At 47.2% G+C, this 71,373-nt stretch overlaps 2 protein-coding genes across 9 annotated transcripts; one reads left to right on the forward strand and one right to left on the reverse strand.

The window, feature by feature from the left end:
* The first annotated feature begins 10,307 nt into the window (after positions 1 to 10,307).
* LOC141083331 (sushi domain-containing protein 3-like) lies at positions 10,308 to 15,669 on the forward strand. The gene is made up of 4 exons (XM_073567527.1): positions 10,308 to 10,683; positions 11,464 to 11,658; positions 12,060 to 12,210; positions 15,072 to 15,669. Exons 1-4 carry the CDS (start codon positions 10,563 to 10,565, stop codon positions 15,220 to 15,222), a joined length of 618 nt encoding a protein of 205 aa, XP_073423628.1. The 5' UTR covers positions 10,308 to 10,562; the 3' UTR covers positions 15,223 to 15,669.
* Positions 15,670 to 16,783: 1,114 nt separating this feature from the next.
* CNOT4 (CCR4-NOT transcription complex subunit 4) lies at positions 16,784 to 58,704 on the reverse strand. Of its 8 annotated transcripts, none has more exons than XM_073567519.1 (15): positions 58,344 to 58,704; positions 47,797 to 47,974; positions 47,409 to 47,606; positions 46,728 to 46,814; positions 46,299 to 46,400; positions 45,770 to 45,895; positions 44,643 to 44,779; positions 42,624 to 42,779; positions 42,389 to 42,439; positions 41,200 to 41,265; positions 38,615 to 38,672; positions 35,119 to 35,368; positions 27,494 to 27,985; positions 21,177 to 21,389; positions 16,784 to 18,713 (listed from the first exon to the last, which is right to left on the reverse strand). In XM_073567519.1, the coding sequence occupies exons 2-15, from the start codon at positions 47,968 to 47,970 to the stop codon at positions 18,409 to 18,411; spliced, it is 2,415 nt and encodes an 804-aa protein (XP_073423620.1). In that variant the 5' UTR covers positions 47,971 to 47,974; positions 58,344 to 58,704; the 3' UTR covers positions 16,784 to 18,408. The 8 variants fall into 8 exon arrangements, with proteins under 8 accessions (XP_073423620.1, XP_073423619.1, XP_073423621.1 ...); XM_073567518.1 differs by having other exon boundaries at positions 47,797 to 48,082; positions 58,344 to 58,703; XM_073567520.1 differs by lacking the exon at positions 42,389 to 42,439 and having other exon boundaries at positions 47,797 to 48,082; positions 58,344 to 58,702.
* Between the last annotated feature and the right edge of the window lie 12,669 nt (positions 58,705 to 71,373).

The raw sequence follows: 71,373 nt of genomic DNA on the forward strand, positions 1-71,373 counted from the left end.
GCGCAGCAACCTCACTAAAAAGCTTTGGCAAGTGTCCAGGGTTACGGAGTGGCGTTGGAAGTAAGCACACTCTCAAGAAGACTTCACCACTTTCGAAGCAGCAACTTTCACATGCAAATCGTCCCTCACCCATGCTAAACAAGACGACTTCACAACCCTCGTATCTTCTTTATCCCACAGTTATTCAACACTTGTAACTCCCTCCTCCGCCCTCCACTGCTCCCTCCGACCACCTTTATCTCGGGAGAAGACTTCGCCGCACATTTAAAAAATAAGGTTGACCAAACAAGGCAAGTCTTAACTGCCCATCCACCACACCGGAAGCCTTATTTCCAAAAGACCACTGCACCTCCCCCATAACCTTCCTCCCCACCATCACGGAAGGAGACCTCATTCATCTCTTTTCCAAATCACACCTCACTACTTGTTCACTTTACTCCATCCCATCCCACCTCCTCGCCAACCTCACCACCAGGCTCATCCCAGCTCTAACCCATCTCTTCACCCTATCATTTTCCTCTGGTATCTTCCCCTCTGCTTTCAAACTTGCCATTATCACACCTATCATTAAGAAGCCATCACTCGATCCAAACTCTATGTCCGGCTATTGACCCATATCTCTGCTCCCATTCACCTCCAAACTCCTCGAACACCATGTCCATGCTGAACTTTCCACCCATCTCTTATTTAACCCACTCTTTGACAACCTACACTCCACCTTACACCCCCAAGATCCCACCGAAAATGCCCTGACCAAAATTACTAACAACTTACTGCCAAAGCTAAAAGACTATTCTCTATGCTCCTCCTTCTAGACCTGTCCTCTGCCTTCGACACAGTTGACCACTGCCTCCTACTACAAATCCTCTCTTGGCCTCAAAGACCTCACCCTCTCCTGGATCTCCTCATACCTCTCCAAACGTACATTTAGTGCTTCCCACTCACTCCCATGCTATTTCCTCACCTGGCCCTGTGTCAGAGTCCCTCAAGACTCTGTTCTGGGACCCCTACTCTAGTTCTTCTCCATCTATACTTTTGGCCTGGGGCATCTCATAAAGTACCATTGCTTCCAGTACCATCTACCTTGATGATACTCAGATCTACCTCTCTGGCCCAGACGTCACCTCTCTGCTGTCCAGAATCCCAGAGTGTCTATCAGCCATGTCCTCCTTCTTCTCATCACGCTTCCTAAAACTCAATGTGGACAAAACAGAACTCCATCTCACCTAACTCCCCTACCTGACCTATAGTATTATATCATGCTTTCCCCTGTACCGAGAGTCTGCTGCCCCCATTGGGGCTCACAATCTAGACAGATCTCCTGTCAGTAGCCAGGCTTTGTGAGCTAATTACCAAGAGGTGTTTTAATTAAGATGATGAGGAACATTGGTTGGTATTAACCAGACCTCGAGGGAAACATCGTTCAGAATATCTCAGAAGTGAGACAGAGACACCAGAAGTTGGAAAAGTCTGGGACATCAATGACTAATGACTCTTACATCACATATGTCCTCTTCTTCAGGACCTCAGCCTGGAGCTCAGACTGTTGTAAAACCGATTCCGGATGAATTCTGGGAGACGCGCCCGTCTGTAGTCACGCGGCTCCTCCGCTAACTACGAGGTCGCATGTTAATTAAATTTTCTTCATTTCAGACCGGATGGAAATGTAAAGAGAAATGTCATTGATCCACCCCCAAGAATTGGCAGAACATCTGGTCATTAACGTGCACAGAGGGGAGAACAGTGAATAAAGAACACAAATGTGAGTGGCATCATCTGGTGTCGGCGTTCCCATATAAGTGCAGGAAGTACGGTTCTTCTTATGAACAAATATGTGTTTAATCCGGTGACTGAATGAAGCACAGCGATGGAAGAAAAGTAATATCTACTCCTCACAACCTGGGTATCTCCGGTATATAATCCGACATGTACAGCTGGTATAACCTGGGCATCTCCTGTATATAATTATACATGTACAGCTGGTATAACCTGGGCATCTCCGGTATATACCGTAATCCAACATGTACAGCTGGTATAACCTGGGCATCTCCTGTATTAATTATATATGTACAGCTGGTATAACCTGGGCATCTCCTGTATATAATTATATATGTACAGCTGGTATAACCTGGGCATCTCCTGTATATAATCATATATGTACTGCTGGTATAACCTGGGTATCTCCTGTATATAATTATATATGTACAGCTGGTATAACCTGGGTATCTCCTGTATATAATTATATATGTACAGCTGGTATAACCTGGGCATCTCCGGTATATACCGTAATCCTACATGTACAGCTGGTATAACCTGGGCATCTCCGGTATATAATCCAACATGTACAGCTGGTATAACCTGGGCATCTCCTGTATATAATTATATAGGTACAGCTGGTATAACCTGGGTATCTCCTGTATATAATTATATATGTACAGCTGGTATAACCTGGGCATCTCCTGTATATAATTATATATGTACAGATGGTATAACCTGGGTATCTCCTGTATATAATGATACATGTACAGCCGGTATAACCTGGGTATCTCCTGTATATAATTATATACGTACAGCCGGTATATCCTGGGCATCTCCTGTATATAATTATATATGTACAGCTGGTATAACCTGGGCATCTCCTGTATATAATTATATATGTACAGCTGGTATAACCTGGGCATCTCCTGTATATAATGATATAAGTACAGCTGGTATAACCTGGGTATCTCCTGTATATAATTATATATGCACAGATGGTATAACCTGGGTATCTCCTGTATATAATTATATATGCACAGCTGGTATAACCTAGGCATCTCCGGTATATAATTATATATGTACAGCTGGTATAACCTGGGTATCTCCTGTATATAATGATATATGTACAGCTGGTATAACCTGGACATCTCCTGTATATAATTAATTATATATGTACAGCTGGTATAACCTGGGCATCTTCTTGATATAATTATATATGTACAGCCGGTATAACCTGGACATCTCCTGTATATAATTATATACGTACTGCCGGTGTAACCTGGGCATCTCCTGTATATAATTATATATGTACAGCTGGTATAACCTGGGCATCTCCTGTATATAATTCTATAGGTACAGCTGGTATAACCTGGGCATCTCCTGAATATAATCCTACATGTACAGCTGGTATAACCTGGGCATCTCCTGTATATAATTATATATGTACAGCTGGTATAACCTGGGAATCTCCTGTATATAATTATATATGTACAGCTGGTATAACCTGGGCATCTCCTGTATATAATTATATATGTACAGCCGGTATAACCTGGGCATCTCCTGTATATAATTATATATGTACTGCTGGTATAACCTAGGCATCTCCTGTATATAATTATATATGTACAGCCGGTATAACCTGGGTATTTCCTGTGTATAATTATATATGTACAGCTGGTATAACCTGGGCATCTCCTGTATATAATTATCTATGTTCAGCTGGTATAACCTGGGTATCTCCTGTATATAATTATATATGTACAGCTGGTATAACCTGAGCATCTCCTGTATTTAATTATATATGTACAGCCGGTATAACCTGGGCATCTCCTGTATATAATTATATACGTACTGCCGGTATAACCTGGGCATCTCCTGTATATAATTATATACGTACAGCTGGTATCACCTGGGCATCTCCTGTATATAATTATATATGTACAGCCGGAATAACCTGGGCATCTCCTGCATATAATTATATATGTACAGCTGGTATATCCTGGGCATCTCCTGCCTATAATTATATATGTACAGCTGGTATAACCTGGGTATCTCCTGTATATAATTATATATGTACAGCTGGAATAACCTGGGCATCTCCTGTATATAATTATATATGTACAGCCGGTATAACCTGGGCATCTCCTGTATATAATTATATATGTACAGCTGGTATAACCTGGGAATCTCCTGTATATAATTATATATGTACAGCTGGTATAACCTGGGCATCTCCTGTATATAATTATATATGTACAGCTGGTATAACCTGGGCATCTCCTGTATATAAATATATATGTACAGCCGGTATAACCTGGGCATCTCCTGTATATAATTATATATGTACAGCTGGTATAACCTGGGAATCTCCTGTATATAATTATATATGTACAGCTGGTATAACCTGGGCATCTCCTGAATATAATCCTACATGTACAGCTGGTATAACCTGGGCATCTCCTGTATATAATTATATATGTACGGCTGGTATAACCTGGGCAATTCCTGTATATAATTATATATGTACAGCTGGTATAACCTGGGCAATTCCTGTATATAATTATATATGTACAGCTGGTATAACCTGGGCATCTCCTGTATATAATTATATATGTACAGCTGGTATAACTTGGGCATCAATTGTATATAATTATATATGTACAGCCGGTATAACCTGGGCATCTCCTGTATATAATTATATATGTACTGCTGGTATAACCTAGGCATCTCCTGTATATAATTATATATGTACAGCCGGTATAACCTGGGCATCTCCTGTATATAATTATATACGTACAGCCGGTATAACCTGGGCATCTCCTGTATATAATTATATACGTACTGCCGGTATAACCTGGGCATCTCCTGTATATAATTATATATGTACAGCTGGTATCACCTGGGCATCTCCTGTATATAATTATATATGTACAGCCGGTATAACCTGGGCATCTCCTGTATATAATTATATATGTACAGCCGATATAACCTGGGCATCTCCTGTATATAATTATATATGTACAGCTGGTATAACCTGGGCATCTCCTGTATATAATTATATATGTACAGCTGGTATAACCTGGGCATCTCCTGTATATAATTATATATGTACAGCTGATATAACCTGGGCATCTCCTGTATATAATTATATATGTACAGCTGGTATAACCTGGGCATCTCCTGTATATAATTATATATGTGCAGCTGGTATAACCTGGGAATCTCCTGTATATAATTATATATGGACAGCTGGTATAACCTGGGCATCTCCTGTATATAAATATATATGTACAGCCGATATAACCTGGGCATCTCCTGTATATAATTATATATGTGCAGCTGGTATAACCTGGGAATCTCCTGTATATAATTATATATGTACAGCTGGTATAACCTGGGCATCTCCTGAATATAATCCTACATGTACAGCTGGTATAACCTGGGCATCTCCTGTATATAATTATATATGTACAGCTGGTATAACCTGGGCATCTCCTGTATATAATTAAATATGTACAGCCGGTGTAACCTGGGCATCTCCTGAATATAATCCTACATGTACAGCTGGTATAACCTGGGCATCTCCTGTATATAATTATATATGTATGGCTGGTATAACCTGGGCATCTCCTGTATATAATTATATATGTACAGCTGGTATAACCTGGGCAACTCCTGTATATAATTATATATGTACAGCTGGTATAACCTGGGCATCTCCTGTATATAATTATATATGTACAGCTGGTATAACTTGGGCATCAATTGTATATAATTATATATGTACAGCCGGTATAACCTGGGCATCTCCTGTATATAATTATATATGTACTGCTGGTATAACCTAGGCATCTCCTGTATATAATTATATATGTACAGCCGGTATAACCTGGGCATCTCCTGTATATAATTATATACGTACAGCCGGTATAACCTGGGCATCTCCTGTATATAATTATATACGTACTGCCGGTATAACCTGGGCATCTCCTGTATATAATTATATATGTACAGCTGGTATCACCTGGGCATCTCCTGTATATAATTATATATGTACAGCCGGTATAACCTGGGCATCTCCTGCATATAATTATATATGTACAGCTGATATAACCTGGGCATCTCCTGTATATAATTATATATGTACAGCTGGTATAACCTGGGCATCTCCTGTATATAATTATATATGTGCAGCCGGTATAACCTGGGCATCTCCTGTATATAATTATATATGTACAGCTGATATAACCTGGGCATCTCCTGTATATAATTATATATGTACAGCTGGTATAACCTGGGCATCTCCTGTATATAATTATATATGTACAGCTGGTATAACCTGGGCATCTCCTGCATATAATTATATATGTACAGCTGGTATAACCTGGACATCTCCTGTATATAATTATATATGTGCAGCCAGTATAACCTGGGCATCTCCTGTATATAATTATATATGTACAGCCGGTATAACCTGGGCATCTCCTGTATATAATTATATATGTACAGCCGGTATAACCTGGGCATCTCCTGTATATAATTATATATGTACAGCCGGTATAACCTGGGCATCTCCTGTATATAATTATATATGTACAGCCGGTATAACCTGGGCATCTCCTGTATATAATTATATATGTACAGCTGGTATAACCTGGGCTTCTGCATATAATTATATATGTACAGCTGGTATAGCCTGGACATCTCCTGTATATAATTATATATGTGCAGCCAGTATAACCTGGGTATCTCTTGTATTAATTATATATGTACAGCTGGTATAACCTGGGTATCTCCTGTATATAATTATATATGTACAGCCGGTATCATCTGGGTATCTCCTGTATATAATTATATATGTACTGCCGATATAACCTGGGCATCTCCTGTATATAATTATATATGTACACCTGGGTATTTTGGCAGGTTTTAATGTTATGGCTGATTTTGGTAAACTTACAGTAAAGAACCAGCGCCTGAGGTCGTCTGTTCATATCGTCACTGCTCTTACAGTAAAGAACCAGCGCCTGAGGTCATCTGTTCATATCGTCACTGCTCTTACAGTAAAGAACCAGCGCCTGAGGTCGTCTGATCATATTGTCACTGCTCTTACAGTAAAGAACCAGCGCCTGAGGTCGTCTGTTCATATAATCGCTGCTCTTACAGTAAAGAACCAGCGCCTGAGGTCATCTGTTCATATCGTCACTGCTCTTACAGTAAAGAACCAGCGCCTGAGGTCGTCTGTTCATATCGTCACTGCTCTTACAGTAAAGAACCAGCGCCTGAGGTCGTCTGTTCATATCGTCACTGCTCTTACAGTAAAGAACCAGCGCCTGAGGTTGTCTATTCATATCGTCACTGCTCTTACAGTAAAGAACCAGCGCCTGAGGTTGTCTGTTCTACAGATTCATACTTTTTATTGTAAAGAAGCCTGGTCTCTTATGGAGATTGAAACTTTTAAATTCTTTTCGGCTTTCCTCCGCGCCCCTTATCAGCTTTGTGGTTCTTCTTTGTACCTTTCCTAGCTCCCCGGTCTCCTTTCTTCTACGACCTGGTGCCCAGAGCAGAACCCCATATTCCAGATGAGGTCACACTAACGCTTTTACACTGGTAGTGTTACAACTCTTTTCTACATGACAGTACCCTGCATAGAAGACGCTGATTGACATTTCATGCTGTGATTTAGTCTGTGACCTACAAAGCTCAGCCAGATCCTTCTCTACAAGTGTCTCTTCTAGTTTTTTCACCCCCTAGATCGGATATCCCGCACATTTTTCTGCAGCTACAAAATCTCCATCGAATGGTGCAGAAATTCCTTGGGCTCTGCAAATCCGCTGTGAAAATTGGCAGCTGAAATTGACATTCTCTGACTTTTCTTTTTGGATTTTCTTTTTATAAAATCTATGTAATGTCTTTTCTTTTTCCGCGGATTTTCATTGTAGATTTAACCGTTTGCTATACGATGGGATATTTCACTGTAGATCAGCCACAAAATCTTTAATGGATTTTCACCACCTTCTGTAGTTATCATCCATCTCTAACGCTTCAATGGCTCTCATCACTCATTTTGCCATTCTGGACTTTGGAAAAAATGGGTCGCCCCCTCTACATTCCCCCCTCCTTTGTCCATTAAGCAACTTACCAAAGTTCCTCTATATTTTTCCTGTCTCGTAGATCAGAGCCCTCTCTATGCACCACGGCATTGGTGTAGCTGGGCAGTGCAGTGGTTAAGCGGAGCGTAATCACATTGAGGGTGGCGGTTGGCAATCTGAGCATGTGATACAAACTCTTGTGAGTGTAGTAAGGCAGCACATGCTTCTTATTGACTGGCAGACTCGTGCCTCGTAGTATCGACTTTCACTTGTGTGGCTGACGCTTCGTACAAAGCTCCTGCATGGAGGACAATTTACTTTCTTGCGGTTGGGTCTATAGTAAAAGCCAAGACGAGCGATTACCATCCATGTATGGAATGAACGGGTCTTCCCTTTAAGAATAAAGTTTGGTTGGATTCATGTCTCCTTTAACTGCGTACACTCGAGTTCTAATGGAAGGGCTCTTCTCCGATCCTGGATTACGCCCCATTAATAGGATTACTTTTGATACAAAAACACACAATGAAATCTCTTTAAATCTGGCTGAGAAAAACAAGCGGAGAGTTCTAATTCTCACTCCGTCCCTCCCCGGCCTGTGATCTGGTGCGAGGCGGAACGAGGATCTTTATAACACCCGAGATTAAGATTAATCCCACTGCTCGTTTTCACTGAGAGAAGTCTAAAAATCTGCCATCACCGACTGCGTTCATGGAGAGTCTCTTACACCATCCCTCCAACAATTGTCAAAAAAAAACAGTCTCTCTGGACTGGCACGGTGTAATACTTCTTTTTTCCTGTTGGAGTGCTGTGGGGAAACTGAACACTTACTGCTGGTCCTTCCTCCAGATGATCGATCAGTCTGAGATCTGTAAAATTTAGAGACAAACATCACCTTGATCTCTTTGTCATGTTCCATAAGCCCCCCTAGACCCATTGATACATGTCTGTCCGTGTATGGGGACTCGGGACAATCCGGAGTTGAGGATCAGGAAAGTCCCATTTCGGACTGCTGATTTCTTTATGATAGACAGTCATCAGAGACATCCAGCAGCGTCTTTCTCATAGAGAAAATAGGAGTGCTGTGCCCAAGCGAGCGCTCCTGTGTATGGGAGATACAACCGAGATCGCATAGCTTGAGCGACAGCCATCTAATATGTATGGGGGGGCCCAAAACAATTGTCAGGGGAGTTAAGGAACCAACATGTTCCAGAGATTCCGGGGAATAGACCACCGTCAAAGACGACTGGCAGCTGCTCTCTCATAGAGAACACATGAGGGCTTGGGCCAAGCGAGCGCCCCTGTGTATGGGAGAGACGGCTGTGATCACAAAGCTCCGGAAACAGCCATAGATTGTGTGGGTGGCCCTGGACAATTGTCAGTGGAGTTAAGGAACCAACATGTCCCAACGATTCCCGGAGTCAAAGACGTCTGGCAGTGGCTCCCTCATAGAGAGCACAGGAGTGCTTGGGCAAAGCGAGCGCCCCTGTGTATGGGAGAGATGGCCGAGATAGGAAAGCTAGGGAAACCACTATGTATTGTGTATGGGGGGCAATGGGCAAATGTTGGGAAGTTAAGGAACCAGAGTGCCCCATGTTGGACTGACCATTCCAGAGATAGACCACCGTCAAAGAAGGGCAGCAGCGGCCTCATGAAGAACACAGGGGCTTGGGCCAAGCGAGTGCTCCTGTGTATGGGCGAGACAGCTTTGATCATAAAGCTCCGACAACAACCATATATTGTGTGGAGGTCCTGGACAATTGTTGGGTGATTTAAGGAACCAGTGTCCCATCTTGGACTGGCGATTCCTGGAGGTAGACCACTATCAAAGACGTCCGGCAGCGGCTCCCTCATAGAGAACACAGGAACGCTTGGGCCAAGCGAGCGCTCCAGTGTTTGGGAGATGTCCGAGATCGCATAGCTTGAGCAACAACCATCTAATAGGTATGGTGGGGTCCTGGACAATTGTCGGGGGAGTTAAGGAACCAACGTGTCCTAGCGATTCCCGGGTTAGACCACCATCAAAGATGTCCGGCAACGGCTCTTTCATAGAGAACACAGGAGCTTGGGCCAAGCGAGCGCTCCTGTGTATGGGAGAGATGTCCGAGATCACAAAGCTCCGGTGACAACCATATATTGTGTGGGGGTCCTGGAAAATTGTCCGGGAGAGTTAAGGAACTGACGTGTCCCCTTTCAGACTCTTGGAGATAGATCGCCGTCATAGGCTGTCTTATAGAGGACGCAGGCGCGCTCACTCGAATAATCGCTCCTGTGTATGGGAGAGCCGGCTGCCGACCAGACGATGGAGGTCCATCAGACCCTGTGACCTTCTTCCATCGCTCCATGATCGAGTTCTGGGGAAGCCGCAGCAGATGTTTATGTCTCACTGATGCTAACGTGTGCATACCCCTTTAAGAGGCTCCATCCATATGTGAGAATTATAAAGGCAGCTGCACTTTATAAGCCTTCGGCTTTAGGTCTAATGGCCCTTTATCATTGCGAATTAAAAGGGATGTCTGGTGGGCAGTGGCCTTTATTAAGGAGCTGGAATTAGAAGGTGGCGGATTACAGCAGAGGGAGAATTTGGGCGGATAACGTCACGGCAGGCACAGACAGACATCACTGTGATATCAGGGCTGTCCGCACGGACATAGGACACGATCGTCGGCTCAAGGTCCGGGCGAAAATGGGAAAAGCTGAAGAAGGGGAAATAATATGATACCGATAAAGTTCTACACCTTCTGCATCATCATACCCGGGATCAACCTGTCCGGAGACGCGGAGGGTGGAAACAAGACACTGGACGCAGAAATCCCGCCCGCTCCCAACTCCTCCGGTAAGGGGCGCTCCACTTAGGTAGTAGCATTTCTAACAATCTTGATAATTTTCCTAAAATTTGTCCTTACTCCAAATTTTGAAAAAAAAAAAGCAAAAAAAAAAAACCCCCCAAAACAATAAAAAGTAGAATTAATCAAAATCTAAAAAGTTAATGAAAAAACTATTATTTTAATTATAACTGCAATATTTTCTAATTCCATTCGTGTTCTGGTGCTTTTAGTAGCAGCAGGAAAAGTAGTGTAAATCCTGATCCAATCCAAAATCAGTTATGTGAGTTTTTATGTAATCATAAAAAGTAAAAAAATAAAAAAAATAAAAAATCGTAAAAAAAAATTTTTTTTACACAGAACATAAAATTGAAAAATTTGATAATTTTTTTTTGTAACCTAAATTAGAAAGCTCAAAAAATAACAAAAAAACCCCCCTAAAAACGGTTCATTTAAATCTAAACTTGAATTGAAAAAAAATAAAAAAAATCCCCCAGTTTTACAATATTTTATTATTCTAAACCCAAATCAGCAATAGTTTAATTTTTTTTAATTAAAAAATAAAATTCAGATTTTGTTTTTCTTTTTACTTATTATTTTGGGGGGTTGAGGGGGAATATTGCAGATTATTATTTTGTATAAATATATATATATATATATATATATATATATAAATGAAAAGTAAAAATTTGCAAAGAATTAACATTCTAGACTTTTAGGCTTCTCCTGTAGACGACACAAGGTGTCTGAGACTGTGCACATAAATACCCAAAACTTCCGTTGTGTTCTAGCCGCGGCGCGGTGTCCAGTTCTCGTAGCGCCACCCGGTGGATCGTTCCACATGTCTGATGCTGAAGAACGTTTCTTGGGCTCGGTAGCCATATTTAGCTGCCAAGACGGCTTCCAATTACTGGGATTTTATAAGCTTAGATGTCAGAAGAAAGGAGACGACCTCCAGTGGAATCATCAGGAACCCCAATGTCAGGGTAAGGAGGCGAATACTAGGGCAACTCTCTAACTTATGTCATTTACTGAGCACCACCTGGTGTTCAGAGTGTGTAATAACGCTCACGTCCACTAAGCTGATGGTCGCACATGCTCAGTCACGCTCTCGGCAGTGTCAGCTGCCAGATGAGGAAGGAGATTGATTCCGTCTAGTACCCACTCCTGCAATAAGGGAGACACTTCACATGGAAGGCTGACAAACAAATAGGATTCCTAATCCTAGAGGAGAAATTTACACGGGTAAATGACAGCACAACCCCATTCACTTCAATCTGAGTTGCAATACCACACACAACCTATGGAGAAAAGTGGCGCTATTTTTTAAAGCATTTTGACCTTTCCAATCACACCCCCCTTTGCATTTCTCATTTTCTGCTCACAGCCGTATCACCGACTCCAAATAAAGGTTTTAGCCTTGCGCTGATCATCTCGCTGGTCAGCTGTTTCGTCATCATCACAACGTTTGTCGCATTCACCGTCTGTTGTGTGAGGGAGCGACAGCTGAGGCTGCAGCGAGAGGCGGCCTGGGGGAGGTGAGTGACTCCAATTATCTTTACGCTTGGACCAGGAATATAGGTCATGGGTAGTTTAGCTGGAGTTGCCCTTTAAGGTCCGATCTGTGAGACTAGCTGTAAAATTAAAGGTCCAGGCTTTAAAAGGGAGTGTGTCAGAACATGAGACTATTTCCTGTTCAGCACATTCGCCGATATGGGAAAAGGGGGTGGAGGTACTGGAGGAGAAAGGGTGGGTGTGGAGACAGGAGAAAGGTGGGTGGGTGTGGAGACGGGCGAAAGGGGGGGTGGGTGTACTGGAGGAGGAAGGGTGGGTGTGGAGACGGGCGAAAGGGGGGGTGGGTGTACTGGAGGAGGAAGGGTGGGTGTGGAGACGGGCGAAAGGGGGGGTGGGTGTGGAGACGGGCAAAAGGGGGGTGTGGGTACTGGAGGAGGAGGGGTGGGTGTGGGTACTGGAGGAGGAGGAGGGGTGGGTGTGGAGACGGGCAAAAGGGGGGTGTGGGTACTGGAGGAGGAGGAGGGGTGGGTGTGGAGACGGGCAAAAGGGGGGTGTGGGTACTGGAGGAGGAGGAGGGGTGGGTGTGGAGACGGGCAAAAGGGGGGTGTGGGTACTGGAGGAGGAGGAGGGGTGGGTGTGGAGACGGGCAAAAGGGGGGTGTGGGTACTGGAGGAGGAGGAGGGGTGGGTGTGGAGACGGGCAAAAGGGGGGTGTGGGTACTGGAGGAGGAGGAGGAGGGGTGGGTGTGGAGACGGGCAAAAGGGGGGTGTGGGTACTGGAGGAGGAGGAGGAGGGGTGGGTGTGGAGACGGGCAAAAGGGGGGTGTGGGTACTGGAGGAGGAGGAGGAGGGGTGGGTGTGGAGACGGGCAAAAGGGGGGTGTGGGTACTGGAGGAGGAGGAGGGGTGGGTGTGGAGACGGGCAAAAAGGGGGTGTGGGTACTGGAGGAGGAGGAGGGGTGGGTGTGGAGACGGGCAAAAGGGGGGTGTGGGTACTGGAGGAGGAGGAGGGGTGGGTGTGGAGATGGGCAAAAGGGGGGTGTGGGTACTGGAGGAGGAGGAGGGGTGGGTGTGGAGATGGGCAAAAGGGGGGTGTGGGTACTGGAGGAGGAGGAGGGGTGGGTGTGGAGACGGGCAAAAGGGGGGTGTGGGTACTGGAGGAGGAGGAGGGGTGGGTGTGGAGACGGGCAAAAGGGGGTGTGGGTACTGGAGGAGGAGGGGTGGGTGTGGAGACGGGCAAAAGGGGGGTGGGGGTACTGGAGGAGGGGGGGTGGGGGTACTGGAGGAGGAGGGGTGGGTGTGGAGACGGGCAAAAGGGGGGTGGGGGTACTGGAGGAGGAGGGGTGGGTGTGGAGACGGGCAAAAGGGGGGTGGGGGTACTGGAGGAGGAGGGGTGTGTGGAGACGGGCAAAAGGGGGTGGGGGTACTGGAGGAGGAGGGGTGGGTGTGGAGACGGGCAAAAGGGGGGTGGGGGTACTGGAGGAGGAGGGGTGGGTGTGGAGACGGGCAAAAGGGGGGTGGGGGTACTGGAGGAGGAGGGGTGGGTGTGGAGACGGGCAAAAGGGGGGGTGGGGGTACTGGAGAAGGAGGGGTGGGTGTGGAGACGGGCAAAAGGGGGGTGGGGGTACTGGAGGAGGGATGGGTGTGGAGACAGGAGAAAGGGGGGTGGGGGTACTGGAAGAGAAGGGGTGTGTGGAGACAGGAGCAAGGGGGGTGGGCGTACTGGAAGAGGATGGGTGGGTGTGGAGACAGGAGCAAGTGGGGGGTTCTGGAGAAAGGGGGGTGGGTGTGGAGACAGGAGAAAGGGGAGTGGGGGTACTGGAGGAGGAGGGATGGAGATGGGAAAAGGGGGGGTGGAGACAGCTGACGGGAACTTGCACCGCACTGCTCGACTGCAAAACTCAATTTTTCAGGACTAAAGAGCATGAAGTTGTTACAATTTTTTTTCCATGGCCTTCAAATGCAAAGTAAAACAAAAAAAAAAAAAAAAAAATCTGCCATGCGTTGAGGATTTTGTTGCAGATCTGAAGGAAAATTCACAAATGATAAAAAAATTGTATAACTCTTATTGATCTTCTGCCGAATGGTCACATATTGACCGGTCAGCAGCAGAGGGGAGGCAGAAAATTGATTGGATGAAAAATTGATTTGGGACTGATTCGGGTGTGGATTGTTTCCAGAGCAAATCAGATCTGTGTGAACTTAGACTATAAGGTTTTAGGGGAGAAAAAAAAAAAAAAAGATTCTCTCCCCATGGGCAGAGGTAAAGGGAATCTGTCAGCAGGTTTTGGCTATGTTATTAAGAGCTGCATGATGTAGAGGCCGAGACCTTGATTGCAGTGATGTATCACTTACTGGGCTGCTTGGTCTCATTTTTTTTATAGCATCTGTTTTCTGTGCTTGGAATGTGGAGTTATGTACAACCCCGCCCACAACACTGATTGGTAGCTTCCTGTGTACACTGCCAATCAGTGATGTGGTAAGAGTATCACAGATTAGCAGGACTGCCTGGCACTTGACACCTAGTCTTGTAGTGATAATTTCCTGCTGACAAAACACTGATTGTACTGAAACTACAACACACCCACTAGTGATACATCACTGGAATCAGGGTCTCCTGCTCTACATCATGCTGCCCTCAGATTAAATAACTAAAATCTGCTGTCAGATTCCCTAAGAGAAGTAGGATCCCGAACCTGCATTATGATTAGTCAATACAACCTGACCTGGGGACAGGGAGGAATCAATGCAGGCGGGTTACGTACAGGACACAAGGTGGTATGGAATGACAGTCATGGGCAGGTCCTGCAAAGCTCTATGCCGCCACTACAAGCATGGTGGACCAAGAAAAGGCGCAAAGATGTAAATGATTTTTTTTTTCTGCAGGAGTGCACCTAATCCAGGGTTCTTCATGGAGACCCCAGTGCGGTTCAGCGGTAACAGTTTCCAATCTGATCGCCCACAAGAGATCGGCCCCTACCGCTCCGTCTACTTCAAGGGCCCGAATGGATTTGAAAATTGCGGTTTTCAAACATAAAAATCAGCTATTTAAATTTTACTGCTATACCACAAGGATTTAAATCGCAAAATGTTAGTGTTTGTAAAAAAAAATAATGTAAAAAAAAAAAAAAATAAATACGTGTCTGGCAGCGATAACGACATCCTCGCAAACACTGCGCATCTCTCTTCGGGGAAGGTGGTTCAACCAAGAAACAAAAAAAACCTGTTTACAGCACAACAATAAACTTACAAGTTTTGGAAAACGTCAGTCGCCAGACCATAAAGAGGTGACGAGAGCACTGTAACAAAAAATAAATAAAAATATAGTTTCTTTTCTGAATTTTTATTGTAATAATTCATCCTTAGGGTAGGCCATCAATATGTAAGATTGGTGGGGGTAGTTGTTGCTATGATGTCTCCCAAACACAAAGACATGAGAGATTCCTGCTCTCCTATGTAGCACATGTTCAAAAGCAGCAGCGTGGAGGACACTACATATGTACTGAGCAGTATAGCTGTGAATCCAGTACTACACAGTATGGCTGTGAATCCAGCTCTTGAATGACATAAAACACAATAGCAGCACGATTCGTGCTCTAAGCAGATACCTCGGGGACCTTGTAGCCTGTTCCTCTGATGAGATATAGGACAGTTTCCTATTCGCATGTTCTGCTGCTTTACCCTAAACTTGCTGAAACGAGTGACCATTTAAGGCATTTTTTTTTCTAATGGCCACTATACTTTCATAGTCTGGTCTTAACTGGAATTGACAATCTGCAAATCACTAAGAATTAGAAAACGCTGATACAGAATACAGGAAGTGGGGTGGGTCCTGGCCCCACTACAGGATTTGGGAGGGGAGTGGGCCCTGGCCCCGCTACAGGATTTGGGAGGGGAGCAGGCCCCGCTACAGGATTTGGGAGGGGAGCAGGCCCCGCTACAGGATTTGGGAGGGCCCCGGCCCCTCTACAGGATTTGGGAGGGCCCCGGCCCCTCTACAGGATTTGGGAGGGCCCCGGCCCCTCTACAGGATTTGGGAGGGCCCCGGCCCCTCTACAGGATTTGGGAGGGCCCCGGCCCCTCTACAGGATTTGGGAGGGCTCCGGCCCCTCTACAGGATTTGGGAGGGCCCAGCTACAGGATTTGGGAGGCTCCCGACCCCTCTACAGGATTTGGGAGGTGGTTGGTCCTGGTCCCCCTACAGAAAGTGGTGGTGACGGGTTCTGGCCACTATATATGAAGCAGGGGCAAAGGGGAGGGGTGTGACGGTTCCTGGCCCCCCTACAGGAAGAGGGTGGGGCCTGGCCCCCCCTAGAGGAAGCAGGGGGCGCCTTTACTTGAAGCAGGGGGGTGTTTGAGAGGGAAGTGACAGGTCCTGGCCCCTCTACAGGAAGCGGGGGAGGGCTTGGCAGGTACTGAACCCTCTACAGGAAATGGGGGGAGGGGCGTGATAGGTCCTTGTCCCCCTACAGAATGCACAGGGGGTGGGGGAGAGGTGCGTGATGGGTCCTGGTCCCTTCACAGACAGCAATGGAGTTTGTGCATATGCCTTTAAATTCAGCTCCAGTAGACAAAAAACAAAAACATCCAGCACAGAATTTATCATCAAGTTTTCTGTTTTATTTAAGATTTTAGTTTTAATTCTGTAGACAGAGGTACATTTTCTTGGTTTAGTTTTAGCGTCAGGTTATAACCAGGTTTTAATTAATCATATTTTATGTATTTTTATTCCCCCCCCCCTCTCTTCTCCTTTATTTCTCTCAATACTGCAGATAATAATGCCAGAAAAATTATAACATTTCAGTAAACAGGTAGTAACGCCTGCAAGTGAATTTTTTGGGGGGAGAAAAAAAAAAAATTTCACTTGATACAGAAATTGTTAAAAATCGCTGAACCTCCCCCGGGGTGTGACGAATGATGAAGTTGCGAGAGAAAAAAAAAAAATGGCCTCCTTTTCCCAAATTTCCTTTAGGTAGTGACTTGAGAAGAAGGCAGCAAATCCACGTATGTGCAAAAGATAGGAACACGAGTCCGCGGGGAAGCAGCAGATACAGATCCATAATTAGTAGATTTTTCGGGGATTAAAAAATCAGATTTTTTTTTTTCCTTCTAAGACGACCGAGAACGATGGGAAGCGATCACACCAACAACTTCACAGATCTTCACAGAACAAATTAAATCTAGCTTGCACGGATAAAAAGAGAATGCTCAATAAAAAAAAAAAAAAAAAAAAAAAAGACTGCTGATTTTTTTCCCCCTCTGGAACTGAAAAATTTTTTTATTCTTCTAATAAATCGCAAAACCTTCCTCATATCATCATGGCCTGCTGCTGCTCATACACAGGAAAGCACCGTTAGGAATCTGGCAAACATTACAAGACGAGAAGAAAAAAAATAAAATAAAAAAAAAAAAAAAAAAAATACATTTGCAGCAATTTTCCAAAAGTTGCCAAAATTTGCTAATTTTGCCTTTACCCACTTCAAACGTCAGAGGGGCACTAACATATATTAATTTGTAAATCCAGCCCCCCTTTGGTCCTGAAGACAAATAAAGCATGAAATGGTATACTTTATAAAAATAAAAAATTTCAAAAATTACTGTTTCTTTGTGGTGCTTCCCCCCACCCCCCCCATTATCTTATAATTACGGATCAGGTTAGGGTTTCTAATCTTCCCCCAATTTTACGTCTTACGATTAATTTCTGCTGTTAAATCACATTTTATATTAAGCTTTTATTATTTAAGAAAAAACAAGAAAAAAAATTTCATGCAGCAGGGACCACTGGTAGTCTTGGAATTGCAAAAAAAAAAAAAAATTAAAAAAAAAAAAAATAATAATTTTTTTTTATTAAGTCATTTTGATCTTGTTAGGAGGGTCTTCCCTTATCTCTTTCTTCCGTGGTTCAGGAAACTCGTTGGTGCATTCAAGATGTGAATAAAACGAGAGTCACTTATCAAATGAACTGGCGAAATCTCGGATCGTCGGCTGTTAAATTCGGAAATGCGTGCGAGGTATCGGGGGGGGAGGGGTCCACCTCCCCCCTCTTCCAAGATTTTTGAAAATTCCATAGAAGGACTTGTATGAGAAGGAAACACTGAGGATTTTAATTTCATTTGACATTGGATAGTTGAGGGAGTGAGGTGTGTGTGTGTGTGTGGGGTGGGGGGGGGGGGGGGAGGCGGAAATTTCCCAAAAATTTTTTCTAAACTGTCCCTTGAAATTTTCAATGGCGGTCCAGGGCTGAGCTCTGTAGTAGATCTGTGGTGGTTTTGTTTGGGGGTCTGAAGGCTGTCTGGAAGCCTGGGGGAGGGGAGTGGAAACTGGCAGGGTTTGTCGGGGGTGGGTAGGGGCTCCAATTTGCTCTGTGGAGGGGGATCTGTGTGCTGAAGAGATTGTTATGGGGGTGGTGGGGAGGTATAGAGCTGCTGGGGCCATCCATCTCTGTCAGGGCTTGTAGTGATTTTAACCAGTGTGGCGGATTGTCATCTTGCAGAGGTTCTAAACCATTCCCGGTGGATGATGGGATACCTACAGGAACAAAAAAAAAAAAAAAATTAGAAAAAAATATAGCCTATTTTGTTAATTTTACAGTAAACATTGGAGAGAAAAATTTTAGGCAAAAAAACATTTCCATGAAACCTATTTAATGTCAGGTGGACTGCCTAAAGCCGCCTTTTTCCTCCGGTATAGACTCACAGGTGACCACAGCCACCAAAAGATATGACAACTTTAATAAGACTTTCCTTTGAGTGAAAAAAACAGTTAAGACTTTGGGAGGACGTTTTAGACTGTCTTCATGCGGAGGATTTTGTGAACACAGCCTACAACTATCCGGCGTATAATTCGCTTTTCGGCTGAACTTTACACATTCTCCCAAAATGCAGTCTTCTCTAACACACTAGGAAACGTAAATGCCAAACTATGTGCTGGTAAAATAAACTTTTTATAGCACCAAAATATTACAGAGCCAAGCGAGATAGTAAGGCGAGTAAATAACATTCTACAATACATTTTTCTGCTCTTTATCCCCAACTCAAAGCAAGCTGTATTGTTGGTTAAATACCTTGTGAAATTCCCTGTGCTTCCCTGATTCTGTAGCTCTTTTCGGTTTTGCTCTGCATCGTTCCATTGCAGAGATATCCAAGTTTGTTTCTATTGGAGGGCAGTATGTGAAATCTCTGCTTTGCAGTCCAGGCAGGTGTTTCTTCAGTCTTCTCTGGAGGGGGGGCTTTCACTTTCATCTCTCCTTCCCCAGATGTGTCCAATCACAGCTCGAAAGCCAAATCTAGCAGTTACTAGTGTTAGGCCGGGATCACACTGGCGATTTAAACCGCCGAGTTTCGCATGGTAATACACGGCGCTGCCGCCGGGACTCAGGAGCGGGGCATGAAGCCGCATAGCAATACATGGAGCTGCACGCCCCGCTCCCGAGTCCCGGCGGCAGCGCCGTGTATTACCATGCGAAACTCGGCCGTTTAAATCGCCAGTGTGATCCCGGCCATAGGCAGAATCTGGGATCGAGGGGTGGAAGTGTACGCCCCCAGACTGGACTGAAGAAACACCCACAAGCAGAGATTTCACATAGTGCGCTCCAGAAGAAACAAATGTTAATATCTCTGCAATGGAGCGATGTATAGCAAAACGGAAAAAAGTGGCAGAATCAGTGGAGCGCAAGGATTTTTTTTAAACTCATTTTTGGAGCTAGTGACAAATCCTCATTAAAGGGGTGGGCCGGGAATTTTTCAAAATTGGGAATGGGGAAAAAGAAAAAAAAAAAAAAAAAAAAAAAATTGGCTGGGAGCAAAGAGGGCAGAAAACTAAAATGCCTACTGACCCTCACTTATGACACGTGCCGTACGTACCAGCATAACCACAGAGCAAATGATTCGCTATCAGTCAAATGATAACATCACGGCATGAACGACGGTTGCTTCAGTAAGCTTTGCTTTTCTTTAGTCATATTTCTTGCCCTTTTGAATAATCCCAAACAATCCCTTTAAATCACTGTATAAATCCTCAGCCACTTATAATCCAGTTTAGACAATGCTCTGCAAGTCCAGACTGATAACGTAACAAACCGGTAGAGATTTGGTTCGCTCACAGAGCATTGTGAATAATGCTCTGCGAGTCCAGACCAATATACCAGCAGAAAATCCTGGCCGCTCACAGAGCATTGTGAATAATGCTCTGCGAGTCCAGACCGATAAACCAGCACAGATTTGGTTCGCTCACAGAGCATTGTGAATAACGTTCTGTGAGTTCAGTCCGATTAGCCAGCAGAAAATCCTGGCCGCTCACAGAGCATTGTGAATAATGCTCTGCGAGTCCAGACCGATAAACCAGCACAGATTTGGTTCGCTCACAGAGCATTGTGAATAACGTTCTGTGAGTTCAGTCCGATTAGCCAGCAGAAAATCCTGGCCGCTCACAGAGCATTGTGAATAATGCTCTGCGAGTCCAGACTGATAAACCAGCACAGATTTGGTTCGCTCACAGAGCATTGTGAATAATGCTCTGAGTTCAGTCCGATAAACCAGCAGAGAATCCTGGCTGCTCACAGAGCATTGTCTAGACTGGGTATAACTGTACAGCTGAGTGCAGGAAAAAAATAAAATATATATCATACAAGCAATCCTTTCATTCTACTGAACAAATGTGGAGTATGGTTTGAGAGTCCAAATAATTTTGCCCACACCCCACTTTTATTTTTAAAGTATTTACAAAATTTTTTAGGTTTAAAAAACAAAAAAATTGTAGAAAAAAAAAAATTCTGAGAAAGTAGTTAAAATAAAATGCATCTTTTGCTCCTGAAGAAGATCGACATAAAACAAATTCAGCCGAACCCGGAGAGTTCTTCGGCTCGCTGTGGCCGACCATTCACAACATATAACGGAGGGGGGGGGGGGGGGGGGTTGCAGATGGCGGAGTACGCGGCCGTCATGTCCTCCCCGCCTGGGATGAGATGTCAATGAAGGAGGAAGAAACGGTTACCTGTGATAATGGCGGGATCCATCCAGCTGCTCGGGCAGTCCCAGTTCAGGCTGTTAGGTGTGGCATGGCTGGACGTTGGTGCGCTGTGGGTGGCGTTTGAAGGGGAAGAAGCATTTTGCAGCCCACCAAAGTTGATGTTTATGTTGGGCAGAAGCGCCCTTAGCCCGTCCTGCCATTCCTTCACATTTATACTCTCTACTGAATTGCTGTGGTCTGGGAGATTTATTCAAAAGAAAAAAAAAAAATAAATAAATAAAAAAATATATAAAAAAAAAAAAGTTGTTGTTAGAATTTTATTTTTTAAAATTTCAAATTTTAAATATAAAATCCAAGTGTTATTTTAAGATTGGATTTTCATTAAAGGGGAACTTGTATAAATTCTATGTATAAATTAAAGTCAAAATTGCTAATATATATAAAAAAAAAATCTAAAAATTTACATTAAATTTAGTGCAAGTTTTTTTTATAGTTTATTTATAATTAACTAGACAATTATTAATAAAAAAATTATTTATGGTTAGAAAGGACCCTTCACCAAATTTTTCATGTTGAACTGAACACAATGAAAGAGCGGCTGCAAAGCAGAATTTTTTTTTACTTTTTTTTTTTTTAATTATTTTGTCTCCATTGCAGAGATATAAGCAAAGTACTTGGCAGATGAGTTAAAAAAAAAAAAAAAAAAGTCCAAGAAGGAGGTTAGTTTTTCTACTGGAGGGGGCGTGTACTTATTCTCCCTGTATGGGTTGACCAATCATAAGCAGGAAGCAACACAGTCAAGAAAGAAAACACCCCCCAACCATAGCTTAGGTTTCTTGGTGTTTGATGGTAGATTTAAGGATAGTGCTCTGATCTCTTGGTCTCACCTCCTGTGGGATTAGACAGTACTGGGTATCGCACACAGATGACCAACGCCTTAAAGATATGGTCACATTACAAACTCCGTTATCAGCTCCCCTCATCTCCTAACACGGTCAGCTCCGCTAGACTGCCCCTGTCACAACTGAAATCGTTGGGAAAGATGTCCATCGGACATGTCCAATCAGTTGGCTTGCTCCCCATACACAGACAGTAAACCAAACCCATCGATATCCGCATATTCAGCCAACATAACTCAAATCTGTATGGAGGCCTTGAGTTGTGCTGCCCTTTCCCCCACATTGACATTCTATGAATGGTGTGAGGCATCTGTGCTCTATACCCAGCACTGTCTAATTATGCAGGAGGTTAGACCAGGAGTTCATAGCTGTATCCGTACATCTCACACACTGAGCCACCTGCTCCAAGCTATGATGGGGGTGTGTTCTTTCTCCACTGTGTTGGTGCCTGCTTATGATTGGGTAGCTCATAGATGGAAAGAAGTACACGCCCCCCAGTGAAAAACTAACAAAACTTACGTAATGTGTGTGTGTGCGCGAGCGCGTGTGGTGGTGGGATGGTCATCTTAATCTGCCAATATCAATGAGTTCAGCTGACTGTCTAAAGTGTATGGGGGAGAATGACGACTGATCATCTAGAAAGAGGTCAATCGGCCATATCCTTTTTAAGACTGTTGATTGCATTTTTTAACATGAAGATAGGCCGCCGGCTGACGTGTCAGAAACAGGCTAGTAGAGCTGACAGTGCTATGAGACCTGATAGAAGGGTTTGCATTGTGACAGGTACACATCGATCTCATCTATAAAAAAAAAAAAAAAAAAAAAAAAATAATATATATATATGGTTGGTCATCTGTGCTCGATGCCCAGCACTGTCTAATCACGCAGGAAGTGAGACCAGGAGATCAGAGTTGTATCCTTCCATCTCACACACTGAGATACCTAAACTATGATGGGAGGGGCGTGGTCTTTATCCAGTGTGTAGCTGCCTGCTTTATAATTGGATGACTCGTACAGGGAGAAGAAGTACACGCCTCCACTGAATATATAGTTATAATAAGTTATGTGCCAATGCTTTGATTGTCTCTCCTTTGCAAAGATATTACCAAAAATTGAAAAATTAAAAAAAAAAACAAAACACTTTTTATACCGCACTGCAATCACTATTACATTGTGCCCAGTTTACCTTGAAAAATTTGGTCCTCTAATATAAATGTTACATAGAAAACATTTTTACGTTGTCTAAGGTTGGTTTGGAAAGGTTAAAAACACAAAAAAAAAAAAAAAGCCTAAAGAAATACAGTAGTCACCCCTTGATTTTGCAAAATACCATATGTAGATAAGCTTACAAAATTAAGTTTTTGCACCCTTAGGTGTAATCAGGTTTTGAAAATCACGCTTTTTTTTTATTACTACAACATAAAAAAAAATTCTGGACTACATAATTGTGTTTTACAAAGAAGCATACTCCACATTTATTCCTAAATTCATTCTCAAAAGTCCAGAGATTCCCAACTCGAAGGGATTTCTCTGTAGTTCACCTTCAGCACACAAACATTACGCCAAGGCTTTTTTGAGAGTCTGTTCTTTGTCCTCCTGTCAAAAACATCACAACTCCTTAGTAAACCAGATAATTTTGATATTCGTGCCCATTTTTTTTTTTTGGGAGGGTGGCAGAATTGTACAATATAGAACGAAAAAAAAGTTGAAAAATAGTAGAAGAAAAAAAAAAAAAAAAAAAAAGCACAGATGGAAAAAAAAAAAATGTAGTAACTGAAGATGCATAAAAGGTAATAAAAATATCTCCACATGATTTATTCGAGTATTTTGGTCACTACATCCTAAAGAGAAAATTTTGAAAAAAAGAAAAAAAAAATACAACAAAAACTACATAAAGAGAAGTGTGGTCCCCTTGTCTTAATCACAGACTTACATTTTTTCCTTCAGCCCCAAGGTGTAAAGTGTCCAGCACCATTCCCCCACCCCCTTGAGAATAACATCCAGCCCCATATCGCACCTCCATGTAGAACATCCGGACCCTTTGTCTCTCCCCAGTGTTTAAGGTCCAGCCACACTGACTCCCTCGCACCCCTAGTATATAATGTCCGTCCCCATCCCAGTGCATAACGTCCAGTCCCACTCCCTCCACTTATGTATAACATCCAGCCCTGCCCTCCAAGACCAAGTGTATATTGTTGGCCCCCGCCCTCCAGTATACAACAACGAGCCCTGCGCCCCCCCCACTGTACGACAGGCCCCAAAACCACCCGTCAATGTACATCTGGCCTCATACCCCCAGTTGTACAACGACGGGCCCTGTGCCCACCCCTTTGAACAACGATGGGCCCCAAAACCACCCCTGTCAATGTATGTCGGGCTTCACACCCCACCCCCAGTGTACAACGTTGGGCAACACCACCCCACTGTACAAAGTCCAGTCCCATTCCCAGCGTACAGAATGCGGCCCCAGTCCCCTCCCCGAAGCATAACCTCCGGCTCCGTGCCATGCAGTCTGCCTTTTATAACTTGACAGAACGGACGATAGTGAACAGCACACTGGTACCAGCGCAGTCCTATAATAGGAGCCACCAGGGTAGCAAGCCTGTCCATGACCTTTCTTCTCTCCTAAATCTTGACTCCCCCCCCACCCCCCCCCCCCATCACTTGTGAGTGATATTATTGAGAAGTGGAAGGAACTGCAGCAACTCAGCCACAAAGCGTTAAGTTAGCAAGAAGGGTCACAGAGTGCCGAGAGAAAAAAAAAAAAAAAAAAATCAGCAACGCTCTGCTGACTTAACCAATCCCGACAACGTAGGTCCTGAAGCGGTAATGAGCTTGTGTGACCACTAGGGTGACCGGATCTCATAGGGGGGGGGAAAAATGTCAGAATCTTGTTCATCTGGACCCCACAAAACGATTCCCCTTTCCAGATATTGAGAGAGCCAAAATTTGAGCTCGATCAAACGAAGTTAACCCGTGCCGCTCGTCGCTCAAAGTTTGAAAAAATCCAAATTGAGGTATTTTAAGATTTAGGTATTTTGCATAGTCTGTTAGACTATAAAGAATGTGACAACAACATTGCAGAAATAGCCCTGACCAAATTTTCGAACCATTTGTGGTATTTGAATGCAGAGTTGGTGGGATTATCGTTTTTTGATCCCACCATTACAGACAATGAAAAGTTGTTAATGGCTAATAAATTGCTCAGTAGCACAGATGAACCATCAGCGCACACTAGGGTTGTAAATCCAAAAGTTAGGAAAGAAAAATTAAAAGAGGTAGGAAGTAACCGACTTTAACGACCTTCTGACAAAAGATGAAGAACAAAAGCAATATGTCCTGCAAGTTGTAAGCAAATGCCGAGCATTATATTCTGACGTTTCAAAAACTACTTTAACAAAAGCTCTAGAATAGATTAGATAACTATGTAAAATTATCAACTCATGTAGGTTAGCGTGCTCTGATGGTTCATCTGTGCTACTGAGCAATTTATTAGCCATTAACAACTTTTCATTGTCTGTAATGGTGGGATCAAAAAACGATAATCCCAACAACTCTGCATTCAAATACCACAAATGGTTCGAAAATTTGGTCAGGGCTATTTCTGCAATGTTGTTGTCACATTCTTTATAGTCTAACAGACTATGCAAAATACCTAAATCTTAAAATACCTCAATTTGGATTTTTTCAAACTTTGAGTGACGAGCGGCACGGGTTAACGTCGTTTGATCGAGCTCAAATTTTGGCTCTCTCAATATCTGGAAAGGGGAATCGTTTTGTGGGGTCCAGACGGACAAAATTCCAACATCGATTTTTTTGCGGTCACCCTAGTGACCACGACTGCATTCATGGTTTATAGAGGTGGTGATTGCACATGCTCACTACTGTTCAAACAATTGACGCAGAGACCCTCAGTCTCAGCAGCTGGACCATATTTAAAGAAGTACTCAAGTTATGAAATGGATTTAGTTAGCCAGCATAAAAAGATTTATGACTGCGGTCAATTCTGCTGCTCAGAAAGCTTTCATCTTACGTAGTGGAGAGCTGGATTTCATACAGTTCGGCCACCTGAGCTTGGCCGTGTGCATGTAGTCGTTATATTACAGGCTGAAGAGCTATTAAAGTGTCTCTACAAAAGTTAACAGGTCAGGAGCTGGGAGGGAGGTGAGCTGATATTAGTCATGCTCCCACTGCAGTTTCCAGAGCAGTTCTCAATCACTGCTCTCACTTTCTGAGCTTGGTTAAAGTCCCGCTTATTTGTATATGGAAATATGGGATAACGGGGTGGATTTCAGAACAAGCACTGACAGATCATTAATATGTCACAGTAGCATAAAGTTCAGCACTAGGAGGAAGCCACTAGACCAGAACTGTCAAGAGAGGAGAGCTCGTCCCCACCGCAATTAGGAAGTGAAGGGATTGGAAAGCTGTGAGCTACTCAAAACACAATCTCAGCAGCTGGACCATCTTTAAAAGGAGTATTCTCAAGTTATGAAATTGATTTAGTCAGCCAGCATAAGGTCCATTCTGCTGCTATGAAGGCTTTTATCTTACGTAGTGGAGAGCTGGACCGTGGCCGTGTGAGCGTAGTCGTTATATTACAGGCTGAAGAGTTATTAAAATGTCTACACAAGAGTCTATACACTTGAGGAGTGCGCGTCACCACTGCAACAATAATGTGAAGGGACTGGAAAGCTGCAAGCTGCTCGAGACACAATCTGAGAATAATACGTTAAATGTACAAGATATGGAGGACACGACATCAAATACCTATGATCCAGCTCTCCACTACAGAAAATAAGGACAACGGTACACTTATGTACAAAAACCTTACTGCACTCGGCCTTCCATTCAATCATCAGAATAATCACAAGGTCATCCAGAACATAGGAAGACACTGTTGTCGGAAGTTCTTAGGTCACTGCCACTACAAAGGTGAAGATCAGAACATGCGAAACTAAAAGTTTTTGAACTGAAGAGAAAGCAGTCTTTCCATAAAGGGGTAATCCCATCACTAATGATAGGCAGAGGGATCTGATCATGAGAAAGAAAGGGGCTCAGTGCTCGTTTGGCGCTACGCACCACCCCTCCCGACCAGGGAATTTAAGCATGGTCCTACAGGGGTTCCCTACGCATGCGCTTTACTCTACTTTTTGTGGGCAGAGGGGCTGGGATGGCAACACACAACATTTGGCCAACGACCTCCCTTATTAAAAAAAAAAAAAAAAAAAAAAAAAAAAAGCCATAACTAAGTGCATGAGAATCATCTGACTTTTTGGTTGACACTTTTGAGAACCACCAACCTAGAAGGTAGATCTGTTGTGTTTGGAGACTCTTCCACAGTGGTCTACATAAGGGCCCAGTAAAAAAAAAAAAAAAAAGAATAATGCAAATACATCCCAAAGCATCGCCCCGTAATTGAGGGCTTGGGTACAAACCTACCTGAAATGGGAATCCCTCCTAGGCCTGTATTGTGTTGTGAAGGGTGACTCAAGTCCATGAAGTTACTGTTGGGCGTCGGGTTTGCCGTGTGGTTCAAGTGCATGAGGTTATTGCGTGGAAAGGCCATCCACGGATACCGTGCTGCCTGGCCCGGGAAACTGAACGAGTTATAAACTGCTCTGTGTTGAAAGGGTGGGAACCGCTGTGGCAAGACAGGAAAGGTGCTAGAGATAGAGTTGGCATTGGTGACTGCGGTCGGGTGGAGGAAGCCAGATCCTGGCCCTTTGGCAGTACTGTGGGGAGAAGGGTTCTGAAGAGACGTGGGGGACAACGCAGGCTGGTCCTGCACAGAAAGTTCTTTCTCGATCAAGTCTGCTAAGGCTTTGCGGGTGATATCGAACGGGTCAAAACCTAGGTCGTCCTCTTGCTGTTTAGAAGAGCCAAAGCCAAATGCAGCTTGCCAGTCTGTAGATGAGGAAACCGGGATCGTTTCTGGGTGAAAACAAAAAATAAAAGTTTAGATTTAGATGGTTTCTCTTGTACTTTAACCCCTTCACCCCCAAGGGTGGTTTGCACGTTCATGACCGGGCCAATTTTTACAATTCTGACCACTGTACCTTTATGAGGTCATAACTCTGGAACGCTTCCATTGATCCCGGTGATTCTGACATTGTTTTCTCGTGACATATTGTACTTAATGTTAGTGGTAAAATTTCATTCAAATAACTTGCGTTTATTTGTGAAAAAATTGGAAATTTGGCAAAAATTTTGAAAATTTCGCAATTTTCCAACTTTGAATTTTTATGCCCTTAAATCACAGAGATACGGCACACAAAAAACTTGATAAGTAACATTTCCCACATGTTTACTTTACATCAGCACAATTTTGCAACCAAAATTTTTTTTTGTTAGGAAGTTATAAGGGTTAAAAGTTGACCAGCGATTTCTCATTTTTACAACACCATTTTATTTTTAGGACCACATCACATTTGAAGCCACTTTGAGGGGTCTATATGATAGAAAATACCCAAAAGTGACACCATTCTAAAAACTGCACCCCTTAAGGTGCTCAAAACCACATTCAAGAAGTTTATTAACCCATTAGGTGCGTCACAGGAATTTTTTTGAATATTTAAAAAGAAATGAACATCTAACTTTTTTTCACAAAAAAAATACTTCAGGTTCAATTTTTTTTATTTTACCAAGGGTAACAGGAGAAATTGGACTGCAAAAGTTATTGTGCAATTTGTCCTGAGTACGCTGATACCTGATTTGTGGGGGGGAACGACTGTTTCGGCGCATGGCAGAGCTCAGAATGGAAGGAGCGCCGTTTGACTTTTAAATGCAAAATTGGCTGGAATTCAGATCGGACGCCATGTCACGTTTGGAGAGTCCCTGATGTACCTAAACAGTGGAAACCCCCTACAAGTGACACCATTTTGGAAACTAGACCCCCCAAGGAACTTATCTAGATATGTGGTGAGAACTTTGAACCCACAAGGGCTTTACAGAAGTTTATAACGTACAGCGGTACAATTAAAAAATCATATTTTTTCCACAAAAATGATCTTTTCACCCCAATTTTTATTTTCCCAAGGGTAACAGGACCCTAAAAGTTATTGTGCAATTTGTCCTGAGTACGCTGATACCCCACATGTGGGGGTAAACCACTATTTGGGCGCATGGCAGAGCTCGGAAGGGAAGCAATGCCATTTGACGTTTTTGGCTGGAATTGAGATCGGACACCATGTCGCGTTTGGAAAACTCCTGATGTACCAAAACAGTGGAAACCCCCCACAAATGACACCATTTTGGAAACTAGACCCCCTAAGGAACTTATCTAGATGTGTGGTGAGAGCTTTGAACCCCCATGGGCTTCACAGAAGTTTATAACATACAGCCATACAATTAAAAAATCATATATTTTCCACAAAAATGATCTTTTCACCCTCAATTCTTATTTTTCAAAGGGTAACAGGACCCTAAAAGTTATTGTGCAATTTGTCCTGAGTACGCTGATACCCCACATGTGGGGGTAAACCACTATTTGGGCGCATGGCAGAGCTCGGAAGGGAAGCAGCGCCATTTGACGTTTTTGGCTGGAATTGAGATCGGACACCATGTCGCGTTTGGAAAACCCCTGATGTACCAAAACAGTGGAAATCCCCCACAAATGACACCATTTTGGAAACTAGACCCCCTAAGGAACTTATCTAGATGTGTGGTGAGAACTTTGAACCCCCATGGGCTTCACAGAAGTTTATAACATAAAGCCATACAATTAAAAAATCATATTTTTTCCACAAAAATGATCTTTTCACCCTCAATTCTTATTTTTCCAAGGGTAACAGGACCGTAAAAGTTATTGTGCAATTTGTTCTAAGTACGCTGATACCCAACATGTGGGGGTAAACCACTATTTGGGCGCATGGCAGAGCTCGGAAGGGAAGCAGCGCCATTTGACGTTTTTGGCTGGAATTGAGATCGGACACCATGTCGCGTTTGGAAAACTCCTGATGTACTAAAACAGTGGAAACCCCCCCACAAATGACACCATTTTGGAAACTAGACCCCCTAAGGAACTTATCTAGATGTGTGGTGAGCACTTTGACCCCCCCAGTGCTTCACAGAAGTTTATAATGCCCGGGCGTGAAAATAAATAATTCGTATTTTTTCCACAAACATGATCTTTTAGTCACCATTTTTTTATTTTCCAAAGGGCAACAGGAGAAATTGGACCCCAAAAGTTGTTGTCCAATTTGTCCTGAGTATGCTGATTCCCCATATGTGGGTGAAAACTACTGTATGGGCACACGTCGGGGTTCGGAAGGGAAGTAGTGACGTTTTGGTATGCAGACTTTGATGGAATGGTCTGCGAGTGTCATGTGCGTTTGGAGAGCCCCTAATGTACCTAAACAGTGGAAACCCCCCACAAATGACCCCATTTTGAAAACTAGACCCACTAAGGAACTTATCTAGATGTGAGGTGAGCACTTTGAACCCCCAAGGGCTTCACAGAAGTTTATAATGCCAGGGCATGAAAATAAAAAAATGGTATTTTTTCCAGAAACATGATCAATTAGTCCCCAATTTTTTCATTTTCCCAAGGGTAACAGGAGAAATTGGACCCCAAAAGTTGTTGTCCAATTTGGCCTGAGTACGCTGACACCCCATATGTGGGAGAAAACTACTGTATGGACACACGTCGGGGCTCGGAAGGGAAGCAGTGACGTTTTGGAATGCAGACTTTGATGGAATGGTCTGCGGGTGTCATGTGCGTTTGGAGAGCCCCTGATTTACCTAAACTATTGAAACTCCCCACAAGTGACCCCATTTTGGACACTAGACCCCCCACGGAACTTATCTAGATGTGTGGTGAGCACTTTGAACCCCCAAGTGCTTCACAGAAGTTTATAACACTCGGACGTGAAAATAAAAAAATCATTTTTTTCCACAAAAATGATATTTTTGCCCCCAATTTTTTATTTTCCTAAGGGTAACAGGAGAAATTGGACCCCAAAAATTGTTTTGCAATTTGTCCTGAGTAGGCTGATACCCTACATGTGGGGGTAAAACACTGTTTGGGCGCATGGCAGAGCTTGGAAGGGAAGGAGCACCATTTGACTTTTTCAACTCAGAATTGGCTGGAATTGAGATCAGACGCCATGTTGCATTTGGAGAGCCCCTGATGTGCCCAAACAGTGGAAACCCCCAATTATAACTCCAACCCTAACCCCAACACACCCCTAACCCTAATCTGAGCCCTAACCCTAGCCCTAACCCTAGCCCTAACCCTAGCCCTAACCCTAAGGCTGTGTGCACACGCTGCGGATTTTGCTGCAGTTCCGCAGCGGTTTTGGCTGCTGCGGACCCCAGTACCATGATTCCCTATGGGAATCAAAAACCGCAGTGCAGACGGTGCGGAATTTTCCGCGCGGATTATCTGCGGTTTTCAATCCGCAGAAAGAATTGACATGTCAATTCTTTCTGCGGATTCTCCTGCGGTTTGCCATCTCCTCTAATGAGGAGATGAAAAACCGCAGGACAAAACCGCAGAGCAATCTGCAGGTAAAACCGCAGGTCTTTTGACCTGCGGTTTCACCTGCGGATTTTACAAAATCCGCGCGGATGAATCCGCACCTAATCCGCAGCGTGTGCACACAGCCTTACCCTAACGGGAAAATGGAGATAGATACTTTTTTTTTTAGTTTTATTATTTTTCCCTAACTAAGAAGGTGATAACGGGGGGTTTGATTTACTATTTATGGCGGTTTTTATGTTTGGCGGCTGTCACACGCTAAAAGACGCTTTTTATTGTAAAATAGTTTTTGCATCACCACATTTTGAGAGCTATAATTTTTCCGTATTTTGACCCACTGAGTCATGTGAGGTCTTATTTTTTGCGGGACGAGTTGACGTTTTTATTGGTACCATTTTCGGGCACGTGACATTTTTTGATCGCTTTTTATTCCTATTTTTGGGACGCAGAATGAACAAAAACCAGCGTTTCATGAATTTCTTTTGGGGGGGGGTGCGTTTACACCGTTCCGCGTGCGGTAAAATTGATAAAGCGGTTTTATTCTTCGGGTCAGTACGGTTACAGCGATACCTCATTTAGGTCGTTTTTTTATGTTTTTGTCGGTTTTATGCAATGAAAACTATTTTATATAAAAAATAATTATTTTTGCATCGCTTTATTCTGTGAGCTATAACTTTTTTATTTTTTCGCTGATGATGCTGTGTGGCAGCTCGTTTTTTGCGGGACAAGATGACGTTTTCAGCGGTACCATGGATATTTATATGCGTCTTTTTGATCGCGCGATATTACACTTTTTGTTTGTCGGTATGATAATAAATCATTTTTTGCTTCGTTTTTTATTTTTTAAGGGGTTCGCTAAAAGGGTTAACTAATGGGACAGTTTTATAGGGCGGGTCATTACGGACGCGGCGATACCTAATGTGTACTTTTATTGTTTTTTTTTATTATTTTCAAAAAATGAATTTATTGGGGAATATTTTTTTTTTTTACTAATTTATTTGGCAATTTTTTTAAATTTATTTTTACATTTTTTTTTAATTTTTTTTTTACTTTATTACATAGTCCCAGGTGGGACATCACTGTCCTGTGACAGATCGCTGATCTGTCACATCACAGATCACTGTGACAGATCAGCAATCTGTCACAGGCATTGAAGCAGACTTCCTCTTGCCTGCGCTTTGCAGGCACTGAGGAAGCCAGCTTCCTCAGGTCCCCGAAGGCCCCCGTCGCCATCTTGGATTCGGGGGCCTGGAGGATAGGAGCCCCCCGCAGCAGCGCTGCACATTGCGCTGCCGTGGGGGGCTCAGGGAAGCACGGAGGGAGCCCCCTCCCTGCCGATGCTTCCCTTTAACTCCCGGTACACCGCGATCATGTTTGATCGCGGTGTGCAAGGGGTTAACGTGTCGGGGGCGGTCCGTGACCGCCCCTGACACATAGTGCCGGGTGTCAGCTGTGATAATCAGCTGACACCCGGCCGCGATCAGCGGCGCTCACCACGTGGGCGCCGCTGATCGCGGTAGACGTACTATCCCGTCCACGGTCATACGGGCCGGGGTACCGTGGACGGGATAGTACGTCGGATGTCAGGAAGGGGTTAATCATTCACGCCATGTTGTAAACCTAACCGCACCAAGAATATTAATACTGAGCCAAGCACACCACCCCTCCTGCGACGAGAGGTCATCTCTGCAGCTCCCTCACCTCTTAAAATCTAAGGACACTTTTACAGTAATATTTTTGGGGGTTAACTTTGCATTGCAAAATTAAAAGCAGCTTTCTGTATGATCTTAATGATTTTCTACCAATTTGCTGACGTAGAGTCTGTGCGTAGTCGGCTGTGCTGCTGACTTGGAGACAGGAGAGAGGAAGCAACCGCACTGTCATGGAGTCTTGAATCAAGAGTGATGTTATTATAGTGGCAGGCAAAAACAACGCACATATATGCGACAGGGTAACGTTTCGACCATTCCCAGGTCTCTATCATATAGTCGCCTGTGTCAAGGAGTGGAGGAAATGCACGTAGTGTGTGTGTGCATATATGTATACACTTTTGCTTTAATTTTCTTTGTTAGTTTACTTTCCAATCGCACAGCTAAACTGCTTTTGGTATATTATTAATCAACGATTTTCTACCAATTTGCAGATGTAGAGTCTGTGCAACTCCTGTATATAGTCGGCTGTGCTGTTGCTTCTTACATAGGAGCACTGCGCGGCTCTCACCTGCTCCCTTCAGTCAGCGAAAGAGACAGCAGAAGGGAGGAGGACGTAGCGGCACAGAGCAAATGTAAGAAGCGAGGGAGTAAAGCATCTAGGTCTTCAGAAAGGGAAGATCATTGTATCATGTAGGTTATACATTTATGTATAATGAAAAGCAATGTAAATGGTGAGGAAAGCACACAGAACGGGATAGAGGTGAAGCACCCCGGCTGTATGTCAAGACTGTGTGGAAGGAAGGAGAGGGACACATCATCGGTGTATTGGCAAATCCCTCATGCACTGGAGAAAGTCAGTACAGGAATGAAGCGGTGCTGCTGTGAAAGAGCTAGTGGATAGGAAGGAAAGGATGCAAGGACGCAGGTTAAGTATCAGAGTAGAGAGGAAAGCATGGCAGACTCTGCAGGGTAAGGAAGAATTAAATCATGCACTCCGCAGCATCATTTCGATCAGTACAAGGTAAAAATATTCGTTCAGGAGTTGTAGAAGAAAAAAAAAAAAAATCCCAGGAATGAAGCTGTGCAGAGATACTAGAGCTAATGGTTAAGAAGGAAAGCACACACACTCAGTCAGAGGAAGGCATGAAAGACACAAGCTTGAGAGGAAAGCACCAATGGAAGACTATTGTTGAGGAAATTCTTATTCTCCCTCACTTCCCCAGCAGTGTTTATTGACACAGGGTAGAGTCAATCCCTCATAAGAGGTAAAAGGATAAAGTCAATCCAGGAATAAAGCTGTACTGTTACATGAGCTAGTGGATAAAAAAAAGAAAGCACACACACTGCCAGGAGAAGGCATGAAAGATACAGAGGAAAGCACTCATGGAAGACTTTGTTAAAGAGGAGTATCTTATTTTCCTTGACTACCCCAGCAGTGTCTGCTAGCATAGGGGAGAGCAAATCCCTCCAGGAATGAAGCTGTGCTGATACATAAGAGCTTATTAAAGAGGAAAGAAAACACTATCTGCCAAAGGAAGTGGTGATAAATACAAGCTGCATATCAGTGTAGAAAGGAATGCACTTAGGGGAAGGTTACACACTCCTCAGCATCATGTCTATCTGCACAAGAGAGCTGAAGGAGAAAATCAGATCAGGAAAGAAGCTGTGCAGCTAAATTAGAACTAGTGGATAGTGAGTAAAGTATACAGCCTGCAAAAAAACAGACTAAATCAGACACTGACGCTAAGGAGTCATAATCTCCCTCGCTCCTCCCGGCAGTTTCTATCAGCAGTGAAGAGGTCAATCTCACAACATAATCTGTAGAAAAAGTCAGTCCAGGAATGAATTTGTGCTGATACATAAGGGCTAGTGTAAGAAGCAGCATCCTGACATCCAAGCATGTATTACTGGGAGGTAAAAGACATTCTAGGTACCTGATGTGAAAAGACTTTGTGGTTCTGGAGCTGTGGGCCATTCACTGGATGTCTGTGGGGAACTAGGAAACGTCGGGAGACCACTGGGGATGGGGTTTGGATGCCTGAAGTTGTCCGAGAAAAGAGATTGCGATTCTGTCATGGTGTCTTCGAAAGGAGACCTCGCACTGTGATTGGCTGGACTGATGGGGACGGTGGGGTTGGGTTTTGACAAACCTGGCGGAGGTGATGGGGTGTCACTTGGTAATATCTGGGGAGAAATAAGTCACAAAAAAAAGCAAGATTAGTTTCAATTACTACAAGCAAAAAAAAAAAAGGTTTTTTGTTAATTTTGCAAATTTTTTCCGGCTCGTTGGTTATTTATTGTCAACATAATCTGCAGTGCTGTACAGAGCAGGGCTCCGTGTGCCCCCATCACCAATGAGGCTCACAATCTAATTTTCCTTTATCAGACACGCTAATTTTCAGTTTTCTCTGAGCTACTGGACGCAGACTAGCTTTAATGTTGTCTCCTATACACAGCGAACATGGACATGAGGGAGTCCTGCTCCCGTCCCTATTCACCAGCAGTGGCAGCATGGGGGACATTAAACAGTGTACTGAGCAGTGTAGCTGTGAATTAAGCTCTCATAAACTGCACACACAGACATGAGTCCTGCTCCCCTCTCAGTTTTACAGAAGCAGTGGTAGCATTTAATCTAATATATAAAGGTGTGTGTGTGTGTGTGTGTGTGTGTGTGTGTGTGTGTGTGTGTATGTATGTGTATGTGTATATGTCCGGGATTGGCATCTGCACCGTTGCAGCTACAGCCACAAAATTTGGCACAGTCACACGTCTGGACCCCGAGAGTGTCATAGGCTATGTTGTGAAGTGAAATTTTAACCTCGCGCGTTCCAATTCACCAAACAATTTTGCCCCTATCTACATAATGGGGAAAAAGTGAAAGGAAAAGTGTTGGAGGCAAATTGACAGCTGCCAGATGTGAACAAGGGGGACTGAAAGAACGAGAGCGATGGCGCCAAAGAGTATATACCGTACAGTTGCTAAGGTGGGGCCCTGACATGGGATACTCACCACACACGGGGATATGAACACACACACAATGCGCCACACACTACCACGTGCTTCACCACATATACCAGCCTCAGCACACATCTCACCACACATACACCAACCTCGCCACATAAAAGTCCAAACACAAAAGTCGCCACTCAGAACTCGCCACACTGTCCCAGAGCTGTTTAACAGATGAAACATGAGCTGTGATTGGTCGCTATCAGCAACAGTTTTCTTTGTAGACAGTTGTGGTAACTGAGGCCTATTATTCTTATCATTTCTATGCTGTTATCGTCCTTCTGTAAAGCTGGAAATAACACAATTTATTACCGTGCCAACACAGACCACCCTCTGACACAGACTGCAGGGGGAGCCCAGTATCACACAGGATAGGATTAGATACACAGCTCAGCAGTCAGGATCACACAGGATAGGATTAGATACACGGCTCAGCAGTCAGTATCACACAGGATAGGATTAGATACACGGCTAAGCAGTCAGTAACACACGATAGGATTAGATACGTGGCTCAGCAGAAAGTATCACACAGGATAGGATTAGATACACAGCTCAGCAGTCAGTATCACAGGATAGGATGATACACGGCTCAGCAGTCAGTATCACACAGGATAGGATTAGATACACAGCTCAGCAGAAAGTATCACACAGGAGAGGATACTTGGGTAATCGTTTAGTTAATTTGTGTTGCAAATCTGTAGTGTTGAATATATGATGTGAAATGGTTTTATGTGCGATATAATTATAATTTGTTATAACTAACCACAGTTGGTTACTAGGCCCGGGCAACGCCGGGCTCTTCAGCTAGTATATTATACAGCAGTATGGCTGTGAATCTAGCCACCATAAACTGCCCATTCTGACATGACGGATTCCTGTTTCCCTCTCGATTTAGCAGATGCTGCAAGGAGGACATTACACAACAAAACTGAGCAGTATAGGTGTGAAACCAGCTTCCATGCACTGCACACACTGACATGGAGTCCTTCTACCTTGTCTCTATTTAGCAGCAGAGGCAGCATAAAGGATTTTATACAGTAGTTCTCAGCAGTGTAGATGTGAATCAAGCTCTTATAAACTGCACATAGAGACAGTGGAGCAATTCTCCCTCGTTTATTTACCAGAAGCAGTGAAAGCAGGGAACACATACATCAGTACTAGCAGTGTGCGACTTCAGCTCCTATGCACTGCACACACTAACGTGATGCATTCTTGCGCCCTTGTCTATTTGGCAGAAGCAGCATGAAGGATTTTATACAGTAGTACTGAGCACTTTAGCTGTGAATCAAACTCCCATAAACTGCAGACATGAGGGAGTCTGTCTCTATTTACCAGATGCAGTGGAAGATTTGAGGACATTTTACAGCAATACTCAGCAGTGTAGCTGTGAATCCAGCTGCCATAAACTGCACAGACATGGAATCCCCAGCTCCAGTTTTTAATTAGCAGAAGCAACAACAGCATAAAGTACATCATACAGCGGTATATCTGTGAATTAAGCTCCCATAAACTGCACACAGACGTGAGGGTGTCTTGCTTCCCTGTCTCTATCAGAAGTAGTGAATGCATGGAAGTCATTATAAAGCAGTACTGAGCAGTGTAGCTGTGAATCCAGCTGCCATAAACTGCACACAGACATGAGATTCCTGCTCTCTAGTCTATTAAGCAGCTTTAGGCTAGTTTCACACTAGCGTATGGAGGAGCTGCGGACTTCCTCCGTGAAGCTCCGCCCACTGCCGCGCCTCCTCCATTCAGCTCCACCTATGTCAGCATGTGGCCTGTGTACCCTAAATTTAGAATTGGGTACGCAGGCCATGCAGATGTTCACGGATGCCTTCGCATGCGTCGTCTTGACAGTGCGGCGATCTGCGCTGAACGCAACGTGTTGGATTTTGCTGTGGTCGACGCACCGTCAATACGACGCATGTGGAGGCATCCGCGAACATTGGCATGGCCTGTGTATCCAATGCTAAAGATAGGGTACGCAGGCTGCATGCCGACATAGGTGGAGCTGAACGGAGGAGGCGAGGCAGTCGGCGGAGCTTCACTCAGGAAGTCCGCATCCCTCCGCAGCTCCTCCAAACGCTAGTGTGAAACTAGCCTTACACAGCGCTACTGAGCAGTGTAGCTGTGAATTCATCTCGGATATCAAACACTTACTAGAGAGCAGTATGATTTCCCATTATGGTGTGAAATGAGTGGGAAGTTTGGAAAGGTCAGATAGCAAAGGTAGCTTTCTAATAAACGAGTTTACCTACGAGTAGCAGTGTTATATTTCCGTTATATGATATTCAGTGAGCCAGTCTGCGCCCCCCCTCCCCTACATATACTCAGGGGTACACTAAGGGCCCATAGACTTCCACAGTCTGCCCAACGTTGGATCTCTAATTCTATAGGACTCTTTGCGCCATTCTCACTCACCTGTTGAAGGTTATCGCCGTTCCCTATACTCAATGACTCTGATGATTTGTCGACAGAACTGGAAATAAAAATAATATTTTTTTTTTTAGAAAAATGACGGTTACAATTTACAGGCAGGGATCAATTCTGCGCTCGCCGCCGAGAAATATACTGACCATATGGCAATAACAATGATATAATGGCACCGATTCTTAGAAACACAACATCTGAAAACATTTAAAGGGGAAGTCCACAGAGAATCTACCTAAGAAACCTTTTCCTCACCTTGAACTTTCCTTCTCTATTCACATCTAAAGCTGATTTCAAAGTTTACCACCAGGTGTTTGACGGCGGGGAGGAGGAGAAGCTGCTTTGCAGGCGGTTTCTAAGGGGGACTTAAGAAAATTTGAAGGCAGCTTTGGAGGTGAATGGAGAAATCCAGATTGAATGATGCCAAGAAAGTCGTCTCCTACGCTGGCTATACCGGCCCTACAGGCACCAAGCTGGTCGGTGAGCCTCACCCCGATGCAGAAAAATTGAGCAGAGTTTTACCCACCGATCACAGGAGCTCATAGGACTCCATCAATACCACGAACGAATGGAGGAACGGGTCATAGAGCAACGTACTTAAAATAAAAAATGAGGCGAGCAAATAGCTTGCTTGGAACCAGAAGCTGGAGATTGGGGAGGCAGAAACGCAAAGAATCGGGTATGGGGGGGTAAAAAGGATATCACTTTTTTGCACCCACTGCACTGACTGAGGCCTCCTCTGCCACACACGGCAAAATGACCTGGATGAGAAGGAGCTAGCCTTTCACCCCCCAGGAGGGGTCTTGGAAGAAAGACGACCTAGAAGATGTGCGGCCTTGGAGGAAGCATGGTGGCTCAGTGTTTTGCACTGGTGCTTTGCAATGATGGGTTGGTCCAGGGTTCAAATCCCACAGGAGGACAGGTCCGCAATCAGTGTGGGCTGCGGGGTAGACGAGAGGACAGGTGCTCCTCCTCTTACTCAAGAGGAAAGAGAAAGCCTGCAGGAAGAGGCCTTTTTGTAATGTGACCAAGGTAATGTAGCAGGAGATGATTGGGCAGGGACAGGCATCATACTCACCTGTCCGGTGGAGCCATCATACTCACCTGTCTGGTGACGTGAGGGAGCCATCATGCTCACCTGTCCGGTGGAGAGAGGAAGCCATCATTCACATGTCCGGTGACGTGAGGGAGCCATCATACTCACCTGCCTTGTGAAGCGAGGGAGCCATCATGCTCACCTGTCCGGTGGAGAGAGGAAGCCCTCATACTCACCTGTCCAGTGACGTGAGGGAGCCATCATACTCACCTGTCCCGTGCCGTGAGGGAGTCATCATACTCACCTGTCCGATGGAGTGAAGGAGCCATCATACTCAACTGTCCGGTGGGGCGAGGGAGTCATCATACTCACCTGTCCAGTGACGTGAGGGAGCCATCATACTCCCCTGTCCAGTGACGTGAGGGAGCCATCATACTCCCCTGTCCAGTGACGTCAGGAAGCCATCATACTCCCCTGTCCAGTGACGTGAGGGAGCCATCATACTCACCTGTCGTGTGGAGCCATCATACTCACCTGCCTGGTGAAGCGAGGGAGCCATCATACTCACCTGTCCGATGGAGTGAAGGAGCCATCATACCTGTCCGGTGGAGCGAGGGAGCCATCTGTACCGGTGTGGTCACCTCTCACTTTTCACTGGAGATTTAGAGGGGACCCAATCATCCTCTGTGAGGAAACAGGGAAGCAATACCGGCCTGCTTCCATGTGGTCCAGCTGTCGGCGACAAGCAGAGAACCACCTGTGCCTGCCGCCTATGGGCACGAAGCTAAAGAAGAGTCACAGTGTCTGTAACCGGGTATAGCCTACACAGGAAAAGAGGACTCTGCTTCTTACTGTCAGCCGCCTATACTCCGGGGTTCCTCCTGTCCCCATCCCCCACCCCAATGACAACTGAGAAGTTACAACAAGCGAGAACTGCATAGAAAAAAAAAAGCCAAGAAAACTTGTAAGCACATAAAAGTTCAGGTAAAAAACAAAAACAAAACAAACAAACAAACAAAAAAAAAACACTTACATTCCTTCTGTCCAGAAATTCTGATAATCTGCAAATTTACCAGCCCCCACAGATGTCTGACACATTATACAGATTATTACTCCTAAAAAACTCACGGAGAATTCATCGATGGTTTGAAAAAAACCAAACCACAAGATGTATCAAAAGGTATAAAGTCTGTTGTATCGGACAGGAAGTCACGGTCGCGCTAGATGTTCGGGATGAACGTGGGCTGCGCCCCGAGACTACGAGAGCAGGTCCAGGCACCTCAGCACTTATGTTCGGGTTAGAGAATGAAGTTACATTTTTATATCTATTTTTTTTAACCTGTTATTCTTCTATATACTGCAATATTGCAATAAAGAAATAAGAAAATAATGTTCTTTGAAGCCCAGCAGCATGTAAATGGTTAACAGCAGCGATCGAAGCCAGCTAATGGAGGAGTGCTAAACCCCTTGATCTAGGGGTAATAATTCAGATCCATGGAAGGAAAACAAAAAAAAAAAAAATTAGATTATCTGTACGTACCTTGTATCATCCTCCATGACCCTGCCAAATTTGGAAACATTATGCTCTGCGGATTCCCACAACAGCCTAAAAATTTGCGAGAAACAGGATTTTTAAGCAGCAAAATGTGGATTTAAAAAAAAAAAAGTCAAAACAAAAAAACAGTCAGGTGGAGGTGAAGGAATAAAAAAAACTACTTCAAATGAGGGGAAACTACATCTAAAAGTAAAGATAAGGGGTCAGAAAGTCAAGTCAAGAAATAAAGAATGCAGGAACCTGGCATTCAGCTGAAAAGGACTGATCGCAGCTCTCAGCCAGTGTCACAGAGAGAGCTCTCAGCAATGCGGATTGGTTGAGAGGAGTAGGATTACTTCACCAAACTCCTCCCATAACGTCCTTTTCAGGTGGATGACAGGCGCTGATTTTAGCCTCCCAATCTTTGGATCTGAGACCTGAATTGAGCTCCTTTATGGGTCAATAATAAACTCAACAAAAATGAGGGGGGTCCCTTGTGTGAATGGAGGGCTAATTTGCATTTGTGACAGCCAGTCCTATAAACGGCACATGCCCACTAGCACTCAATTCTTGTGTTTGGTGGGGGGAGTTGCGTTTTGGATATCAGACAAGGTGAATAGGTAATGTATGTTATTTATGGGACAACCCCTTTAACAATTCCTATGAGTTTATCTATGAACTACGGCGAGAGGTCGTGATAAAGGACGTTACCTTAAGGAATTACTCCTTCAGTAACCGCAAACTGGATTTTTACTACAATTCCGGCATCTTGTGAGATTTCTGCCAGCACTATAGGTACCAGACTATGCAGATTTGGAAAAGCCATGATTAGCAGAATCAGCTGGGGAAAAGGAGGGCATAGTTCTATGATGTCCAGGGTTTGCCTACTATTATGGAGCTAAGCAATCTAATTCTGGCATCTCATGAGATTCCTGCCAGCACTATATGTACCAGACTATGCATATTTGGAAAAGCCATGATTAGCAGATCTCAGCTGGGGAGGAGGGCATACTTTTAGGATCCTTGGATATTGTCTACTATTACGGAGCAAAGCAATTGCAATGTAAGTCAAGAGTCATGGTGCAAAAACTGAAGAATGCCTATTGCAGTCAAAGGGCAACGAGGGGAGACATGATTGCAGTCTTGCAGAAACTGAGCCACACTGGTAAAGGTAAGGTCCGGGTCTTCCCCCTACCTATTACTGGCATATGTCCACCCCCCAGGGAACGATATAGAAGCAAAGTCACTAGAACAAAAAAAAAAAAGGTGAAATTATGTCATAATGGAACAAGACAAGATGGAAGCCCAAAGGACGAAAACAGGAAGCAGAAGAGAGGGAGGTGATGGCGGGGAGGTGTGAGGGAGGGTTTATAAGAAATGTGAACCGCCCATAAAAGAAAAGAGGGAGTAGGAGGAGGAAGCTCAATTACCCAAAGTCTGAGTCTGGCCCGTCTGGAGTCAAATGGTCTGGATCTAAGCCATTGTCTAATATGGGAGGCGATTTCCTGTGTTCCAGTGTTAAACCATTGCTGGATCGGCCCGAGCTCTGTAATGATGGCCACGCATCTTTGTTATTACTGTTGGGTCTAAAAAATAAAAAATAAAAAAAGGGGGAGGGGAAAGGTACAAAAGAGGGGGGAAAAAAAAGCGATGAAGAAATTAAACCAGAATGTGCAAAAAATAAAAGCAAAAAACACAATAGTGAAAAAAAAGGGACAAAAAAAGTCTCAGGTCACAGAATGCGATAGACCGAGTGACCAGAAATCCACAGAGCCACCCGAGGTCACGCAGAAACACTGTGCTGCTGGTGGAGGTCCCAACTATTGCAATCTCACCTGTCGCCATTCCCCCTTTACCTTGCTAGGACGGATAAGTGCTCCCCCATTCTGCGCTGCTTAACTAACCTCCTCCATTGCGTTGCCCCATTTTTCCGAGCCCTTACTTCACTCACTCTCTCCAGCAGGGCAGGCACACTCCCCTCCTGAAATCCTCTGTGCTCCCTTCTCTACCTCTATTTTCAGTCTCTACTCTCTCGTTAGGCTCCGATCCTCTTCTGCCCTACACCATGGACCCCCTGTGGGGCAGTGGACTCTCCATCCACTCCTGAAATCATCTGCCCTGCTTAAGCAATCTCCATTGCTTCGCCCCATTCTTCCGAGTCTTTACTCTACTCTTACCCTCTCCAGTAGGGCAGGCACACACCCCTCCTGAAATCCTCGGTGCTCCCTTCTCTACCTCTATTTTCAGTCTCCACTCTCTCACTAGGCTCCGATCCTCTTCTGCCCTACACCATGGACCCCCTGTGGGGCAGTGGACTCTCCATCCACTCCTGAAATCATCTGCCCTGCTTAAGCAATCTCCATTGCTTCGCCCCATTCTTCCGAGTCTTTACTCTACTCTTACCCTCTCCAGTAGGGCAGGCACACACCCCTCCTGAAATCCTCGGTGCTCCCTTCTCTGCCTCTATTTTCAGTCTCCACTCTCTCGCTAGGCTCCGATCCTCTTCTGCACTACTCCATGGACCCCCTGGGGGCAGCGGACTCTCCATCAACTCGTGAAATACTCTGTGCTGCTGTTACGCCTCTAACCTTAGCTGCTAATGGGTCTGTCGAGATTTAACAGATCCGCTGGTGGACAAGGGAAGATTGTGTTGCCATATTATCCGTACACACGCGCAGGGGGTACAGGACAGGTGCCGGATTATTGGACAGCGAAACAAAGCCGAAGATTAGAAAAATAATAATAATTTAATAGTCTCGCTCGGCTCAGTCTTCCACTTTATATTGCAGATTATCAGAATTTCTGAATGACAGGGAATCGCATTGTTTCCTCTTTTCTGATCCGGGTCCTTCTAACATGACATTAAGGTATTAAAACCATCCCAATAAGCAGATGAAGAAAAGCGTGACCTTTATATTAGGAGGGTGGATCGAGGCACCCGGGAGCGGGCAGGGAATGGAGGCAATGTTTTCACTAATGACACAAGCCCCGAGCTCTATGAAACATGTCAGACAGGCTTGGCAGGAATGAGTTTTGTGTACCCAGTTGTTGCCTCTTATGACGAGGGGCCGACAAAGCCGAGTGATCACAGAGTCGCCTATGATTCAATATATTGCTCCCTGTGAAGCCCTAAACTCAAATGGTATGAGGATGTAATACCGCTGATGGCCTGCAGGGGTCAGCAAGGCACTACTGTGTATACAAACTCTTAAAGGAGCCACACACGACTGTCCCAGCTCCCATGTGATGTGTTATTTGCAATGACAAAAAAACGTCCCTTTAACCATCGAGTCACTGGAACAGACTATGAGAAATGCCTGACAAACAACGATAATAAAACAAAAACACTCTCTACCCCCCAAACAAATACAGGAGGCAAAACCAGCCTGGGGACCGTGTCTGTATCACATGGGATGGGACGATATGGGCATGCAGTCACCAGTACTTACACATCGGACCTCTGCAGGGGCGTTACTTTGTTTTTGTTCTTGTCGACTGTACCCGTAGTAGACAACTGTAAGAAGTTCGGATTTAGTTTGTAGAGTTCCTGAAGCAACTTCTGCTCGTATTCCTGATGTTTACCCGCCTGCGGAAAGAGGAGGGTTAGGAAATTAGCAATTTAATAAAGTATCGCCCATTCTCCCCCATCAGTGCCAATTGTGAATATTCTCCCTCAATAAGCAGCCAGAAGAAAGAGGAGGATTCAGGGTTCAGTGCGTTCGGTCCACGCACGGTGAGCTGGGGGTCTAGTCAGCGAGGCCGCATCGTACCCAGGGGCAAAAGATCGGGCTAAAAATTCATGTAATAAGAGGGCAGAAACTTGGCATCAGAAGAAAAAAGGAGAAAAATGGAAAAGGAAAAAAGGAAAACAAAAAAGGAAGGGAAAAAAAAAGGAAAAGGAAAAAAAAAGAGCAAAGAAAAAGAAAGGAGAGAAAGGGAAAGAAAAATATAAATAATATATAAAAATATGAAAGAAAAAGGCGCAAAATGAAAAATATATATATATATAAAAAAAAAAGAACGAAAAAAGAGGGAAAGAGAGAGAAAGAAAGGGGAGAGGGTATAAAAAAAAAAATATATAAAAGAATTTAAACTTATAAAGAACCAAAAAGAAAGGCAGGAAGAAAAAAGAAAAAAAAAGACAGGAGAGAAAGGAAATAAGGGAAGGGGAGAGGAAAAGAAAAGGAACAATAAAAAAAGTAAAAAAAGAAAAAAAAAAAAAAAAAAGTAGAAAGAAAAAAAAGGAAGAAAGAGGAAGGAAAGGAAGGGAGAAAGAGCAAAACATAAGGCAGAGGTCTCAGTATCTGGCGAATTTGCCGGGACTTGTTGGTTGGGCCAGTACTGATCACACAGCGTCGCCGGCACAACCGGTCACATCTCTGGCCACTCACAGGCTGTGTGATTAGTATTGTGCCAACAGCCTCATTACATGTAATTACAGGAGCAATTAACAGTTCCATGTCCTCGGGCCGCACATCTCGCTCTGCCAGTTTATACACCTCCCATAACCAAGCCTATAAGCAGAATCACCACCGACACCTCACTATCCACGTCCTGACGCCGTCCGCTCACTCACCTGCATCTCTTCTTTTGTAAAGCTGGCCGCCTCGTCCCCCAGCTCGTGCAGATACATACAGTCTGGCTTTGGACACTGCATGTTTTTTAAGAAGTAACTGCAGTATTTTGTGGTGCCTAAAGATGCCTTTAAGACAAAAAGAAAGTTGGCGCTGTCAGAAGAAGTAGAGACGAGCTGCGGACAGGGGTACTCCCATCTCGACTGGACATCACTAGGAGACTACCAACAGTGGTGGCTGAGAGCGAACAAGCCGTGGCACCAATTTAAGGGTTCCCGGCCATCGGCAGTAATTTATCCCTTTCTGCTATCAGGAGGTGCGCAGCTACAGGCGCTATTAAAGACAGCAAAAAACTGAATTCTGGCACCAAAAAAAAAAAAAAAAAAAGGGATGGGGCAAAAATAAAAGGAGATTTTTTATATATATATATATATATATATATATATATATATATATATATATATATATATATATATATATATTAAAAAAAAAAAGGGTTTTGCTTTACAGCTGCACGAGCTACGCCGTTACCTTGAGCGTTCTGCCGTCGACCACCACGTTGTTGACGCATTGTATCGCTCTAAGTGCGTCTTCTGACCGGATGTACGTTACATACGCACTGGCACTTGGACCCTGGGAATAAACAAGGATAGAAATTCTTCGAAAACTTTTCACAACTTTTATGTGCAGAGATTAGGGCCGAAAACAGACATCTGTGAATCTCGCTACCCTGAACCAAATTATATGTGACCCAAAAGTGATCTTTCAGATAAACCATCAAAAAAAAAAAAAAAAAGGCCTCCTTTGGCTTTTCTCCTTACCATTTATTACTAAGTAAGACACTGATCATACATGGAGACTAGAAGGCCGGGTGATGACGACCCCATGTGAGGAGCAGCTTTTCCCCCCAAAATATAAGAGAATTAGCCATTATTTCAGAATCCGCGGAGCGGTACCGACCTGTGAGCCTGCATAGGACGTGCTGTTGTTGATGACGACTTTGTGTATTTTACCGAACTTCCCGAAATATTCCGGCCGTTTTAAAACCTAAAAATGGAGAGAAATCTTAAAAAAAAAAAAAAAAAAAAATCTGCACCTTTATCTCTGTCCAAGCACAAAAAATAAAATGGCTAAACACTTCAGAAATTTTTTCATAAAAAAAAAAAAAAAAAAAAAAGGCTCAAAAATTAAATTTTTCTCCTGCCGCTACAGCCTTTACCTTCTGGTCCCCCACGAAACTGCTCAGCCAATCACAGGCCACAACAGAGACACGCCTCAGCCAATGATTGGCTGCAGGGGTCACATGTCCCTTGCGCTGTGAGGTCAACACTGTAGCAGGAAGTCGACAGGAGTAACAGGGTCAGCATAGGAACGCCTGGGGTAAGGGGGGATTTTGAAGGAGGGGGGCCGTCTATGGATTACATTTTTTTCTATTTTTACCAATTTAGAGCCTTTTTTAGAAAAAAAATAGAAATAATGGACATCCCCTTTAAGAGAAAAATTTAATATTAAAGTTTAGCTTTATCCATGCCGATATAATTTCTTCATTCGATCGCTTTGGATTTTGATGAGAAAAATCACATTTAAAGGGGGTCCTCACTAGGAGACGTTTATGGCACCTCGTGGGAGGGGGTCACTCACCTCTGGGTCTGCGAGACGTTGTGAAAGGCCGACTACAAAGACTAAGTTTTTCTGCACCACGCGGACACTGGCCAAGTGTTTGCGGTTTTCTGATATTTTCTGTTTGCGCTCGTTCTGTTTTTGTTTCTTTTCGTTCTTTATCCTCTGTAGTTCTTCCTGGGAGAGAGGTTTGTAGACGGCGGGGTCTTCTGGATATGGCTGAGGAGGAGTAACAGACAACATAAGACACCCCGCGGCTACACACGACGATTCCCATGTGGGTACCGACAGATCGGCTTAAATTGAAGCGAATTATCTGATCTGCAGTACCAGGAATGGCCACTAATCAGTGAACGGCGCTGTGCTGTACAGAAACCCCCTCCCCCTGGTTAATTTTGGCGCCTCTAACCTTTCTGCACGCAGGACAGAGCCCGTTCTCGTCTGTGCGTATACGGTGCCAGCAGAAGCGGCAAATCTGATATCCGCACGTGCAAGGGAAAAAATTGATGTCGTCGATTTCCAAAGGCTCCATGCAAAGGGGGCATTCCACGGGGTCCTCCTTCACCTCGGGGCTGCGGGACATCTTTCTGTGATCCCAACGGAAAAGAAAAAAAAAAAAAAAAAAAAAAGAAAAAAAAAAAAGATTTTCCAGGCTGAGAATAATTTAGTGAAGTTAAAATCTGTGATGTCGCTATCTGTAAGAGAGAGAGAGAAAAAAAAAAAAAAAAAAAAAAAAAAAGAGGAAAAGAAAGGGTAGGTCAGTCATGTCACAGTTGCATGGTAAAGAAAGAAAAAAACAAAAAATAAGAACAAAGCACAAAAGTCAAAAAGTCATGAAACACGAGGGTAAACTTTTAGAAAAATCTGATTACTAAAGCCGGCAGATAGAGAAGCAGCCGCCTGCCAGTGGATACAATGTAACATGCGGTCTCCTAGCAACCAACATTCAAAACCTGCCAGTGTTCCGAGAGGACGGTCACATTACCTGTGCTTTACTAATAAGATTTTTTGAAAAACATTGAGATGGAAAACTCCTCAAAATTACCGGTGGATCGGGCTTCTAATAACGTTAACATGTATATTGGGGCGACTGGGACAATTTACCAGTCAAGATTACTCTTCCCATCCTCTCCGTGACCGGAGCAAAGGGGTCCAATATGATAAAGAAGCCAAGAACTTGTGGCCCTCCCAATGTAGAGAAAAATGAAGGAGACGAAGACGGGCACCATTGAGGTTACCATGCACTGTTCCCCCCCCCCCCCGCCATCCACCAGTGGTTAATGTGACACAGATTCGGGCCCTCGCTTTTCTCACTGCTTCGCCTGGCGTCATGGCAACAAGTTCTACAATGGAGGACACTTGTGAAGCACAGAAAGAGCCTTTTCACAGACGCTGGCTGGCAAAATCTGCAGATGCCCACAGGCGTATTAATAGCAATGCTCCGGACGGACGGAGGGGAAAGGGTTAAGTCCCAAGACGGACCCTTTCAATGTTATAAAACTGAGAAATGCCCACAGACCCAAAAAAGAAATCCCGACCCGCTACTTCAGGGTTGCACCACCTGATTCTTCCTGTAGAGCGACACCCTCTGCCACCTGGCTGTGCAAGGTACTGCAGGCAACTCACAGACGGAAAAAGTAAGGGGCCGTGACATCAGTACCATAGCTCCGAGACCACCTTATACCCCGCTGTATGATCGACCACACCTGTAGCCCCCAGTGGCTTCAGTACCACAGCTCCGAGACCACCTTATACCGCGCTGTATGATCGACCACACCTGTAGCCCCCAGTGACATCAGTACCACAGCTCCGAGACCACCTTATACCGCGCTGTATGATCGACCACACCTGTAGCCCGCAGTGACATCAGGACCACAGCTCCGAGACCACCTTATACCGCGCTGTATGATCGACCACACCTGTAGCCCCAGTGACATCAGTACCACAGCTCCGAGACCACCTTATACTGCGCTGTATGATCGACCACACCTGTGGCCCCAGTGACATCAGTACCACAGCTCCGAGACCACCTTATACCGCGCTGTATGATCGACCACACCTGTAGCTTCACAATAAAAAGAAAACCAAATGTTCAGTTGTCGGCATGTTCTTTACATGAGCCGATACAAACCCTCAGAAAAGTGAAATTCCATCTTGTGAGCAAAACATGAAAAGTGCCAAAAGGGGTGAATACTTTTGCAAGCCACTGTATAAACGACCAAACCTGTAGCCCCAGTGACATCACTACCACACATGTGAAACCCAGAAACCAAGTAGAAGCCGAGGGCTAACAACGGGTGGGATATTAGAGACCCCCCGATGAGAATGCTCGCTGCGGGAGTCTAATCGAGCGGCACAATGCACTGGCATCAGCCCTGGCATCCAGCGGGGGCATCCGGGGAGATATTTATAGTTCTGCATTCTTTTTCCCCTGACAGTGCAGTTAATGCCGTTAACTCTGCTGACGGAGCAAATCAGGAGAGAATGAATGGAGCCGGAAAACACTTCCCAGGTTACCGGAGAGCGCCGGCTCTTCATCTACCATCATGGAGGGGCGATGTTACAGTTTTCATTTACACTAGTTTGGGGTACACGCTTCTTTTCCATCGCTTTTTATGTAAGGTGAAGTTGTTTTGCCATTATATTTATTTCACTTTTTGCAGTGAAAGCTGCCAGGCCCCAAAGACGTTACTTGGCTTCAGGTTGCCACTGCAACCATCCTTACTGCGGCCCCAAATGACGGGGTTAACTAGGAAGTATCGCAATGGCGGCTTACTAAGAAAGCCCTATAAAACACAGCAGATGCAGAGGTTGGCGGGCTGCGCAGGAAACGCTTCGACTGACAAGTGGCTCACGCTAGGTGCCGTGGCCTCGTACAAGAAGTAACGGCACTGAGGAAAGCACAACTTTGGGGAGGTTACATAAACAGGTGCAGCGTCCGACTAAATCCCTTCTAGGACACTCAGTGAACAGTTTTACTAGGGCCAAAATTAATAGATGGATGAGCGCTACCTCTCCTGATCCTCCGTACACATGCACGCGCCAACGGATGAGCGCTACCTCTCCTGATCCTCCTTACACATGCACGCGCCAACGAATGAGCGCTACCTCTCCTGATCCTCCGTACACATGCACGCGCCAACGGATGAGCGCTACCTCTCCTGATCCTCCTTACACATGCACGCGCCAATGGATGAGCGCTACCTCTCCTGATCCTCCATACACATGCACGCGCCAAAGGATGAGCACTACCTCTCCTGATCCTCCATACACATGCACGCTCCAAGGAATGAGCGCTACCTCTCCTGATCCTCCGTACACATGCACGCTCCAAGGGATGAGCGCTACCTCTCCTGATCCTCCGTACACATGCACGCTCCAAGGAATGAGCGCTACCTCTCCTGATCCTCCGTACACATGCACGCGCCAACGGATGAGCGCTACCTCTCCTGATCCTCCTTACACATGCACGCGCCAATGGATGAGCGCTACCTCTCCTGATCCTCCATACACATGCACGCGCCAAAGGATGAGCACTACCTCTCCTGATCCTCCATACACATGCACGCTCCAAGGAATGAGCGCTACCTCTCCTGATCCTCCGTACACATGCACGCTCCAAGGGATGAGCGCTACCTCTCCTGATCCTCTGTACACATGCACGCGCCAATGGATGAGCGCTACCTCTCCTGATCCTCCATACACATGCACGCGCCAATGGATGAGCGCTACCTCTCCTGATCCTCCATACACATCCACGCTCCAATGGATGAGCGCTACCTCTCCTGATCCTCCATACACATGCACGCTCCAATGGATGAGCGCTACCTCTCCTGATCCTCCGTACACATGCACGCTCAAACGGATGAGCGCTACCTCTCCTGATCCTCCTTACACATGCACGCTCCAACGGATGAGCGCTACCTCTCCTGATCCTCCATACACATGCACGCTCCAATGGATGAGCACTACCTCTCCTGATCCTCCATACACATGCACGCTCCAACGGATGACCGCTACCTCTTCTGATCCTCCATACACATGTACGCTCCAACGGATGAGCGCTACCTCTCCTGATCCTCCATACACATGCACGCTCCAATGGATGAGCGCTACCTCTCTAGATCCTCCATACACATGTACGCTCCAATGGATGAGCGCTACCTCTCCTGATCCTCCGTACACATGCACGCTCCAAGGGATGAGCGCTACCTCTCCTGATCCTCCATACACATGCACGCTCCAATGGATGAGCGCTACCTCTCCTGATCCTCCGTACACATGCACGCTCCAATGGATGAGCGCTACCTCTCCTGATCCTCCATACACATGCACGCTCCAATGGCTGACCGCTACCTCTCCTGACACTCCATACACATCCACGCTCCTTTGGGTGACAGCTACCTGTCTCCAACGATAGATCGGGGAGGGTCAGACAGCTGCGATCCCCACCATTCACCAAGTGGCAGCTGAGGATGGAAAGTGTCTGGCAACATCAACCATCTAAGGTGGGCGCCTTTTTCCGACGTATGAAGAGGGCCAAAGAGAACCCTGTTGTAGTCAATAGGGTCCGTCAGACACAAGACGGATCCCACAGTACAAGACTTGTAGGAGCCGTCCGGGATTTTGAGGCTGATGTGACGATTCTTGGGATAGGTCAGAGATGGCCTCTCCAAGAAGTCACCTATTAGCAGCGATGTAGGCTGCAGTACCTGATAACAGCCACTACCCAGTGGGCGGCGACATGATGTTCTGTACAACCTACAGCTGATCGTCGGGTGTGTGTGGGGGGGGGGGGGCAGGTATTCAGTAGTCGTGTGGAAGCCTCATAATCACGCCGTTGTGGCAGCCATACTGGTGTCACCCAACTTTCCCGAATCCAGGACCTTAGTGCCGACACTGCAGGTGCAGCGAGGTGCACAAAGATCAGCAGAGCCTCTCATTATTATGAGTCGGCGGTGAGTGCAGAGCGAGAGCAGCCGGGGACGTGTCGGTGTTTGCACCGAGGAAGTGTCTATGATTGGAAAGCAGCATGTCTGCAATAATGTGTCACCGCTCTGCTTCCCAAAAATAGAAGAGGCAACGACGATCAGGGGGGCCACGGAGTACGAAGACGATCAGGGGAGGAAAGGGAGTATGGAGGAGGACGAAGACGATCAATGGGGCCAGGGAGCACAAAGGAGGACCACGAGGATGACAATCAGGGGGGCCAGGGAGTACGAAGGAGGACCACGAGGATGACAATCAGGGGGGCCAGGGAGTACAAAGGAAGACAATCGGGGGGCAAGGGAGTACAGAGGAGGTAGTGTTATAGGACCAATAACCCTACAACGGGTGGGACGGAGACCAAGGTAGAAACGACTCCAGACTTCCTTCCTGTGGTTCATTCCAAAGGAAAAAACCCCACAACAGCTGTAGTTAGCTGGCTGATAACAGAAAGCAGAGGAATTTTTCTTTACAGTCTCTTTAAGAATCATAACTCCCAGAACGAGCTGGGAGACGTCAGGAGAGGCGACGACTTCCATGTAAAGGGAAATAAATTCTGAAATTAAACAAAACCAAATGTTACTTTCCCCATCAATCATGGGACCGCTGCAGCCAATCACAGGGCCTCAATGGTGACAACGGCTGAAATCGGAGATTGTCTGCAACAGTCACATCATTGATGGATGCAGCAGCATCATCGTTGAAGGTAATGATTAATGATTTCCGGTTTTTAAAGAATTTCCGAAATATCCCTTTAAAAACAAAAAACATTAAAGGGCCAGAGAGGCCAATGGGCAAGATGGGGAGCTGATCTCAATCTTCGATCACAAGAAGCAAGACATCTCTACCCCGGCATCAGCATATCTGCCATTTTTCTCCCCCATGCTTTACCCTGCAGCTGTACCTGGTCAGTTTGTACGCTGTGGACAAGCGCGACACAGATTGAAGGGAACCCACCCGGAGACAAGGATGGACGGTGGCAGAGGCTTGTACCCCCCATAAAATAACCGAAAGCAACATGGAAAAGTAACGAGTCAAAGAGTTACAACTAACCCAGAACACAGTGAAACTACAACTCCTATCATCCACCTGACAGCACCAGGCAGGAAAACCAACTGTATAGACAATATGGAGATACAGACAAGACACAGAATCATAGGAGGGGTCCGCAGACTCCGGGGGACTCAGTAGGTCCAAGCATCATATACAGTTGTGCTCAAAAGTTTACACACCCCAGCAGAATTTTTGCTTTCTTGGCCTTTTTTCAGAGAATATGAATGATAAAGGTTTGGTGTTTTCTCCACTCAAAAGCCTCCAGTTCCTGGGCTGCCTAGCATGAACTCTGCACTTGAGATCTCCCCAGAGTGGCTCAATGATACTGAGGTCAGGAGACTGAGATGCCCACTCCAGAACCTTCACTTTGTTCTGCTGTAGCCAATGACAGGTCGACTTGGCCTTGTGTTTTTTATCATTGTCATGTTGGAACGTCCAAGTACGTCCAATGCGCAGCTTCTGGGTTGATGATTGCAAATTTGCCTCTAGTATTTGCTGATAACGTGCTGCATTAATTTTTCCATCAACTTTGACCAAGTTTCCTGTGCCTTTGTAGCTCACACATCCTCAAAACATCAGCGATCCACCTCCATGCTTTACAGCAGGAATGGTGTTCTTTTCATCATAGGCCTTGTTGACCTCTCTCCAAATGTAACATTTATGGTTGTGGCCAAAAAATCAATTTTGGTCTCATCACTCCAAATTACCTTGTTCCAGAAGTTTTGAGGCTCGTCTCTGTGCTGTTTTGCGTATTGTAGACAAGATACTTCGTGGCATTTGCGAAGTAATGACTTTCTTCTGGCGACTCAACCATGCAGCCCATTTTTCTTCAAGTGCCTCCTTATTGAGCTTCTTGAAACAGCCACACCGCTAGTTTTCAGAGAGTCCAGTATTTCAGCTGATGTTATTTGTGGGGTTTTCTTTGCATCCTGAAAAATTTTCCTGGTAGCTGTGGATGACTTTTTTTTGTTGGTCTACCTGACTGTGGTTTTGTTTTTACAGAGCCCCTGGTTTTCCATTTGTTAATCACAGTTTGAACACTGCTGACTGGCATTATCAATTCCTTGGATATCTTTTTGTATCCCTTTCCTCTATTATACAGCTCAACTACCTTTTCCCGTAGATCCGTTAACAATTCTTTTGCTTTCCCCATGACTCACAATCCAGAAATGTCAGTGGCTGGATGAAAGATGCCAGAGTCTGTCTGGATCCCAGAAACTCAGCGTTTATGCACACACACTGATTAAAAACAAACAGGTCACAGGTGAGGATGTTACCTTTAGTCGCCATTCAAACCCATTTGTGTCAACTTCTGTGCATGTTATCAGGCCAAAATCACCAGGGGATGCAAACTTTTGATCAGGGTCATTTGGATGTTTTGGGTTGTCATTATGATTTAAAAAGAGAAAACACAGTAGTTTGACAATAAATGGCTTCACCCAACCACTAACCATGAGTGGAGAAAAAGTTTTGGTGTTATCTTTCATATTCTCTTAAAAAAGGCCAAGAATGTAAAAATTATGCCGGGGTGTGTAAACTTTTGAGCACAACTGTATATCTGTATGTAGTCAAATAAGGGTTAAGGATGGAAATAAAAAAACAGAGGAAGGAAAGAAGGCTACTGGTAAAGAGGAAGAAAAGTAGGCCATGTATAAGACAGAGAGCCGGGAGGAAAAAGCCATATGTAGGGAAGAAGGAGAAACCGGACAGGAGGCTGAAAACCTACAGACAAAAATGAAAGAAGGAAGTGAGGCAGTCTAGACAAAAAGAAATAGGGCAAATAGGAAAGAAAGAAAAGAGGCAGTAGGCCATCTGCATAGTGTTCACTGATGGGCCAATCAACATAGAGGGCAGTGAACACAAGGTGGAGGCCGGGCTCTGTGTACACGGTGCGGCTCCGGTGGAGGCCGGGCCCTGTGTGTACGCGGTGCGGCTCCGGTGGAGGCCGGGCCCTGTGTGTACGCGGTGCGGCTCCGGTGGAGGCCGGGCCCTGTGTGTACGCGGTGCGGCTCCGGTGGAGGCCGGGCCCTGTGTGTACGCGGTGCGGCTCCGGTGGAGGCTGGGCCCTGTGTGTACGCGGTGCGGCTCCGGTGGAGGCCGGGCCCTGTGTGTACGCGGTGCGGCTCCGGTGGAGGCCGGGCCCTGTGTGTACGCGGTGCGGCTCCGGTGGAGGCCGGGCCCTGTGTGTACGCGGTGCGGCTCCGGTGGAGGCCGGGCCCTGTGTGTACGCGGTGCGGCTCCGGTGGAGGCCGGGCCCTGTGTGTACACGGTGCGGCTCCGGGGGAGGCCGGGCTCTGTGTACACGGTGCGGCTCCGGTGGAGGCCGGGCCCTGTGTGTACACGGTGCGGCTCCGGTGGAGGCCGGGCCCTGTGTGTACACGGTGCGGCTCCGGTGGAGGCCGGGCCCTGTGTGTACGCGGTGTACATGGTGCGGCTCCGGTGGAGGCCGGGCCCTGTGTGTACGCGGTGCGGCTCCGGTGGAGGCCGGGCCCTGTGTGTACACGGTGCGGCTCCGGGGGAGGCCGGGCTCTGTGTACACGGTGCGGCTCCGGTGGAGGCCGGGCCCTGTGTGTACGCGGTGTACACGGTGCGGCTCCGGTGGAGGCCGGGCCCTGTGTGTACGCGGTGCGGCTCCGGTGGAGGCCGGGCCCTGTGTGTACGCGGTGCGGCTCCGGTGGAGGCCGGGCCCTGTGTGTACGCGGTGCGGCTCCGGGGGAGGCCGGGCCCTGTGTGTACGCGGTGCGGCTCCGGGGGAGGCCGGGCCCTGTGTGTACGCGGTGCGGCTCCGGTGGAGGCCGGGCCCTGTGTGTACGCGGTGCGGCTCCGGTGGAGGCCGGGCCCTGTGTGTACGCGGTGCGGCTCCGGTGGAGGCCGGGCCCTGTGTGTACGCGGTGCGGCTCCGGTGGAGGCCGGGCCCTGTGTGTACGCGGTGCGGCTCCGGTGGAGGCCGGGCCCTGTGTGTACGCGGTGCGGCTCCGGGGGAGGCCGGGCCCTGTGTGTACGCGGTGCGGCTCCGGGGGAGGCCGGGCCCTGTGTGTACGCGGTGCGGCTCCGGGGGAGGCCGGGCCCTGTGTGTACGCGGTGCGGCTCCGGGGGAGGCCGGGCCCTGTGTGTACGCGGTGCGGCTCCGGGGGAGGCCGGGCCCTGTGTGTACGCGGTGCGGCTCCGGGGGAGGCCGGGCTCTGTGTACACGGTGCGGCTCCGGGGGAGGCCGGGCTCTGTGTACACGGTGCGGCTCCGGGGGAGGCCGGGCTCTGTGTACACGGTGCGGCTCCGGGGGAGGCCGGGCTCTGTGTACACGGTGCGGCTCCGGGGGAGGCCGGGCTCTGTGTACACGGTGCGGCTCCGGGGGAGGCCGGGCTCTGTGTACACGGTGCGGCTCCGGGGGAGGCCGGGCTCTGTGTACACGGTGCGGCTCCGGGGGAGGCCGGGCTCTGTGTACACGGTGCGGCTCCGGGGGAGGCCGGGCTCTGTGTACACGGTGCGGCTCCGGGGGAGGCCGGGCTCTGTGTACACGGTGCGGCTCCGGGGGAGGCCGGGCTCTGTGTACACGGTGCGGCTCCGGGGGAGGCCGGGCTCTGTGTACACGGTGCGGCTCCGGGGGAGGCCGGGCTCTGTGTACACGGTGCGGCTCCGGGGGAGGCCGGGCTCTGTGTACACGGTGCGGCTCCGGGGGAGGCCGGGCTCTGTGTACACGGTGCGGCTCCGGGGGAGGCCGGGCTCTGTGTACACGGTGCGGCTCCGGGGGAGGCCGGGCTCTGTGTACACGGTGCGGCTCCGGGGGAGGCCGGGCTCTGTGTACACGGTGCGGCTCTGGTGGAGGCCGGGCTCTGTGTACACGGTGCGGCTCTGGTGGAGGCCGGGCTCTGTGTACACGGTGCGGCTCCGGGGGAGGCCGGGCTCTGTGTACATGGTGCGGCTCCGGGGGAGGCCGGGCTCTGTGTACACGGTGCGGCTCTGGTGGAGGCCGGGCTCTGTGTACACGGTGCGGCTCTGGTGGAGGCCGGGCTCTGTGTACACGGTGCGGCTGTGGGGGAGGCCGGGCTCTGTGTACATGGTGCGGCTGTGGGGGAGGCCGGGCTCTGTGTACATGGCGCGGCTCTGTGTACATGGTGCGGCTCTGTGTACATGGTGCGGCTCTGTGTACATGGTGCGGCTCTGTGTACATGGTGCGGCTCCGGGGGAGGCCGGGCTCTGTGTACATGGTGCGGCTGTGGGGGAGGCCGGGCTCTGTGTACATGGTGCGGCTCTGGTGGAGGCCGGGCTCTGTGTACATGGTGCGGCTCTGTGTACACGGTGCGGCTCCGGGGGAGGCCGGGCTCTGTGTACATGGTGCGGCTCCGGGGGAGGCCGGGCTCTGTGTACATGGTGCGGCTCCGGGGGAGGCCGGGCTCTGTGTACATGGTGCGGCTCCGGGGGAGGCCGGGCTCTGTGTACATGGTGCGGCTCCGGGGGAGGCCGGGCTCTGTGTACACGGTGCGGCTCCGGGGGAGGCCGGGCTCTGTGTACACGGTGCGGCTCCGGGGGAGGCCGGGCTCTGTGTACATGGTGCGGCTCTGGTGGAGGCCGGGCTCTGTGTACATGGTGCGGCTCTGGTGGAGGCCGGGCTCTGTGTACATGGTGCGGCTCTGGTGGAGGCCGGGCTCTGTGTACATGGTGCGGCTCTGGTGGAGGCCGGGCTCTGTGTACATGGTGCGGCTCTGGTGGAGGCCGGGCTCTGTGTACATGGTGCGGCTCTGGTGGAGGCCGGGCTCTGTGTACATGGTGCGGCTCTGGTGGAGGCCGGGCTCTGTGTACATGGTGCGGCTCTGGTGGAGGCCGCATGTGTGTGTACAGGAGTCTGGAGGCCGCTCCCAGGCCCGGACATAACGTGACAGAGCCTGCGGCCTGTGACAGGATCCCCCCCGCTGCTCTTACCCTCGCACCGCCTCCTGCGCCGGCCTGGCCGCTCACACTGGGTGCTGCTGGGATGGTAATGGCGGGCACGAGGGGGCGGACCGGCGGCTCCTCCTCCTTCTGTGGCAGTGTGTCGGCGCTGGGCGGACACGATCCGTGTGTGACCGCCTGGATTCCGGGAGAGCGCTGCGAATACCCGGGGCCTGGCTGCTCCTGTCCGGGGATCTTCACCACCAGACGGCCACCATCTTACATTAGGGCTAGTAGTGATGTGTCGTTCGTGAACGATCCGATACAAAGAGCCGGCTCCGTGCTGTGAACGAAATGAGCCGGCTCTGCAGGGGGAAGGAGCCGTTTGTTTTTTTTCTAGGCCTGGAAGCAGTGAATCCTGACTGTGACTCATCTGGGGGGAGGAGCTGTGGGTAAATGCACGTGAGTTAACCCTTCAGTCCCAAATATATCCTGCCAGTGCCTCCATGGCATATATAGTGTGTGACTGTGTGCAGGAGGAGAGGCTCCGCACATTGGTGTATCATCATGTGTTAGGCCGGGTTCACACTGCGTGTATGGCCTTGCGTCCAATGGGTTACGCTGGTCTCACACTTGTATATTTCGGCTGCACGCGGATCCATTTTCGTCTCCATTGACTCTCAGTGGTGACGGATGGGACTGTGCGTCCAGGTGTCACCGGTTTCCCACAGATTCGTGTGTCTGCATATTTTATCAGATGCACAAAAACGCAACTTTCATCTGAAAAAGGCGCAGGGAGACGCACGGATCCGCGGCTACACGTCTGGAAATAACATGGAGCTCTATGGAGCACGGATCCAGGACAGCACGGGTCCATGTGCCTCCGTGTGCAGGGATCCGTTCTGCGGCACTGAGCATGCGCGGGAGCGAGGGATGTGCTGTGTGCGACCAGACTGCAGACATAATATAGACTATGCTGCTCTGTCACACAGGGATCTTTCCTGCCTCACTAGAAGGGCTGGCGCCCTGTGCTATGCTGTGGTAAGGATAATACAATGTATTGGGAGCATGTATGGGGGCTCCTGGTTAGGGGCTGCGTTCACACTAGTGCAGGGGCGGACATAGACTGTAGTGGCCCCTGTGCAAGAAATTTTTCGGGCCCCCCCCCCCCCCCCCCCCCTTCATAGGGCAACAAAGTTATTTGTTATCTAATATTGAGTCTATGCAGGGCTGGATATAATATCTGTAAAGAATATAATGTAGCCCCAAATAGAATATAATACAGCCCACCTCCCCATAGAATATAATGTAGCCCCCCATATTATATAACACAGCCTCCCCTTATAGAATATAATGTAAAATGTACCCCCATGGTACATAACACAGCCGCATAGTGTATAGCCCAGCAACACATGGTATACAACCCACCATGGTATATAGCCCACCATGGTATAATACAGCCCTGCATGGTATATAGCCCCCCCCATCATGGTATAATACAGCCCTGCATGGTATATAGCCCCCCCATCATGGTATAATACAGCACAGCATGATATATAGCCCCCACAGCATGGTATAATACAGCCCAGCATGGTATATAGCCCCCCCAGCATGGTATAATACAGCCCAGCATGGTGTATAGCCCCCCCAGCATGGTATATAGCCCCCCCAGCATGGTATATAGCCCCCCCAGCATGGTATAATACAGCCCAGCATGGTATAATACAGCCCAGCATGGTATAAAGCCCCCCAGCATGGTGTATAGCCCCCCAGCTTGGTATAATACAGCCCAGCATGGTATATAGCCCCCCCAGCATGGTGTATAGCCCCCCAGCTTGGTATAATACAGCCCAGCATGGTGTATAGCCCCCCAGCATGGTATATCACCCCCCAGCATGGTATATAGCCCCCCCAGCATGGTATAATACAGCCCAGCATGGTATATAGCCCCCCCAGCATGGTGTATAGCCCCCCAGCTTGGTATAATACAGCCCAGCATGGTATATAGCCCCCCCAGCATGGTATAATACAGCCCAGCATGGTATATAGCCCCCCCAGCATGGTATAATACAGCCCAGCATGGTGTATAGCCCCCCCAGCATGGTATAATACAGCCCAGCATGGTATATAGCCCCCCCAGCATGGTGTATAGCCCCCCCAGCTTGGTATAATACAGCCCAGCATGGTATATAGCCCCCCAGCTTGGTATAATACAGCCCAGCATGGTATATAGCCCCCCAGCATGGTATAATACAGCCCAGCATGGTATATAGCCCCCCCCATCATGGTATGATACAGCCCACTAGTGTTTTGGTGCACTGCGTTGTGATGTGGAGCAATCCTGATGCCTCCTGATCCAGATTAGATCCCTATACTTCACATAGGGACGCAGGGAGCTGCGTTTTCATCAGGATCAGGAGGCATCAGGTGCACCGACACATATCACAGCACTTACTAATTCACAAAGGACATGAACAAAAAATGCCACAATACATGGTAAGACTACAACCGAGGAGGAGGCGGGGCCTGATCACAAGAGCTGACAATCTGGGGAAGCAGCAATGCTGAATAACAGTCTGCACTGCGTCACACAGGGGGAGAATGAGGCCTCACTCCACAGGAGAGACCTAGAACCGGGACTGGGGACAACGGATTTCTATTTAAAAAAAGAGCCAAAAGAGCCGGATCACCAAAAAGAGCCGAACTTCCCATCACTAATTTGGGGGGGGGGAACAGTTCTGGCAGCTGAGGGAGTGGAAAACGAAATGCGCATGCGCAAAGTGTTCAAGTCGAGAAAACGAGGCCGAAGTGTGCGGCGCAGTGCACGACGGGAAGCGTAGTCGTGACCGGAGCCGGAGCTGACGGATAACAGCACTCTCCCGCCACTCTCCAGCTTGGGCCACAGCCAGGAGTGTTCCCAAAACCCTCCGACATATTTACAAGAAATGCCATGTAATAGAAGGCGCGTGTCTCTCGCTACATCTCCCGACAACCACAGCGCAAACGCTCATAGGCCTCGCTACCGTAACAAAAACCGCTCCTTACTCTGCAACAGAGAGTTAACGTCGACGCTCTCGCCATGACATGAACTGACGGGTCAGTCGCCTCAACTCTGCCTAACGTATCAGTCCCTGTGGCAATGACTTATGGGACGTGTAGTTTTGCCTGAATGTGGACTAAATACAAATCAATGTCCCTAAGACTACATCTCCCACAATCCCGAGCGCAGCTGTCACGTTACCAGTCCTTTGAAAGGAAACGAAGCGTTAGAAAAGAACAATGCCCGCTGGGAAATGTAGTTTTTTTCACGTCCATATTTACAGTGACATACTTCAGCTAGGACTACATCTCCCAGAAGCGCTTTCGCGCCGACCTTTTGCAGCAAGAAAAGCTAAATAACGACTCAAAACCTAAGTATGGCGGTATATTCGGTAATTGTCTCACAGTCGAGCTGCGATAAGGAGGTTTAAGTTCTATTTTAAAAAGGAGTTGTACTTTTTATTTGAGGCGCTGTCCGGACAGGCATTAATGAAGACAGCCTAAAGTGAGCAGGCGGGTTCTGTCTGGGCTAGTGATGGGAAGTTCGGCTCTTTTTGGTGATCCGGCTCATTCGGCTCTTTTTTTAAATAGAAATCCGTTGTCCCCAGTCCCGGTTCTAGGTCTCTCCTGTGGAGTGAGGCCTCATTCTCCCCCTGTGTGACGCAGTGCAGACTGTTATTCAGCATTGCTGCTTCCCCAGATTGTCAGCTCTTGTGATCAGGCCCCGCCTCCTCCTCGGTTGTAGTCTTACCATGTAATGTGGCATTTTTTGTTCATGTCCTTTGTGAATTAGTAAGTGCTGTGATATGTGTCGGTGCACCTGATGCCTCCTGATCCTGATGAAAACGCAGCTCCCTGCGTCCTATGTGAAGTATAGGGATCTAATCTGGATCAGGAGGCATCAGGATTGCTCCACATCACAACGCACCAAACCACAACACTAGTGGGCTGTATCATACCGTGCTGGGGGGCTATATACCATGCTGGGCTGTATTATACCATGCTGGGGGGCTATATACCATGCTGGGGGGCGATATACCATGCTGGGGGGCTATATACCATGCTGGGCTGTATTATACCATGCAGGGGGGCTATATACCATGCTGTGCTGTATTATACCATGCAGGGGGGCTATATACCATGCTGTGCTGTATTATACCATGCTGGGCTGTATTATACCATGCAGGGGGGCTATATACCATGCTGGGGGGAGATATTCCATGCTGGGGGGCTATATACCATGCTGGGGGGCTATATACCATGCTGGGGGGAGATATACCATGCTGGGCTGTATTACACCATGCAGGGGGGCTATATACCATGCTGGGCTGTATTATACCATGCTGGGGGGGCTATATACCATGCTGGGGGGAGATATACCATGCTGGGCTGTATTATACCATGCAGGGGGGCTATATACCATGCTGGGCTGTATTATACCATGCTGGGGGGGCTATATACCATGCTGGGGGGAGATATACCATGCTGGGCTGTATTATACCATGCAGGGGGGCTATATACCATGCTGGGCTGTATTATACCATGCAGGGGGGCTATATACCATGCTGGGGGGAGATATACCATGCTGGGCTGTATTATACCATGCAGGGGGGCGATATACCAAGCTGTGCTGTATTATACCATGCAGGGGGGCTATATACCATGCTGGGCTGTATCATACCATGCTGGGGGGCTATATACCATGCTGGGGGGCTATATACCATGCTGGGCTGTATTATACCATGCAGGGGGGCTATATACCATGCTGGGGGGGCGATATACCATGCTGGGCTGTATTATACCATGCAGGGGGGCTATATACCATGCTGGGCTGTATCATACCGTGCTGGGGGGCTATATACCATGCTGGGGGGCTATATACCATGCTGGGCTGTATCATACCATGCTGGGGGGCTATATACCATGCTGGGCTGTATTATACCATGCAGGGGGGCTATATACCATGCTGGGGGGCTATATACCATGCTGGGCTGTATTATACCATGCAGGGGGGCTATATACCATGCTGGGGGGCTATATACCATGCTGTGCTGTATTATACCATGCTGGGGGGGGGCTATATACCATGCTGGGCTGTATCATACCATGCTGGGGGGGCTATATACCATGCTGGGCTGTATCATACCATGCTGGGGGGGCTATATACCATGCTGGGCTGTATTATACCATGCTGGGGGGGCTATATACCATGCTGGGCTGTATTACACTATTCTGGGGGGCTATATACCATGCTGGGCTGTATCATACCATGCTGGGGGGGCTATATACCATGCTGGGCTGTATTATACCATGCTGGGGGGGCTATATACCATGCTGGGCTGTATTACACTATTCTGGGGGGCTATATACCATGCTGGGCTGTATCATACCATGCTGGGGGGCTGTATACCAAGCTGTGCTGTATTATACCATGCTGGGGGGGCTATATACCATGCTGGGCTGTATCATACCATGCTGGGGGGGGGCTATATACCATGCTGGGCTGTATTATACCATGCTGGGGGGGGCTATATACCATGCTGGGGGGGCTATATACCATGCTGGGCTGTATTACACTATTCTGGGGGGCTATATACCATGCTGGGCTGTATCATACCATGCTGGGGGGCTATATACCAAGCTGTGCTGTATTATACCATGCTGGGGGGGCTATATACCATGCTGGGCTGTATTATACCATGCTGGGGAGGCTATATACCATGCTGGGCTGTATTATACCATGCTGGGGGGGCTATATACCATGCTGGGCTGTATTATACCATGCTGGGGAGGCAATATACCATGCTGGGTGGCTATATACCATGCTGGGGGGCTATATACCATGCTGGGGGGCTATATACCATGCTGGGCTGTATTATACCATGCTGGGGGGGCTATATACCATGCTGGGGGGGGCTATATACCATGCTGGGGGGGCTATATACCATGCTGGGCTGTATTATACCATGCTGGGGGGGCTATATACCAAGCTGTGCTGTATTATACCATGCTGGGGGGGCTATATACCATGCTGGGCTGTTTTATACCATGCTGGGTGGCTATATACCAAGCTGTGCTGTATTATACCCTGCTGGGGGGCTATATACCATGCTGGGCTGTATTATACCATGCTGGGGGGGATATATACCATGCTGGGGGGGCTATATACCAAGCTGTGCTGTATTATACCATGCTGGGGGGGCTATATACCATGCTGGGCTGTATTATACCATGCTGGGGGGGCTATATACCATGCTGGGGGGGCGACATACCAAGCTGTGCTGTATTATACCATGCTGGGGGGGCTATATACCATGCTGGGCTGTATTATACCATGCTGGGGGGGCTATATACCATGCTGGGCTGTATTATACCATGCTGGGGGGGATATATACCTTGCTGGGGGGGGGCTATATACCAAGCTGTGCTGTATTATACCATGCTGGGGGGCTATATACCAAGCTGTGCTGTATTATACCATGCTGGGGGGGCGATATACCAAGCTGTGCTGTATTATACCATGCTGGGGGGGCTATATACCTTGCTGGGGGGGGCTATATACCAAGCTGTGCTGTATTATACCATGCTGGGGGGCTATATACCAAGCTGTGCTGCATTATACCATGCTGGGGGGGTTATATACCATGCTGGGGGGCTATATACTATGCTGTGCTGTATTATACCATGCTGGGGGGGCTATATACCATGCTGGGGGGTTATATACCATGCTGGGCTGTATCATACCATGCTGGCGGGGCGATATACCAAGCTGTGCTGTATTATACCATGCTGGGGGGGGCTATATACCATGCTGGGGGGCTATATACCAAGCTGTGCTGTATTATACCATGCTGGGGGGGCTATATACCATGCTGGGGGGCTATATACCAAGCTGTGCTGTATTATACCATGCTGGGGGGGCGATATACCAAGCTGTGCTGTATTATACCATGCTGGGGGGGGGCTATATACCATGCTGGGGGGCTATATACCAAGCTGTGCTGTATTATACCATGCTGGGGGGGCTATATACCATGCTGGGGGGCTATATACCAAGCTGTGCTGTATTATACCATGCTGGGGGGGCTATATACCATGCTGGGGGGCTATATACCAAGCTGTGCTGTATTATACCATGCTGGGGGGCTATATACCATGCTGGGGGGCTATATACCATGCTGGGCTGCATCATACCATGCTGGAGGGGCTATATACCATGCTGCGGGGCTATATACCATGCTGGGCTGTATCATACCATGCTGGAGGGGCTATATACCATGCTGGACTGTATTATACCATGCTGGGGGGGCTATATACCATGCTGGGGGGGCTATATACCATGCTGGGCTGTATTATACCATGCTGGGGGGGCTATATACTATGCTGTGCTGTATTATACCATGCTGGGGGGTTATATACCATGCTGGGCTGTATCATACCATGCTGGGGGGGCGATATACCAAGCTGTGCTGTATTATACCATGCTGGGGGGGCTATATACCATGCTGGGGGGCTATATACCAAGCTGTGCTGTATTATACCATGCTGGGGGCTATATACCATGCTGGGGGGCTATATACCATGCTGGGCTGTATCATACCATGCTGGGGGGCTATATACCATGCTGGACTGTATTATACCATGCTGGGGGGCGGGCTATATACCATGATGCTGGGCTGTATCATACCACGCTGGGGGGGCTATATACCATGCTGGGCTGTATCATACCATGCTGGCGGGGCGATATACCATGCTGGGGGGGGCGATATACCAAGCTGTGCTGTATTATACCATGCTGGGGGGGGCTATATACCATGCTGGGGGGCTATATACCAAGCTGTGCTGTATTATACCATGCTGGGGGGGGGCTATATACCATGCTGGGGGGCTATATACCAAGCTGTGCTGTATTATACCATGCTGGGGGGGCTATATACCAAGCTGTGCTGTATTATACCATGCTGGGGGGCTATATACCATGCTGGGGGGCTATATACCAAGCTGTGCTGTATTATACCATGCTGGGGGGGCTATATACTATGCTGTGCTGTATTATACCATGCTGGGGGGTTATATACCATACTGGGCTGTATCATACCATGCTGGGGGGGCAATATACCAAGCTGTGCTGTATTATACCATGCTGGGGGGGGCTATATACCATGATGCTGGGCTGTATCATACCACGCTGGGGGGGCGATATACCAAGCTGTGCTGTATTATACCATGCTGGGGGGGCTATATACCATGCTGGGGGGCTATATACCAAGCTGTGCTGTATTATACCATGCTGGGGGCTATATACCATGCTGGGGGGCTATATACCATGCTGGGCTGTATCATACCATGCTGTGGGGCTATATACCATGCTGGACTGTATTATACCATGCTGGGGGGGGTATATACCATGCTGGGCTGTTTTATACCATGCTGGGGGGCTATATACCAAGCTGTGCTGTATTATACCCTGCTGGGGGGGCTATATACCATGCTGGGCTGTATTATACCATGCTGGGGGGGTATATACCATGCTGTGCTGTATCATACCATGCTGGGGGGGCGATATACCAAGCTGTGCTGTATTATACCATGCTGGGGGGGCTATATACCTTGCTGGGGGGGGCTATATACCAAGCTGTGCTGTATTATACCATGCTGGGGGGGCTATATACTATGCTGTGCTGTATTATACCATGCTGGGGGGTTATATACCATGCTGGGCTGTATCATACCATGCTGGGGGGGCAATATACCAAGCTGTGCTGTATTATACCATGCTGGGGGGGCTATATACCATGATGCTGGGCTGTATCATACCACGCTGGGGGGGCGATATACCAAGCTGTGCTGTATTATACCATGCTGGGGGGGCTATATACCATGCTGGGGGGCTATATACCAAGCTGTGCTGTATTATACCATGCTGGGGGCTATATACCATGCTGGGGGGCTATATACCATGCTGGGCTGTATTATACCATGCTGGGGGGGGCTATATACCATGCTGGGCTGTATTATACCATGCAGGGGGGCTATATACCATGCTGGGGGGCTATATACCATGCTGGGGGGGGCTATATACCATGCTGGGGGGGCGATATACCATGCTGGGCTGTATTATACCATGCAGGGGGGCTATATACCATGCTGGGGGGCTATATACCATGCTGGGCTGTATTATACCATGCAGGGGGGCTATATACCATGCTGGGGGGCTATATACCATGCTGGGCTGTATTATACCATGCTGGGGGGCTATATACTAAGCTGTATTATACCATGCTGTGCTGTATCATACCATGCTGGGGGGGCTATATACCATGCTGGGCTGTATCATACCATGCTGGGGGGGCTATATACCATGCTGGGTTGTATTATACCATGCTGGGGGGGCTATATACCATGCTGGGCTGTATTACACTATTCTGGGGGGCTATATACCATGCTGGGCTGTATCATACCATGCTGGGGGGGCTATATACCATGCTGGGCTGTATCATACCATGCTGGGGGGCTGTATACCAAGCTGTGCTGTATTATACCATGCTGGGGGGGGTATATACCATGCTGGGCTGTATCATACCATGCTGGGGGGGGCTATATACCATGCTGGGCTGTATCATACCATGCTGGGGGGGCTATATACCATGCTGGGTTGTATTATACCATGCTGGGGGGGCTATATACCATGCTGGGCTGTATTACACTATTCTGGGGGGCTATATACCATGCTGGGCTGTATCATACCATGCTGGGGGGGCTATATACCATGCTGGGCTGTATCATACCATGCTGGGGGGCTGTATACCAAGCTGTGCTGTATTATACCATGCTGGGGGGGTATATACCATGCTGGGCTGTATCATACCATGCTGGGGGGGGGCTATATACCATGCTGGGCTGTATTATACCATGCTGGGGGGGGCTATATACCATGCTGGGCTGTATTACACTATTCTGGGGGGCTATATACCATGCTGGGCTGTATCATACCATGCTGGGGGGCTATATACCAAGCTGTGCTGTATTATACCATGCTGGGGGGGCTATATACCATGCTGGGCTGTATTATACCATGCTGGGGGGGATATATACCATGCTGGGCTGTATTATACCATGCTGGGGAGGCTATATACCATGCTGGGTGGCTATATACCATGCTGGGGGGCTATATACCATGCTGGGGGGCTATATACCATGCTGGGCTGTATTATACCATGCTGGGGGGGCTATATACCATGCTGGGGGGCTATATACCATGCTGGGGGGGCTATATACCATGCTGGGCTGTATTATACCATGCTGGGGGGGCTATATACCAAGCTGTGCTGTATTATACCATGCTGGGGGGCTATATACCATGCTGGGCTGTTTTATACCATGCTGGGTGGCTATATACCAAGCTGTGCTGTATTATACCCTGCTGGGGGGGCTATATACCATGCTGGGCTGTGTTATACCATGCTGGGGGGGATATATACCATGCTGGGGGGGCTATATACCAAGCTGTGCTGTATTATACCATGCTGGGGGGGCTATATACCATGCTGGGCTGTATTATACCATGCTGGGGGGGCTATATACCATGCTGGGGGGGCGACATACCAAGCTGTGCTGTATTATACCATGGTGGGGGGGCTATATACCATGCTGGGCTGTATTATACCATGCCGGGGGGGCTATATACCATGCTGGGCTGTATTATACCATGCTGGGGGGGCTATATACCTTGCTGGGGGGGGCTATATACCAAGCTGTGCTGTATTATACCATGCTGGGGGGGCGATATACCAAGCTGTGCTGTATTATACCATGCTGGGGGGGCTATATACCTTGCTGGGGGGGGCTATATACCAAGCTGTGCTGTATTATACCATGCTGGGGGGCTATATACCAAGCTGTGCTGCATTATACCATGCTGGGGGGCTATATATTATGCTGTGCTGTATTATACCATGCTGGGGGGGCTATATACCATGCTGGGGGGTTATATACCATGCTGGGCTGTATCATACCATGCTGGCGGGGCGATATACCAAGCTGTGCTGTATTATACCATGCTGGGGGGGGCTATATACCATGCTGGGGGGCTATATACCAAGCTGTGCTGTATTATACCATGCTGGGGGGGCTATATACCATGCTGGGGGGCTATATACCAAGCTGTGCTGTATTATACCATGCTGGGGGGGGCGATATACCAAGCTGTGCTGTATTATACCATGCTGGGGGGGCTATATACCATGCTGGGGGGCTATATACCAAGCTGTGCTGTATTATACCATGCTGGGGGGGCTATATACCATGCTGGGGGGCTATATACCAAGCTGTGCTGTATTATACCATGCTGGGGGGGCTATATACCATGCTGGGGGGCTATATACCAAGCTGTGCTGTATTATACCATGCTGGGGGGCTATATACCATGCTGTGGGGCTATATACCATGCTGGGCTGTATCATACCATGCTGGAGGGGCTATATACCATGCTGGACTGTATTATACCATGCTGGGGGGGCTATATACCATGCTGGGGGGGCTATATACCATGCTGGGCTGTATTATACCATGCTGGGGAGCTATATACCATGCTGGGCTGTTTTATACCATGCTGGGGGGCTATATACCAAGCTGTGCTGTATTATACCCTGCTGGGGGGCTATATACCATGCTGGGCTGTATTATACCATGCTGGGGGGGCTATATACCATGCTGTGCTGTATCATACCATGCTGGGGGGGCGATATGCCAAGCTGTGCTGTATTATACCATGCTGGGGGGCTATATACCTTGCTGGGGGGGGCTATATACCAAGCTGTGCTGTATTATACCATGCTGGGGGGGCTATATACTATGCTGTGCTGTATTATACCATGCTGGGGGGTTATATACCATGCTGGGCTGTATCATACCATGCTGGGGGGGGCGATATACCAAGCTGTGCTGTATTATACCATGCTGGGGGGGCTATATACCATGCTGGGGGGCTATATACCAAGCTGTGCTGTATTATACCATGCTGGGGGCTATATACCATGCTGGGGGGCTATATACCATGCTGGGCTGTATCATACCATGCTGGGGGGGCTATATACCATGCTGGGCTGTATTATACCATGCTGGGGGGCGGGCTATATACCATGATGCTGGGCTGTATCATACCACGCTGGGGGGGCTATATACCATGCTGGGCTGTATCATACCATGCTGGCGGGGCGATATACCATGCTGGGGGGGCGATATACCAAGCTGTGCTGTATTATACCATGCTGGGGGGGGCTATATACCATGCTGGGGGGCTATATACCAAGCTGTGCTGTATTATACCATGCTGGGGGGGCTATATACCATGCTGGGGGGCTATATACCAAGTTGTGCTGTATTATACCATGCTGGGGGGGCTATATACCAAGCTGTGCTGTATTATACCATGCTGGGGGGCTATATACCATGCTGGGGGGCTATATACCATGCTGGGCTGCATCATACCATGCTGGAGGGGCTATATACCATGCTGTGGGGCTATATACCATGCTGGGCTGTATCATACCATGCTGTGGGGCTATATACCATGCTGGACTGTATTAAACCATGCTGGGGGGGGTATATACCATGCTGGGCTGTTTTATACCATGCTGGGGGGCTATATACCAAGCTGTGCTGTATTATACCCTGCTGGGGGGGCTATATACCATGCTGGGCTGTATTATACCATGCTGGGGGGGTATATACCATGCTGTGCTGTATCATACCATGCTGGGGGGGCGATATACCAAGCTGTGCTGTATTATACCATGCTGGGGGGCTATATACCTTGCTGGGGGGGGGCTATATACCAAGCTGTGCTGTATTATACCATGCTGGGGGGGCTATATACTATGCTGTGCTGTATTATACCATGCTGGGGGGTTATATACCATGCTGGGCTGTATCATACCATGCTGGGGGGGCAATATACCAAGCTGTGCTGTATTATACCATGCTGGGGGGGCTATATACCAAGCTGTGCTGTATTATACCATGCTGGGGGGGCTATATACCA

Source organism: Dendrobates tinctorius, unplaced genomic scaffold (genome assembly GCF_039654945.1).
Source record: "Dendrobates tinctorius isolate UK_male_01 unplaced genomic scaffold, ASM3965494v1 ptg000020l, whole genome shotgun sequence".
NCBI lineage: Eukaryota > Metazoa > Chordata > Amphibia > Anura > Dendrobatidae > Dendrobates > Dendrobates tinctorius.

Coding starts and splice junctions, on each gene's coding strand:
- CNOT4 (XM_073567519.1), bottom strand. CDS start 47,970: ATGTCCCGCAGCCCCGAGGTGAAGGAGGACCCCGTGGAATGCCCCCTT. Junction 45,896..46,298: donor TCGACGGCAGAACGCTCAAG/GTAACGGCGTAG, acceptor TTTGTCTTAAAG/GCATCTTTAGGCACCACAAA. Junction 42,780..44,642: donor CCCCTGCAGAGGTCCGATGT/GTAAGTACTGGT, acceptor TTTATTTTTTAG/ACCCAACAGTAATAACAAAG.
- LOC141083331 (XM_073567527.1), top strand. CDS start 10,563: ATGATACCGATAAAGTTCTACACCTTCTGCATCATCATACCCGGGATC. Junction 11,659..12,059: donor TCAGGAACCCCAATGTCAGG/GTAAGGAGGCGA, acceptor TTCTGCTCACAG/CCGTATCACCGACTCCAAAT. Junction 12,211..15,071: donor CGAGAGGCGGCCTGGGGGAG/GTGAGTGACTCC, acceptor TTTTTTCTGCAG/GAGTGCACCTAATCCAGGGT.